This window comes from Taurulus bubalis, assembly GCF_910589615.1.
Source record: "Taurulus bubalis genome assembly, chromosome: 9".
NCBI lineage: Eukaryota > Metazoa > Chordata > Actinopteri > Perciformes > Cottidae > Taurulus > Taurulus bubalis.
The window spans coordinates 21,867,911-21,939,473 of record NC_136597.1 but is presented as its reverse complement, the minus strand read 5'-3'; the positions used below and the strand labels follow the sequence as shown (position 1 = coordinate 21,939,473).

At 42.3% G+C, this 71,563-nt stretch overlaps 6 protein-coding genes across 6 annotated transcripts; 2 read left to right on the top strand and 4 right to left on the bottom strand.

The window, feature by feature from the left end:
* Positions 1-5,305: 5,305 nt before the first annotated feature.
* cdkn1cb (cyclin dependent kinase inhibitor 1Cb) lies at positions 5,306-7,449 on the bottom strand. Its single transcript, XM_079224097.1, has 3 exons — positions 6,783-7,449; positions 6,487-6,604; positions 5,306-5,961 (listed from the first exon to the last, which is right to left on the bottom strand). Exons 1-2 carry the CDS (start codon positions 7,315-7,317, stop codon positions 6,489-6,491), a joined length of 651 nt encoding a protein of 216 aa, XP_079080223.1. The 5' UTR covers positions 7,318-7,449; the 3' UTR covers positions 5,306-5,961; positions 6,487-6,488.
* Positions 7,450-13,848: 6,399 nt separating this feature from the next.
* Positions 13,849-30,907, top strand: ptdss2 (phosphatidylserine synthase 2; the record flags this gene model as incomplete). Its single annotated transcript, XM_079224255.1, has 12 exons — positions 13,849-14,075; positions 17,651-17,752; positions 20,520-20,602; positions 22,663-22,730; positions 23,711-23,845; positions 24,721-24,771; positions 25,323-25,436; positions 26,462-26,580; positions 26,812-26,926; positions 27,251-27,396; positions 28,065-28,250; positions 30,639-30,907. 12 exons carry the CDS (start codon positions 13,849-13,851, stop codon positions 30,790-30,792), a joined length of 1,500 nt encoding a protein of 499 aa, XP_079080381.1. The 3' UTR covers positions 30,793-30,907.
* A 4,323-nt stretch (positions 30,908-35,230) lies between these two features.
* On the bottom strand, positions 35,231-40,624 carry LOC306741691 (transmembrane protein 168-like; the record flags this gene model as incomplete). Its single annotated transcript, XM_079224006.1, has 4 exons — positions 35,231-36,644; positions 37,383-37,657; positions 38,696-38,838; positions 39,485-40,624. 4 exons carry the CDS (start codon positions 40,622-40,624, stop codon positions 36,076-36,078), a joined length of 2,127 nt encoding a protein of 708 aa, XP_079080132.1. The 3' UTR covers positions 35,231-36,075.
* Positions 40,625-43,510: 2,886 nt separating this feature from the next.
* Positions 43,511-47,909, bottom strand: samtor (S-adenosylmethionine sensor upstream of mTORC1; the record flags this gene model as incomplete). Its single annotated transcript, XM_079223074.1, has 5 exons — positions 43,511-44,143; positions 44,454-44,568; positions 44,899-45,027; positions 45,168-45,309; positions 47,750-47,909. 5 exons carry the CDS (start codon positions 47,907-47,909, stop codon positions 43,511-43,513), a joined length of 1,179 nt encoding a protein of 392 aa, XP_079079200.1.
* A 2,210-nt stretch (positions 47,910-50,119) lies between these two features.
* On the bottom strand, positions 50,120-55,599 carry ppp1r3ab (protein phosphatase 1, regulatory subunit 3Ab; the record flags this gene model as incomplete). Its single annotated transcript, XM_079223384.1, has 5 exons — positions 50,120-52,291; positions 53,312-53,389; positions 53,619-53,678; positions 54,443-54,510; positions 54,815-55,599. 5 exons carry the CDS (start codon positions 55,597-55,599, stop codon positions 50,553-50,555), a joined length of 2,730 nt encoding a protein of 909 aa, XP_079079510.1. The 3' UTR covers positions 50,120-50,552.
* A 4,113-nt stretch (positions 55,600-59,712) lies between these two features.
* LOC306741130 (forkhead box protein P2-like) lies at positions 59,713-70,071 on the top strand (the record flags this gene model as incomplete). The annotated part of the gene is given in 16 exon segments (XM_079223383.1): positions 59,713-59,868; positions 62,130-62,234; positions 63,723-63,818; positions 63,821-63,823; positions 64,269-64,365; positions 64,955-65,132; positions 65,539-65,643; positions 66,536-66,623; positions 66,919-67,056; positions 67,794-67,983; positions 68,078-68,148; positions 68,498-68,599; positions 68,726-68,847; positions 69,536-69,605; positions 69,748-69,842; positions 69,942-70,071. Coding segments are annotated over 16 exon segments (1,746 nt in total).
* Between the last annotated feature and the right edge of the window lie 1,492 nt (positions 70,072-71,563).

Below are 71,563 nucleotides of genomic sequence, written 5' to 3'. Positions count from 1 at the left end.
TATTTGTGTCAGCGTGAACGATCATAAACAGGTTTGAACACTTTTTGACATTTGGGGCATTTTGGATGTTTCTGTGTCTGAATGAAGATGATGGAATTTGGTGCTGCTTGGCGCCAAATCAATAGACCTCGATGACCTCTTCACCTTCTCAGGCGGGAAAAAAAGCTGCCTGTCCGAGAGAATAGACGGCTTTTAATTGATGGTCTTTACACTGGAAGAAATGCCGGTCTTAAGTCAATGAATCAAGTGTTATGTCCTATTTTATTTTATTTTATGGATGGCCTCTATTATTTCTGATGTAATTAATGTATTTGAGGCAGAGAGGTTCATATAAATATGCCTTCATATAGGCAATATATTTGAACACAATACTGGTCGATATCAGACCAAACTACTTGTTCAAACTTACATTTTTTGCAGTGTGCATGCATCGATCTCTCCAAATATGCAGGTCAATAATTATTCCAAATGCAAAGCCTGCAGAATCCTCAATCTACTGCTGCTGGAATGAACAATAACATGTTGCTCAAAAGATTATAAAAGCGTGAATTAAAACAAACAAAAAAACGTATTTAAAAGGAATAGCTCGAAAGAACAATCCTAGCAGCTTTCTAATACAGTAGGCTGACATTAAGCTGCTGGTTCCACCACGTTGTGAGACATTGTAAACGATCTGCTTTTCTTCTGGCAGAGTTAAACCCGATCCCCTTGATGCGTGCGGAGAGCAAAGTGAATTAGAGATTGAGGTGGGAGGCTGATTAACCTCCTCCTCCTCCTCCTCCTCCTCCTCCTCCTCCTCTTCTTCCTCCTCCTCCCCCGGTCCAACCGAGAACCGAGACCAAAGTCGTGATGCAAAGAAAAGGAGGAGACCGAAAGAAGATATTTGAAAAGCTGCCACGAGTTCCCTGTCACACCGCCTCCTGCGTGGATTGAGCCGTGCTCTTTGTTATCCACAGGCATGAATACTGAGTGGATGTCAAGAGAAAAGGGCCCAGGAGAAGGGAGAAGAAAAAGAGAAAGAAATACATTGGGGCACGTCTAGAGAAGAACTCTAAACTCAAATAAGTTGACTATACACAATGTCTATCAAATGGGGCTCTTCTCTTATTGTGCTTTAGTTGCTCCTCTATTACAAATATTTGACATTTATTCTAAGAGTAAAACACATGCCGTGGTCTCACTGCACCTTAATACTTAAATACACACTATTTATTATCCACATTGGTGTTATTATAATATATATCACAGTCCTATAATATTCCACTTCCAATTCTTCCTCCGTTGTCCTGAAATTCGTTGGACTCAATTGATGTAATTCCCCTCAATATTTACTTTTGAGAGGGGGGATTTTTGTCGTGCGTTTTATTGTTAGCATTTTGTTTGGTTTAACCAATTCGTTTTTGACACACAGAGAGAGAGAGAGAGAGAGAGAGAGAGAGAGAGAGAGAGAGAGAGAAAGAAAGAAAGAAAAAGAGACACACGCACACAACAGAGGGAGAGATGGGGAAGGGGAGAGAGAGAGAGAGAGAGAGAGAGAGAGAGAGAGAGAGAGAGAGAGAGAGAGGGAGGAGAGAAAGAAAGAGAGAGAAAGAGATAGCAGATCCCTCCTCCGGATACATTCACCTTTATGCAAACACGAGGGCCTCCTGCCCATTTCAGTCGTGGAGTAGAGGGGGGTATTTGGGGTCCCAGGTGTCCAACAAACAACCCCAACCCCCCTCCAAAACACCCTCGCGCGCGTACGCACACACACATACACACACACACACACACACACACACACACACACACACACACACACACACACACACACGCACACACTTGTATGCCACTGCCTGGAGATCCCGGGACGCGAGCATCAAGGCAGAACGAGGCTGAAGCGCATGCAGGTTCCTTTATGATGTTTATTAATAGTGACGCTAAGGCGAAAGCTACAGGCAGCGCGTGCGAGAAAAAGCCTCAAAGAAAAATAGAAGAGGCCTTTTGGTGCGTAAAGTGGAGAGGTCAAAGGCCATGTACTTGCTACTTCATCTCAGTTTGGGTTTCAGTCATTTTGCGTTGTTTAATTCCGTAAAACAATTAAAGATCACAGCAATGGGAAGTAATCATCGTAATCCTGCCTTAATAACTCACCTTTATTTGAGAAAATCTATGGAATTTACAAGGGGAAAAAAGGTTTTATTCAACGACGACTTTTAATTCCGCCTCGACAATGCAGGACTAGCTTGTTTGCTCTTTTTCCATAATTGTTTTGATCTGCAGCTCCTAAACACACTCAGACCTGAATCGAGGCCTCCATTTGTTACGCTATAGGTTAAAAAAAGAAGTCTTTTTTGTTGGCGAGGGGGGTAAAGGGGGTCAGGGAGCTTTAACTCGGTGACAAAGCCTCATTTGCAGGTCAATGCGATGGCACACTCGCCTCTCCTCTCCATCCAGCTCGCCTTTGTTCCCCGTCGCCTGCGCCGATGCCAGATGGTCATGGAAAATGCTAATTCCCCCTTGGCTGATTTTCCTCCTTTCTATATTTAATTGCAGCCTCTGCAGACTGTCCCGTTAATTGTTGGTTTGGAGAGGAAAATGCGATTTAAGCTTGTTATTTCTCTCTCTCTTTCTCTCTCTCTCTCTCGCTCTCTCTCTCTTTCTCTCTCTCTCTCTCTCTCTCTGAAATTGTATTTTTAGTCGTTACTTTTGCATGACGCCCCGAAAAGCCACTTGCACGTCAAAGTGTGGCTGCATCTATTCGCCACTTCCCATAAAGGAGCGCGACAACTTTTTTGAGGAAGCAGTGACGCGTTTTACTGAGAACTGGGGAGACTTTATTAGCAGTCAACGTGATCCAGAAAGATATAAATAAACAAACAAGTACAGAGGACGCACTGTGTCTGCATTTTATGAATTTCTTTTAACATCCATTTTATTTATTTAACTTAACCCATCACGCCTTTTATTACTGTGATGAATACGGATCGGATTTATTCGGATTTACGATATTTATTCGTTTCTCTTCGGCTATGCACGTTTTTATCACTCAGTTCCAGAGAAGATGATACATAAATATAATAATAGAACATAAAAACGGAATATTCCATCACTTTTATATCTTGTAAAGTAGATTTAAATTTGATCTAATTGAATATAGATGATATAAAGTGTTATTTTAACGAAACAAATACTTGCAACGTTATTGATATGTCTGTTTGCCTTTTTCTGGATGATGACAGATTACAAGGTCTACTCACTTTGTAGTATGTCATTAAAGACATCCTAACTCAGTAATAATGCATATGTCACAGCCTATATATATATTTCTTCTTTTATCATGATCAAAGCGTATGACATTACATTATGGTTTTACTGATGACTGAGTCCAACCAAACTGAGTTAGAGGTCAGATGGGAGAGTGCAGGGTTCATGAGGCTGATTCTCTCCATCAGCAGCTGCTTGTTTAATTATATTCTACTGCATGGCGTGTTAATGAGGTCTATATGTTAGCTGTCATCTCTTTCCTTTATGTCCATCATACATACAGCAGGGCTGAATTGAGTTATAATTGTCATGCAACATATTTCGTGTCCATTTAAACTGTGAAATCCATCAAGGCGTACTATATAAAGACTTGTCATATATAGAAGCTCATACGCATTATGCATGACATTCCCATTAAAATGATTTACTGCTGAAACCGCAATATGTATTTTTTCTTCTCCATGCTTAAAAAGAAGCTTACTGAGCTGAATTTCAGGCCTTGACCTGTGACCTCTGCCGCAATGGCTCAAATCCAATACCTTTTTGAGGGAGAGAATGTGATTTAAAGTTCTATTTATTGGGACAAATTGTATATAGTTGCACAGCTGTAGAGACAAATAAAGCCAGATGACCCTTTTAACTCTGGGGGGAGACTTGAGGCCCTTGAATGTGTCCAGTCTCCAACATAGCGGGGACTTCATTAAAGTAACACACGAACAGCTGTTGTCTTTAACATGTAAACTATTGAGAATTTAAAACTACACTGAATGGCCTCGCAGCTCCCCGTGGGCATATGGGCGTTAATTAGCTGGATATAGCCATAGATTAATTATAATATTTTTTTTTCGCCTATTCGTATCAATAGAGCAGCCAGACAAAGTGTCTTTTGTTCTCTGATGCAGGACATTCTGTGGCTGACTGAATGGGTCTTGGCTATGTCTACATGGATTTGCCATATGGCAACAAAAAGGAAAGAATGGAGCCGCAGAGCGCTTTGTGTTGGGAATCAGAACAAGCCCGTCAGAGCTTATGGCTGCATGGAGCTGACAAAGTCACCCTGGCCATCAAAAGTCTCCATTTTCATCACAACATTAATGTCAGACAGTCAAAGCAATTCAAACAAGTGGAGAAACCGACGCAGAAATTATGAAAATGTGCCTTTTTTGTTTGCCTGCGCGCTATATGTCCGCTGACAGGCGCGGGTGCGCGCGCATCCAAGGAGACGCCGCTTCGTTTTGGCTTCTTTCAATTAAGGGCAAACTTGCAAGTATGACCTGTTGAATGGTTTGTTTCAATGGACGAGGACAATTACAAAGACTAGTAGTTCTCTTTTTACAGCTCTGGCAGGTGGCCTCCACGCCCGGTGTATCCACGCCGGGGTAAATAGTGTGTGTGCGAGTGTGTGTGTGTGTGTGTGTGTGTGAGTGGGTCTTTAGAGGGCTTGTTGAGTGCGGGTGGATGTGGGGGTGTCTTCGTGGCGGACAAAGCGGGGATCCAAAGGCAGCTGCTGCTTCTTTAGAGGGGCGAAAGGGCCTTTAAATCCCAGCAGCCTATATCCCGCAGCTGCCATGCGGCCCAAGGCTGCACGTCTCAATGCGTTTTGCCCCCGCAAGGTATATGAGCCCACAGAGGCAGACAGATACAGGCGGAGCTCAATGAAAAGTAATGTACCTGCGCACCCCCACTCACACACACACACACACACACACACACACCCTCTCCGGAGGAGGAGGGGAATCGTCTGCCACAACACTCCATGGATCCTCGGTGGTGTCTATTGTGCTTTCTTTATCCAGCTATACGTGTGTGTGAAATATAATAAATCATATGTAATTTTTAAGATGCAGCCAAGTGCTATTTTATAAAAGCTGCGGTTCTTTCTCTTGACTGACAACGAGAACCACTGGAGGCAGAAGACCAGACGTCAAAAGTCTCTTTTCTCAGTTTCAAGACTAACATTTTTAGGATATAGTTAACTAGAGAAAACACACCAACAAATCGGCTTAATGTTGAAGTGAAAAATATTTTATTCTCATCTTTTACAAGACATAATTAGGGCAAAAAAAAACGGCTCAGAAACACAAAGAAACCTATGCTTTTTTCAAGTGTTGACTACTAAGCTACATGATTGCAAAACATCACAACAACACGACATGGAAAATAATAAAATAAAAAAGCATGCCCTTTGGCTAAATCAACAAGGCATTTAACAAATATGAAAGAAAAATAAATAAATTATAAGTTAGAATAGACTTAAAATATACATATACAGGAGAAAAAAATAACGGTAACAGAAATAAACAATTATAGGCTATTGTCTCTATAAAGCTGTACACTTTTGGCCAGTGTAGACAATTATTTTTAAAGTAATTTAGGATTGCACAGATGTTAAAACATGTAACACTGTCGAGTGGCTGTATGCAAAAGCAACAATGAATGCTACATTTGTACTGGATAGAAGTCATTCGGTCTTAATGTCCTCTCTCTCCTCTATTCCCTGCTCCAAACCGTTCAGTCCTGAGTCTGGCCCGGTGTTCGGGTGTTCCGGTTGCGCGCCGAGCCGAAGCAACCGGCCGGTCGGGTTTATTTCTCCCCGTGTTCTCCTCTCGTGGCGTCGAAGAAGCAGAGAGAAACATCCACGTCTTGATCCTCCTCCCAAAAAAAAAAAAAAATGCGCAGACAAATAGTGCAAAAGAAACTCCAAAAAAGAAACACCTGATGAAAAAAAAAGAATGGAAGCACGGTTAGTTTTTTTGTTCTTCCTTTCGTAGAAACAGTTCCGAAGAAAGTCGCGAGTCAGCTCTCCGAGGAAACCGGAGATGTCGCCTCTGCGGCGGGGCGTCACCCTTTACCCGAGCCCTTTTTTTCCCGCCACTTCGTGACGCACTTCCTCCCTCCCCCACCCACGGGTGTTACTACAGCTACTACTATCAGTACTACTGCGATTTCGCCACCGCAGACTCCCCCCACCCCCACCCCCTATCTGATAAGACTGGCTGCCTTCCTGCGCTTTTTTTTTTTTTTTAATTTTGTTTAGGGCTCACGAATCATTTTTAATTATCGCAGGAAAAACAAAACAGAAATAACGGATTATAAGCAGCAGTGGGCTTAACACGACTCTTATTTATTACATCTTGATACGTTTTGAAGTGTCATATTTAGACCAGATTTGAACGATTTGAAGAAGAAAAAAATGAACACATTTGATTTTTTTTTTAACAGTTTAGAAAATCTTCATACCTTCAACGGATCCTCTTTCGCGGAGTTTGTTCCAGCGGGATCGGAGACTTGGAGTGGTGGCAAGCGCTCATCTCATTCGTTTTTTTATCAGCGGGCCTCTTTCGTTTCACGAAGAAGTCTGTGGGAAACGAAGAAAAAAATAATTAGCACACACACCCACAACAAATACAACAAAAATCCACTTGAGGAGGAGAGCCAAGCGCATCATTTGGAACACAGAGCCGAGCGCAGCCAAAGAGCCACAGAGCGCAAACACCCCAAACGTGATGCTCGTCAAAGGGTCGCGTGTAATTTACCTGTGATGTGCGTGTTGTTGTCTGTCGAGGCCGACCTCTTGCGTCTCGCGAATGGGACGTGTCTTTGCGCTGGCCTCCCTGAGTTGAGCTTGTCTGTGCGGTTCTCCTGGTTAACCTCCGCCGGGCACGGAGCGCTGCTGCTCTCGGGCACCACGGCCAGGCGCTCCAGTACATCCATATCAGGGGCCTCCGGGGCCACAGAGTCCGCGGGGTTCCTCTGCTTGACGGGTGTGTCGGCCGCCCTGGTCCTGTCGTTCTGTACAGAGTCCTGATAAAACCCCGGGGTCGTATCCACGGGCACCTCTTCCCACTCGTAATCCCCAACCAGCGGGGTGTTGGCCTCGAAATTAAAGTTCCATCGCTGCTGGTCCCGTTCGGAAATCTCCCTCAGCTTGTCTTTCATCTCCCGGCTCAGGTCGTCGTGATCCACCGGTCCGAAGAGGTTGCGGCAGACGCTCGTGCGCCTGTGGAGAGGGAAGGTCCTCCTGGCCACCAGCCTCTCCAGCGCGCTGCACGATAGCTGGACGTTGGACATCTCCAAAACAAATCTTGCCAACAAACGCCACAAAACACCGATTAAAGACGCCCTATTTGGCCGATCGATCCCCGGTGAGAGAGTGTCAGCTGTTGTTGTTGTGGTGCGTTAAAGTGCGCGTCTTGTTCTCCACTCTCGTCTCTCCGCCACGGAATTGGGTTTAAATGTACCTTCTCGGTGAGACGTGGAGTATATAACCGACCGACACATCCTCTGTCAGCGTAGCCACCTCGGGAGACCGCCCCATTGGCTGCGTTAAGCCCAACCCACCTCTCCAAAAGCGCACCAGCCAAAGCCCCGCCCTGATTTCCCGTCGGCCCCTGCGTGGTGCCCACTTTGGCTGTGCGCCGAGCAGAGCGCAGCGATTTAGTTTTTCCTCCCGGAGAGTGAACCCTCTACACTGAGGGACTCGATGTCAGCGTCAAACTGATGGAGCTGCTTTTTTTATGAAGGCAATCACATTTTGGGTATTTACTCAATAAGCAGCTGCTGGTTGTGCATCGATTATCGGACTTTATTTCCTTCCTTCTTCCGCACTACTGCTTGCCGTTCGATAAATGGACTAACAGGAGATCGATCGTCTTCTCATGTTACATGAAAACACTTAACGGTTGTTTAACCACTTTGCAACATTGTGCGTTTTAATTTGTAATTTATTTTTGATATGTTAATAGAATAGAAACAACTTTAAAAGGAAACGTAATCTCGCTGGTTACGTTCGCTGTCCGGCATTGACCCCTTAACGTGTCCCCACGTCGCCTATAGTCCTAACACACACTGCTCTCTCTCTCTCTCTCTCTCTCTCTCTCTCTCTCTCTCTCATCACAACAACAACACCGCGAGCTCCTCGGGTCATGCAGCTTCTTCGTCAGCAGAATCAGATGAAAATACCTTTTTCCCATTCTTTACTTTATGTTTTTAGAGAGATTATTCCTTATTAAATTACATTAAATGGTGAATTAATATTCAAAGTGAGGTTATGCGCAAAAGTGCAGCCATGATACAATCCGGCTGTCACCACTGATGTGTGTGTGTTCGCGTGGAGGAAACATATAAATGGGTGGCAATAGATCATTCAATATTGGTCATGCACAATATAGGTTTAGTTAATGGTGTGTAATATGCCTCCTTAATATCAGAACAATGCAATGAATAATTGCCTGCAGAGTCTCCAAGCTGTTGTCCTCAGATCCAGCCAGGACAACGCCTTCGCTTTGGACAATGAGTGCACAGCGACCCGTAGTGGTGTAAACCCGGTACTTCACCGCGAGCTTAAACGTGCAGTTTACACCGTTATAGAGCACCTTCTTGTGACACTGTATTGTCACATTTGACACGTGAGAGTCACGTGCTTTTAAAGTGCGAGACCACCTGGAGAGGGTCGTCAGGGTGGCACTAAATGAGTCACTCGTTCGTTCCTTTAAAGGTCAGGTGCGCTGTGCGCGTGACGTCCCTTTCACCACGTGATGCTCGGTCTCGCGGGTTGAACATTCAAAAAGCTATTTGGCTATCGTGACAAATCACTATAAATACTTTTTTGGGGAACATAATTGCCTAGTGACCATACATTATGACCATACATTATTTTGTCCCTGATCATAAACATGAAAGAAAAACATTCCCTCTCTGTGATCAAAGCAGGCAGGAATATCTATGTCTGGTTCGCTGGCTCCCTCTAGTGGTGAAATGTACGCATCAGAATGTGGACGTATATCTGTTTAAACAGTATATGTATGCAGAGAGCAAATAGTTTCTCACAATTATGAATTAAAGTGGCCCACTATGATCTGCTTAATATTCCATGTAACCAACAAGTGTATTTTTTATTTTATTTTAATCTATTTGCACTTTATTATCTGTATTCACTTTAAATTCACGTTTTTTCAATTCCTCTGTATGTTTGTTATATGTCAAGAAATGGACAATAAAGCTGACTTTTAACTTTTTTTTCTATATATTTTTTTACAGGCCATGATGATTTACAGACCCTCAGTTCATCAGGCTGATCACAAGTGTGCTTTTGTTCTCACATCAAACTATCCCCGAAGAGAAAATGATCTGACGTGTCACATCTCATTACTCAGTTTCAAACCGGTCACACATTTACTTTGACAAGTTGGAGTAGGACTTCTGTTCCCCGGGCGCACTCTCAAACAGATTTGATCAGATGGTGTTTTAAAGGCCATTATAATGCAGGGAGAACTTCTGTAGTAGTGCTCCTTCAAAGGGAGGTTTATCTCGCAGCTTTCATCGCGGCAGCAAGACCGATCAGTCAACTAGTGTGACGTCCTCCAGCCTGATTCTCTCTGACAAATGCAGCAGTATGATTCTTTTATCTCTAAACACACACACACACACACACACACACACACACACACACACACACACACACACACACACACACACACACACACACACATATACCTCAACTGGCATGACTTGCTCTTTGACATACCCAGAGGGCTAAATGCAAAGTAAAAAAGATCCAGGATCTCCAGGATCTCCAGACTCGTATGCCGATAGCAGGCGGAGATCAAACACAAGTCTGAACTGAATTTATTTGAAGGTGATGTTTGAGAGGTCCGAATGTGCTGCATGCTACCGTCAAAAGGCTTTCTGTTGAAGCTCTCAACAGTAGCTATTTTTAACTGTGCTTCTTCTAATTCAATTTGATATTTGATTTCCGCTATTCACATAAAACAAGCTCACACAAGAAAGGATTTTGTTTATATGATAATACTAAAAAGACATTCCATCTGAAATTGAAGTATTTATAATCTAGGCCTGCATGTTTCCCTCGCCTGCTGTTAAAAGACACAGCCAACTTTAGGGGAAGTGGTGTTGCTGCTGTGGTTGAATGTATTTTTTTTGGGGGGGGGGGGGGGGGGGTTACCTGTAAAAGCCATTTCAGTGCTATAAGCCCACCCCAACCTAAAGAAGCTCATCCTTTTGATGTTAAAGAGGGGCTGCAGGCCTCACCACAGGCCCCTTCAGAAGGAGGATGAATGGTAATCTGACCCCTCGACCACATGCTACACCTATACAACAGTCTTCTCTGCGTGCTGCCTTTAAGCTTGAAGTTGCATGTCGTTTGACACACCCGGCTGGAGTGATTTCCCGGATGAGTTAGACACTAATTATCCACTCTGCCAAATTATGCGTGTCTTTTCACTGCAGAGAGCTGTACAAATTTGTGATTGTTTCATTATGTCTTCCTGTTTGACATTCTTGCTGCTGGTACTGCACCCGTTATTAAATGACACATGCACTGAATCAACTGCTTTGATAAGACAACGCTTTACATCCACAGACTTGCATTGATTATCATAAGACATTAGAATTGTCACCATCTGATTTTGTGTGTATTCCGTAAATAAACTTATAATGTAAATTCATGTGAAATGTAATGTATGTTTCTTTTTGCTTTCTGCTCAACTGAAGTTTTGTTATTAGAGCTTTGTGGATTCTTATAGTTGTATTTATTAAACCTTAAAGATGTTCAGAGTTTTTTAATATTGTTTTTTTTATAGTAGTATAGCATAATAATCAACAAAATAAAACAGAAAAAGCCTCTTTAAAAAAAAAACTATTGTTATTTTGCTTTTTTTTTGGGAGGAAAAAGGAAAGAATGCTATAAAGTCAACCCTTATTTCTAACAAACATAAAAATAAAAAAAAACGTTATACATTGGCAGGTCCATTTTCCAACCGTTATAAATCAATCATAGAGGTGATGTTTCAGCCAAAAATGCATGCAGTAACTGGTTAAAAATAGCTCTTGGAATGCTTTCCTTCTGCTGAAGCAAAATACCTAAATTGAAATAAATGACGGAAAGGCAGCTGCACTGTTTGCGCCTGACTGTGCTGTTCCTTTCAAAATAAAACTGTGTGCCATACTTTATTGTCTTGCTCGCCCTTGAACTAGATTCGCCTAGTGCCTCTCCGTTATTTTAAGCTGCATTTTATGGTGGACTTTAAAAAGGACTGATTTGTATAGTTTGAAGCTTTTACATTACTTTGTAATTATAGGATTTAAAGAGCAATACACCTCATGCTGTTCTTTGTTTAGTAACAATAAATGTCTTGGAAGGAGCAACACCACGTGTTTTTTTTCTTGTTTTTGAATGCTTAGTGTTTTATATGCCATACAGTCAAACATTATAAACAGAGTTCAGACAAATACTTAAAGCCTTGGGCTTCTCCTGCCATTCATTTACCCGTGCAAGAACAAAACCTCTATTCTCGCAGTTTATGACCTTCAGTGGCCGTTATGGTTCTCAGGCCTCAGTGTGGCTCATCCAGACTGCAGAGAATGGTGCCTTTGGCTGTGTGTGCTATAATGGCGACCACACACACACACACACACACACACACACACACACACGCACACACACACACACACACGCACACGCACACCTTATTTCTCTTTTTCACAAACTAACCTCAGTTCTCTCTGGTTACACAAGATGGAGGTAAAGGTGGTTTTGCCATGTGCTGTCAGCTGAGGGATTTTCTCCTGAATGTAACTTTGAGACAAGCTTAACTCGGTGGTGGCGTCAAAGGCTACATCTACACCACTGCATTTTGATTTTAAAACACATAAACAAAGGTTATTGCCCATCAGTGGCTGCTTGGAAAGCTTCTCTCACAATAGTTCAAGAACAGAAAGCGGCTATCAGGCAAATCAAGCTAGATCTTGTGCATCTTACAGTACAGTAAGTCTTTGAATCTCTAGATTCCTCAAGTATATAAATAATGTGAACACAGTATGATGCTAGAATCATGTTTCCAGAAAGAAAGAAAAGACTTGTAAAGTGTTGAATAAAATGTATTTAATTAATAGCTTTATGGATGGTCAATAACTTGTGCTTTATAGATCAGTAATGAGGCCTTATTAAGAACAATATTTGCGTTGCCAGGTTGTAAAAAATGGACTTGTGTTTATGCTCTACAAGCACGTCTTGTGCTCATAGCTCTTTAATCAACCAGGGAGAAAACTGCAACATAAAACTTGACCATGACTTGACTACCCTGTAATTAGTTAGCTCCTCATCATTTATTTATTTTTTACATATAAATGAATAAGAAAATAATAATGATGCACTACTTTTTGTTGCTTTAAAAAAAATGTTTTTGCTGAATGTCGCTGAAGGAATTACAGTTCTTATTCTTTACCTCTTAAATCTTATTTTATTATAATTTGTTTGCACATTATCTTGTTTATCATGGCTAATTACCACTGATGAGGCGTAGCCTGAACGGAAGTGACGACATAGAAATGATACAAAACATGTTGAGACGGATTTTGATCACATATCTTTGCAGTTTAACCCATTAAACGGCGAAATGTTGGCGATGCCACTTGTATGTTGACGTTACCTATTGCTACTGTGGGATTTCAAAGCTGCAATATTAACCCACCAACTGTTATAAAGAAATATTTCAAACGTAGGAGCCTCAGTTAAACCCGCCAGATAGGTCAGACTGTCAAGACAATATAATGACGTAAAGTATCAGACGTTAGACTTCCGAGTTGAATATTGTGATTTCACAATAGTACGCTTTTCAGGTCAAGACTATAGGAGTGTCTTTTATTGTGAAGAAAGTAGACCGGATATGGCGTTATTGCTGCCGTTACCATGACGTTAAACACTTCCGTGCCCACGTGACGTGTGTCTGGAGCGTAGCCTGCCCAGTCTATGCTCTGTAGCGGTTTGTCTTTTCAGTTGCAACAGTGTCAGGCAGTCACCAGGCGGAGTATAATGGTATTTACTTCTTAATAGTTGTTCTTTCTACTGGCAAAAAGGATACAAGGCGTTTTTGCGCCATATGGGGGTTGCACTGATGTAACGTTAGCGTCAGTAGCTCCCGAGCTCATCTGGACTCCAGTCAGTAGTTAATCCTATAAATTCAACTGGTACGTAATGCTAGTTTAGCGGGGAGGGAAAATAACATCCCGCATAGCTAATGTAAAGACATATTTCACACATAAGTTCATTGTTAAAAACAGTCTCAAGCAATAGCGGTTTTACAAGCTCGTCTGTTAACTTAGCTTCGCTAGCTCTGTCGAAGAGTCACAACACACGCTCACGCGGGTTAGCACTTCGCACTGGCCGCTCGTGCAGCTGTTGTGATTTGTTTCGTCGGCAATTAAACGAGGTCTAATTCGCGGTGCTTCATGCTGCTCTTCTTGTTTTGTGGGAAAGGGGTTATATAACTAAGTAGGCGGCGTCAGAGAAGAGGTCTTAGCTATAGGTTAGGTTAAGTACGCGCCTCGCGCAGCGCGGCCAGTAGTCAACGCTACAAACGACTGCAGGAACGGGACTTTAAGGTTATTCTCTTTTATTAACGTTATTTCCCCCCATCTTGACTACCCCAGGATGCTGATATAGTCACGTAGGGTGGGGCTGACACGCAGATGAGTTGACACGGGAGCCGGGCCCAGTGATACACCTAACAAAAAAAAGAAACCAAACAGCGCGCAGTATCCGTTTAAAGCGCCGAGGAGGAGGGCGGCTGCTGGGTGAAGCCAATGACCAAGCCCGAGCCGAAGAGAAGCGGCGTGGCCGCGGTCAACGCCGCCGGCAAGTGCGCCACATCCGCCGCCGAGCCGGACGACGACGACGACGACGTCTCGGCCGAGTCGGGCTGTCCGACTCACGTCAAAGCTAACGTGATGAAGCAGCCGTCCAGGGAGAGCATGTATCGGAGAAACACGGAGTGTGAAGTCTATGACGACGGGACCAACACCTTTTTCTGGTGAGTGCTTTCGGACAATGTCACCGGTGCAAATGTCAAATACTTTGAACGCAGGCAGCATCGGAGGTCATCGTTTTAATTTCAAGAGAATACTCCATAATCACAGCTCCTGCAGAAATGTGAATGACAACAAGGTTCGTTTAGATTTCAAGGTGAACTGAAAGACGGGGGGCCCAGGTGACCTCCATTAATCACAGCAAATACTGTGACCTTGTTCCAAATCTTTAAATGGACAGGGAGTTAAATGTTAAGTCCTCTGTCATGTGTCTGGGTGAAATTGTTCAAATGTAAAACGATAGGAAGGAATCACCGAGGTCTAAGGGGTGCCAGTTATAGAGGGTGTTTGTGCTAATGTTTACCGAGCTGTTATGGATGCTTACATTGCACATCCAGGCGCAGAGCCTTGCTGTTGACAAGCCAATAACCGATGTCCCAACCTGCACCTTCAGCAGAAAGAGATCCACGGCGGTTTTTGAAGTCAAGACAGATATTCTGGCCATGCGGTAAACTGGAGGAGTGAGTTCTGCACGCGCACCCACTGACACAAATGCACACAGGCAGACAAAGTGCGTTTGGCATGTGCAGGATGCAGGTGTTGCGATGTGCTGGGGCATGGGAGAAGTGACACTGTTCTGCAGCCGTTTTTTATGTCTAGCCATCATGGCCCTTCAACCTGTCGCTCCAGGGATGTTTACGCCTGAGTAAGTAAGCGCGTGTGTGTGTGTTTGTTTGTTTGTTTGTGTGTGTGTGTGTGTGTGTGTGTGTGTGTGTGTTTGTGTGTGTGTGTGTGTGTGTGTGTAAAGCAAGGGGCAGTAAGAATCTGCAAAGACATCCAGTATCTTTGACTGCACACAGGCTTGTCCTCCCCAAGATAAACTTGTATGAGAATATCTCATTACTATGTTATAGCCTTAACATCTAGATAGTTGTTGGTCTAATACTGGAGACATTAACAGGTCTCATAGTAATGCTACTTTATAATGATCTTGACCAATGCTAGCTCAGTTTAGTCACAATTGAACCAGCTCTGGTTAATACTGCATGTGAATTTTTTGTGTGTGTTTGCTTGTAAGGAATTTGGCCTCTCAGTGGTCGGTCGGCCGGCCCTCCCAGTCTGTTGTTATCGAGAACTGATAATGGAGAATGTAGCTGTTTGCCTTGAGGTCAACTTGGAATTGTGAATCATGGCATCCTGGATAGGTATGAGCTAATTTTGCACGCATGTAAAAGGGGCAAGGTACATTTTATTTAACATGTGTAGCCTCTTAGACCTTCCTTTTAGTCATGAGAAATGTACATTTGGCAGTTTTATATTTTGTCAAAAAGGGACTAATGCTAACCACTACCTCTAATTAAACCATGATGTGCATTTTTTCCCCAGAGCTGAACATGGTTAACTTAACTGTGAATAAAGTGCGTGTTTGTCCACCACATATCAGCATTTAAATAAAGGAAGTCAGTGTGGAAGAGTTGGTTGCTTATGGTGGATTTCTGAGCATGGAGTCAGTGCAGAAGCTCATTGGCTGTGCTGTTATGAGCCTCCCAAGTGTTAGAGATATGCCAACGGGTTGTTTGTTGATGGTGGCACCTTCCCCTGGTTTAGGAAGGTAACAATGTGCCATGCAATCTGCCTTATTAGCACATACTGGAGTTGAGTGTTTGTTTTTTTTGACTGAGAAAAAGAGGAATAGCTTGGATAGACCCTGAAATAGAAGTCAGCCTGATGACGCAAAATTTTGTGCTGGCACGCCACTTTGGATTTTTCCCTAAATAGCATTGCTGCCCACACATTTTAGCTCTAAGAGTCTTCTGAGAAATGCTTTGTGCATAGTGACTACTGACTTGTCTTTGAAACGTTTTTTCAAAAGAGAAGATTTCTTAAGTTAAAGTAGTAAAAGAAAATTGAGCTCATAACAGGGTTTAATGTTAAAATTCAGGGCATGATTTATTACAAATAGTGATCATGGAAACTAGAGGCTGCTGTGGTAAAAATATATGACCCTGACAATCGAGTGTACTGTCATGTTTTTTTTGCTCAGTATAGTCACAAACTGTATTTGACAAGTATATTTTAACCCTTCAGGCCATCACAAGGCCACATGATTGGTTACTGGACCGTATTTACCTGTTGGCTGTTTAATCTGGACGTTGAAGCTCAATCCTATAGTGGTCAATTTAAGTTTAGGCTGCCCCTCAGATTGGCCCGGTTGGTATTTCTGCTGTGCCTGTTCCCACCCGGGGGTTGTCAGGCAAGAGAGGAGTCAGGCCCTCCCCTGGGACTCCTGCCAACAGGTTGGATATGGAGGTGGAACAGGGAGACGACGCTAATGACACCCGGCGTGCCGTAGCCGTGACTCAGACTCTGAGCCAAAGGGTTAGCAGAGCAGGAGACGCTCTTTAGGTTGATGGATGACAGCACTGTGCTCAAACTAAATGCGTGTTTGTTTTTTAACCGCTGCTTTATTGCTGTATTAAGTAACCTCAAATAATTTGACTGGTATTTGTTCTGAAATAACTTCTTGACTGCGTTGTCAATCTCCGGAGGGTAGCTGTGTCAGTCAAATGTCACTGAACATGCTCAGGGATATTGTTTCATGTTTATGCATTGCTTGCTAGCGTGATGAAGGATATAAACTACACCTGCTGTGTTTTACTGTAAAAAGCAACCACATTCCATCAGGTTTCAAAGTTTCCATGATACTTTGGCCATATCCCACTCTACACACTCTCCCAATAAATTATTTTGCAGTGATTCATTGCCAGCTTGCCAAGCATCCTTCCTGTCCATTTGATAATGCCTGGGGTAATCTATTAAATATTATATGGTCAGTAAGTGGAGGAATGCAACTTTGCCCTTTGATAAACCCCACAGAGTGCATGGATGTATATCTCAACCACTGTAGCTTGTAAGTGCCGTACAACAAAGGCCAAAGTGTGTTCCCTGCCGTTGGGTGATATAGGAGATGTGAGCCTGTGGTCAGCATCATGGCCTTCAAACTTTAAGTTCAACTCGTCTACGTTAACAGTCCAGATACACCCTGCTGAGGTTTTCACGGTCCACAGTCAGACAGGTCACCAGAAAAGTGATATAAAAAAAAGCAGCTTTTGACTTCTGTTACTCCATTTAAGTGAAAATAAATGTTAAACTGATTCATACCTCCATTGTGTGTTTTTTGTTTTGTTTTGTAACCATTTTCAGCTGAAGTAACCCATTTTTTCAGCAACGATCTGTGTTATATCATCTCCACTCCCTTAATTATACTTACTTAAATAATAATAATTAGATAATAATAATAATAATAATAATTAGAGACAGCGCCTTTATAGTCACACACATGATGTTTAAAAGCTTTGTTGGGATTCTTTGTTTCGCAATGACTAAAGTGTTCTCTGCGCTAATTACAGTGCATTTATATTGCTAACATTCGCCTTTGGTGACCTCAGCTGATTTCTTTTTTTTTTTTTTTCTCCTCCAGTGGCTTTTATCGAATTTTCCTCTTTTATAAATGTTTTTGATATCCCTCTCTCTGTTCCTTCTCTCCCTTCCTCCCTTTTTTTTTTTTTTTTTACTGCAGGCGAGCTCATACGGTGACAGTGCTTTTCATATTGACCTGTGCTCTGGTCTACGTCACTCTGTTGGAAGAAACCCCCCAGGACACGACCTACAACACTAAGAGGTCAGTAGGCTGCGCTCGTCACTTCCTCTGTGTCGCCAAAGCCAAAAACCCTGCAGGAACCAGAAAATCCACTGAGGCTTTTTGATTGGACTGAATAATCATTTTGGCTGCTGTTTATCTTTAGAGAGAACTTGTTTTTATTAGCCACCAACATCAAGGTTTATTCTATTTTTGAGTCATGCTGGGTTTAGATTTTGATCTGTTTTCCAGCCTTTTATAACCAGAAATGTACCACTTTTTTTGATCGTCCCATTTCAAAGTGTTTGTGTGTCCTCTGTGGATCATGTCAGACTGACATTCAAAGCCTGACGAATAGGTCACATAACAAAACCAGTTAATGAGCACCACTGTTTTAGACCTCCCCTGGAAAAGTCTTTGGCATGAAGCCACGCAGCCACAGCAACATGGGAAAGGTGCTGAACTCATTGATTCAAATTGAAGCTCGTACTTCTTCAGTAGCATTCACCTTGAACCAAGCTGGCCCTCTTCCAAGGCCACGTGGAGCTTTTCACAGAAACATCCAACCCCGATGACCATGAAAAGGAAGCGCGTGACTGTCAGATCCCGCCTTGATTCGATTTGGAGAGTGGGTTTCCTGCCTTAATCTTTCAACACAGAGGAAAAGATGCAACCCAGAACATTACATTTACTGAACCATAGAGACTTGGATGAATGCAGAATGACTGAGGTGTGATCCAGGTTTCTTTGTTAGTGCCGTATCATACTAAAAAGTGGCACATTGAATGGTGGTACTGGAAGCTTGGCAGGGACTGTTCTGACTGGTTTATGCTTTCTGAAAACGGCATATTTATAAATAAATAAAACAGCAAAAGAGTCACCATAAGAATTTATCCAATGGGTGGATTCTATGTCAATAGGCTTGACAAATATCCCCACAAAATTGTGGGTCATGCAGTGGCTACTTTTGGCTGGTTTGAGTTGTGGATCAAATTGATACGAAGAAGAAAGCTCTGATGGCGTTTCTTCAAATTCTTCAGAGCAGGGTTTTGGAAAATTAGATGGTTCTTCTTTTATTATAAACTTACTGGTTCTCTCTATTCCCTCAACTCTCCCGTTGGTCAGCAATTATTTCAAGACTCATTGTGGAAATGTAAAAGCTCGAGTAAATCCACAGATTTAAAGCATTATATTGGATTGAATTGACTTTGCTCAGAAATGAACATAAACAATCTAGTCATTGATTTTAGAACTGGCCTGTATTTGCTCACTTGGACTGACTTGACTTCATCAGGTTGGTCAGGAGTTGATGTCTGATTCACGCGTGGTCTGATGACGGCCTTCTCAGCGCCTTTTCTCTCTCTCTGACGGGAGTTTGAAAAAGGCCCGCTTTGTTTATTGGCTCATGTGAACTGAAAGTGTGGATAACAAGTTCCTTCACGGACTGCTTTCAATTTGTATAGATGCATTTGCTTTTAAGCAACAGTGGCTGTGTGTATGTGGGAGTTTAATTGGAAAAGCACAAGGCCGGCTGAGTAGAAGCCAGCTGCACACATTATGTGTTTGTGACGGAGAGACTGATTGTGTGTTGGTGTTTGAGGGGGATTGCCGGACGGATCTTAACTGGATTTGCTGCCGTCAGTATGGTCCGGCTCATCGGGATAAAGACCCTTGAGCTTCTTCCTAGCAGAGGAACACACACGCACGTACAGTCCAAATCTCGGTCATGTACACACTGCGTGCTCATTTGCACACTGTTGGATACACTCATCTATTTTGAAACAGTCATGTTTACTAATCTGTCCCTTTCACAAGTTAACGCACCTCAACCGTCATTTTGACACACAATTGTAGTCACGTGAACTCACTTTCCCACCTACACACAATCACTTAATCACACACACACTTGTGCTCCCACCTGTGTTGGCACGCACAAGCCGAAATCTCATTGTGTGTCCAGTTGCTAAGCCGCCCTGTTCATTTGTGGGTTCAGAGCAGCGTCCTTGGCTGGTGTCCTGGTTTTCAGAAATCAACACGGCAGCGATTAAAGGCAACTCGACCTGACAGCAGCAAGTTCAGACTGGCCCTAATCTCTGAGAGGGAATTGTAATAGGGAGTAATTATCCATGGTCAGCTGCTGAGACGGGTCACCAAATCAAATGGTGTCCCAATACTTTCCCCTTCCTGCTCTTTGTACCTACGTTTAGGCAATATTGACTTATTATTTGTATATATGCACACATCTAGGTTGTAGGAGGAAACAGGAAAGCCACCATTGGCACCTTTGTTGTAAACCTGAAGATTTAAATTTGTTAAGTGTTTTTGCCAAGACTGTGGAATGGTTTATAAAGTATATTGAAAATATAATCATCAAATTCTTTTAAAACTGAGTGTTGTAATCTATGACATTTACAGTTTTCAATGTTTGAAAAGACAGCTGGACATTATTTTTCCAGGCTGTGAAGTTACCAGCTGCTTCAGCATCAAACAGAGACTTTTTTGAAAAAAGAAAAGTAAAAGCCATAAGCTTCCAGATCTCCATTATTATTATTAAATCCTCATGTTTTGATCATATTCTGAGCGGCTTGCCAATAAATGGCAGATTAGCGAGGGCCACAAGGGCAAGCGATCCGCCCTCACAGGGCCAGCTGCTTCCCCGCACATCTCTGGCTTGCCCAGTACTACGTATCCTGTCACTTTTACAGTATTGAGAGACTTTTATTAAATGATGCATTTTTTTTAGATTGTTTTAAGTTTAGAAGTAACCTTACATATCCTTTTTTCTGTGTTTCTAATTGTGGCCCTGTAGGGGGATTGTGGCAAGCATCCTGGTGTTTCTCTGTTTTGGAGTGACACAAGCCAAAGATGGACCCTTCACCAGACCACACCCAGGTAAGAATGGCGCAGTCCAAAGCTTCTTTTCACAGTTTTACGGCAACATTTCATCTTCCTCCTTCCATGTATCTCAGTCAAAGCGATGCCTTTTTTTTCAGCTTTTAAAACTTACAGAATATGAGCACACATCTTGTGCAAAGCAGGTTCAATTTCAAAGAATTCGAGTAGGTCACGCTTGTTTTATTCCATGCCTTGAAAAGCACTTGTTTTACAAACTGAGAGATTGAAAAAATAATTCCATTACAGTAATTGACGGGAATTTTACACCGTTGTAAAGCATGCTGGTGGTGTTGACTCTGACTTTTTAATGGTGCATTATTTGTTTCTCCGTGCCTATCGTGTGTAGAGGGATAAGAGCACCTGAGAACCGCGGCCACTAATTCAATCAATAGCAACATTTTAGAAACTCATGTTGGCTTCTACTGTAACATGAAGATCCTCTGAGTGCAGGGAATCAATACAGACAATAGATAGCTAAATGTAATTGTCAAAATGATAAATCTGGATGAATGAAAGGAGGTGGAGTGTTTTCCTGGCAGGGGCTAGGTCCAAGCAGATCCCGAAGAGAACAAAGTAAACACACTTAGGAAACATCTTCATCAGCGTCATTGACGTCTCTACTGGCTTGTAGCTGTAGTATCTAAAGGACTGTAGTGCTCGGTTAATAGTTTCAACATGAAAAAGATGCACGCCCTTAAGCCCAGTTTAACACACAAACCTCTCTCACAGATCAGTGAGCTGCTGTTTTAAATGCAGAAAAAGGGACATCCAACAACAAGCATGAATACATTCTGATCCTGTTTCTGGCTACATAGCCTCCAGACCACTGCCACTCCAAACATATTTGATACAATTGTATTCCATATCTTCCAAATAGATCCCCTGAAATGTGACACACTGTTCCTTTCATTTGCTACATTCTATAAAGGGATTCTTCTATTCATAGAAGTGCAGTTCATTAAAGTAGTTTGCTATTTAGGTTTTTAACCAGGTCAGTTATGCAAAAGAGGCATCTCGTCTATCACACAACATGTTCCCACTGACTTCAGATGGAAAGTATGATTAGGTAGGAAGGAAGGAAGGAAGGGAGGAAGGAAGACAGGGTGTGGAGGTCAAATGGAGACGAACACTCTGAACATTGTCTGTTATTGGAGGCGTCGGGCGGCCCGCCAGGAATTTGGGCTGTTGCATTATTTGTGCCTTCTTGTCCTCTTTTGTGGACTGAAAAACAAGTTGTTGTTGTTTCTGTTTGTGTATTAACTGATTGCGTCATACTCCCTGAACTGTTGAGCCAGCCAAGTAGGTTCAGTTGTTGATCAGCTTGTTGCATTTGTGTTGAAACTCAGACAGGTCTGTATCATGGGAAAAGAGCCAGAGGGACTTTAGGATTTACAACCCGCATCTCCTCGGGGAAACCCTCGGGAGATTATACACTAAGATTCACGAGATATTACGACAGCGGCAGTCATATTTAAACCCGTTTGTGGGTCATTAATTATACGGTAATGCTACGATAGCTTCAGGCTTTACCACATCCACTAATAGTCCTTTCACAACGCTATTTTTAAAAACGTACTGATGAAGCTTTAATGGAAGCCAGATTATCTGTTGCAATGACTCTGACTGTAGTCCTCAATTGCTGAAATCCCTGGTAATGGGAAAACACACTAAGTCATGTATTGTGAAAGCCTTCATTATTACATCATCCAAATGTCAACAAAGTCTGTGTGAATGGGACAGAACTAACAAAATATAGAATTACTCCCGTTCTATTTGGACTGTTTTACATCATCTTTAAATGCAGCCTTTAAACAACAGAGAAACAAAAACTGAAGTCATATTCATTCCCAGATGGTCTCACTCTCTGGATGAAGACTGTGAGTACAAGTCTGCCATTGGCTGCATATCTCACTCTCTATCATCGTCCCCTTTCGCTATCTTTGCTATCTATTTCGCAAGGCCACCGTCCCTGTATCCTGGCCTTATCTGAGACGATTGTGATTAGTTTAATGAAATATTAACAAGCTGGAATGTTTGTTTTTTTCTTCTCTTTCTAGCGTACTGGAGGTTCTGGCTTTGTGTCACTGTCGTCTATGAGCTGTTCCTCATCTTCATCCTCTTCCAGGTTGGTGTGTTGATGGTCTTAATACCTCAATGGGCAGAAACACTCACCCTTGAACATTCATTGATGAAGGGACAAACATACAACAATCACATGCACACGTTAAAAAAAAAGAAAAGAAGTCTGTTGATTACAGCACATGCTCGTCTTTCTCAGGTGTTGAAACATTTAGTGATGCAATCTCCGCTCCCAGAACAAGGCAGCTGAATGTTTTTTCCTATTCACATAGACCTCTTGGTTTAGATCATGGATTTGTGTCCACAAACCAAAGTAAAGTAGCTACAGAGAAAATGTGTGTTGGAGTACATCAGACGTCTTAAAACCAGGATTACACTGGATTTTGTTCAGAGTTCTGCACCAATCTCTGTGATCTTCCCATATCTGGAACCCTAGAAGCCCCTTTTCTCTCCCAGTTTAATTAAAAGGTCACTGAGCCAGACCCTGTCAAATAGCAATACAGCAGGCAAACTGTATCTTAATCATGCCTAGACATTGTTAAAAAAAAGTTTTAAATACTTAAGCCGTCTACTTTCTTTAGTAAGCAAGCAAAATTAAGTGTAGCTTTGTGAATGCCTCCATTTAAAAACTGTAACATGTCTTAAAGTTGTCATTCATGCAAAAAAAAAGACTATTTATAATATACGTTTAATATAAGATTTCTTTTTTTTATGCACACATTGTAACTGATATACAGTGAATTATTTTTGTAGCGCTGCACAGGTACAGCGAAAATTATTTTTGCTCTCGATTTGGTAGAAATAGTTGTTTTTGAACTATACTAACATTATTATTTATATATTACAGCAGTTGTTTATTCATTTGATTCCATATTCTGAATATGTCAGTGGTCTAAAACAATCAATAATGGAAAGTGAAATAACAACTTACACCTTACGGTCTCATTATGGTGGCTCCATAAAAGCTCCTTCTCAGGGAGAATAAGTGCTGATGTTTTCTTTGCTTCTCCTCGCCCCGTTGTCCAGACGGTGCATGATGGACGACAATTCATGAAGTACATTGACCCCAAACTTGGGGTTGCCCTCCCGGAGCGGGCCTATGGAGGAAACTGCCTCATGTACGACCCGGGCAACACCACCGACCCCTTCCACAACATCTGGGTAAGACATTTTATTTAATTGTATGTCACAGATTTCTGACTTGGTCACACTTTGCCGTCAATTATTACTAAAAAGAAAAAGACCCAGATCTCCCATAGTATGGCAGCCTAAATGAGTCTGTTTCTTTCCCTCATCCATTCACACGATCACTCTCCTTTTGACTTTAGCTCTCCCTCCCTGTCCCCTCCCCCCTGTCACTTTCTCTCTCTCTTTCTCCCTCATACACACACGCACACTCATAGTTAGTGTGGCTGTGTGCTGACTGGCTGCAGAAGCTTGAGTCTGGTGCAGATTATAGCCCGTCATTAGAACCAGGCCTTCAGCAGTCTGCTGCTGCCACCACAATGACCCAGACCACATCTCTACTGTTGGCCTGATTTCAGTGTCTGAGAGTGGGTCAAACTCTCCACATGCTCCACTACATGCTAGCCAACGTATGTGAATAACCTTTTAGAAATGTCAAATGATGTCCAAAATATTTTGGGGGGGGAAACTGATTTGGAGTTTTTTGGGAGGGAAGGAAATTAATAGAAATGTGGTGTGTAATGTGGTGCTGTTTTTAAAAGAAAAACACAGTGGAGAACTGGTTTTGGATACTTTTTATTTCTGTGCTTTATGATGCCCAGCCAAGTGTTGTTCTGTTCAGTGAGTCACTGTGCTCATTTCTGGTGAGCTAGATGTACTTAATGGGAACATCCAGTGAAGAGTAGAGCTGCAACTGATGATTTAGTTTCATTACTGATTCATCTGTTGATTATTTTACAGATTTGTTTGGTCTATAAAACACTTAAAATTAGTGAAAATATTATGTTGCGTGTAAGGATGGACTTTGACATAATAACTTGCTAAATTACCATTTTGGTGTGTCTCTACAGGACAAGATGGATGGCTTTGTTCCAGCTCACTTCCTGGGATGGTATATCAAGGTATGTATGAAGAAGGCTTAACACGACTGAACACTGCACACCAGTGTGCACTAGTTTACTTTGACTGTACACTGTCCAATGACGTTAAAGAATGGCCTGTCCGATTTCACCTGCTCCATCTTAACGTCACGAAAGCAGTTGAGCGTGTGACATAAAAAAGATGAATCTTATATGCGGCAGTCGGTCTTGTTGGCACGGGAATGACGACAATCTCTGAGCCAATGATTACAGATTACACACATTTCAATATTGAAGAGCAAGAGATTTTAATAAAACCGACTCCCTAAGATTGCAAGCCCCTTAATCATTAAATACACAGCTCATATGTTATTAATGTATTGGTCATTTATTGGCTGATTCCTATGTTAAAAATGATTTGTGCAATAGGCAACCGAGGTGTTCAGCCGGCTGTTGTATGAAACAGATTGACGGCGCCGCTATGCTCTGTTGCATTTGCCGCAATGAAAACAAGTTTCTCTGTATAGCATCTTGTTGACCTACTCCCACTCCACATCATCCACCCACCCCTTTTGCTCTGTTTCCTTCCTCAGACTCTGATGATCCGCGATTGGTGGATGTGTATGATAATCAGTGTCATGTTCGAGTTCCTGGAATACAGCCTGGAGCACCAGTTACCTAACTTCTCGGAGTGCTGGTGGGACCATGTACGTACAGATGTCAATGCTCTTCTCCTTTGCTTACCAAAGAATCAACAGGTGTGCCTCTCAGAATGGTGTTGTGAACAGACCCCAGTATAGACGGTGGGATGGAGATGCTGGTAAGTCACAATGAGAGCAGACATGGCTTGCAGACTTGTAGACGTAAACAAGCAAAAAATTAAAACATGGTTGCATATTGGAACAGTTGCAGACACCGGACGATTGGGGTGAAGTGAACAAGGCTGTGAGAGGTTTTTCAGTGTCTGGAACTCAGCTTTGTTTTTTCACGAGCTATTCAGCAGGACAGATTGGTCAACTTCTTACCGTGTACTGAAATTGCTCAAGTTTGCAAAGGTTACTGTGCTTCTGAGCTGGCAAAAGCTCAATGTGCAGCAGTGTCTTTCTTGAGGAAGCGTTGATATATACTTTTTAATATCCTGTTACCTGATGCCTGCTGGTGCAGTAGGCTGCAAATCTGCTATTGAGATTCATGGGAGCAATTAAAGTGGTCATTTGTTTGAATGATAAGAAGCTTTTATTGTGCCAGTGGGAAACTATGCGGTTGAAGCTAGACAAGTGATGGCAGGGGAAATCATATCAACACTATTATAAAGCAATAGAGCAAGATAATAGAATGTAAACAGACAAATGGTGGGGTATTAAAGAAGGACAGGCTGTTGACTGTAAAAACAGATTCGGTAGACTGCGCCAATAGAAAGTCGGGGCAATTACTTGAGTTGTGACACAAACAACTGCTCATTACCAGTAAATATGGATTACAGTACACATTTATACTTAAAGGTTTGTCATCTACGATATATTGTACAAAACACATTCAGGGGCCTCAGAGGATGTACATTAAGAAACGAGGCGTGTGAGTTTTCCCTCCCAGCCTGCAACAAAACTAATGGGAGAGTCAAGGAGATCTATTTCCACCGCAGAACCCACACAGTCCCAAAAAGGTTTAATCTAGAAAACTTGTGTAGGCGGTTCACAGTTGATGCTTTTTTTTTTTTTATCTTTCTCTCTAGTGGATCATGGATGTGTTGGTGTGTAACAGTTTTGGGATCTACTGTGGCATGAAGGCCCTGGCCTGGCTATCGATGAAGCCCTACCAGTGGCAGGGCCTGTGGAACATTCCCACATACAAGTACGACTTCTTTAACTTAACTCCACACTTATTGTCTCTGTTGTGTTACATATTTAACATATAATGTTCACATTTAAAGCTATTGACTAGTTTTTGACAGAACGTCTTTGTTGACATTTGTAATAAAGTGAAATAGTGGGGTGGTATTGCCCTTTCTGACTTCAATAAGTACCGTGTTAGAGATGAATGTATATTTATTTCTAACCGTACCTCCTCTGTGCCGTCTCCCAGGGGGAAGATAAAGCGTATCGCATTCCAGTTCACTCCGTACAGTTGGGTAAAGTTTGAGTGGAAGCCTGCTTCAAACCTTCGGCGCTGGCTTGCTGTGTTAGGCATCATCTTTATGGTAAGAAATAGCTTGTTTTTTTTATGTTTTATGTTGACATGAAAAGAGGGGATAATTTGTCATAATGCCGACCAGGAATATGACAATGAAATGAAAAATATTCAGCTCATCACTTTGTGCTCAGCTATTTAGCTCCATGGATTCTGCATTTGTCCATTTTGATTGATTTGATTTGATTTAAAAAAAACTATTTGGGAGTCGCTACCCCCAAATAAAGACACAACTGGTGCAGGGAACAAGACGTTCTGTTCTCTTCAATTCATTAAATTCCCAGTGCTCATGAATTAAGGAACTGGCTTTTGTTTTAATCTCCTCCTTCCCCAGTTCCTTCTGGCGGAGCTGAACACCTTCTACCTGAAGTTTGTGTTGTGGATGCCTCCGGAACACTACCTGGTGCTGCTCCGCCTGGTCTTTTTTGTCAACGTGGGAGGCGTCGCCATGAGGGAAATCTACGACTTCATGGATGACCCGTGAGTAGCGGCGAATTAACGATGGCTGTTGGAAGGATGCAGGGGTTCATTACCGAGTAAAACCATTCAACCATACATTGACTTCCATGCTGGTTCGTAACAGATACTTTTGTTACATTAGGAGCTTCTTGTCACGAAAAGTAAGTAAAGTTAGGTTAACGGAAGTGCTCGCTGCCTACTTTTCTAAATGTCAAAAAGGATAACGGCGCCACATTCCTCAGCAAAAAGAACAATTTGTATCTGCTGTGAGGGGACGGATGGTTAAGAAAACATGTCCTGAGAGTGCAGATCACTTCCATGAAAGGGACTGTTTGCTTATGATTACTGTATTAGGATGTTCAGTCTGTGCTGGTTACCTCTGGAGGCCATTCAAACTCATATTTCCAGTTCGGTGCTACAATTTGTATCCGTGTTCATGTGAGCTTGTTTTGCGAAGCCTTCATTGTCACTGAGGGAGTGAGTTTATTTACCTTACTGTTGGTATGAGCTTCTTATCACAGCCGCCTTCAGAAAACAAGCATTTCTGCATGTCGGACAAATATGGAAACACTATTGCATTGTCTTAAACAATTGACAATGGAGAGGGGCAGACACAACAATTCTGGTTACCAGTTCTCACAATCGTCTCACTTTTCCATAACGACACTCGTTTGTAATTTTCCCGACAGGAAGTTCCACAAGAAGCTCGGCCAGCAGGCGTGGCTGGTGGCAGCAATCACCGTGACTGAGTTCCTCATTGTGGTCAAGTACGATCCCAACACCATCATGCTGCCCATCCCCTTCTTCATCACGCAGTGCTGGTTCTTAGGAATCTTCCTCATCCTTTCCTGGACCCTGTGGCGTTTCTTCATCCGGTAAGAAGTGGGCTGGGTTACAAAGCTACTGTGATGACTGGGGTCATGGAAATTATAATACTCTGTGCTCATCTGATTCAGGTAAATACATTTTATTTTGGTGAAAATCCATTGGTCTACAACAATGAAATGTAATGATTTAGTTTTCAGTTGATATGTCAGTGCAGATTATAAGAGCCATGCAAAGTGTGCAAAACGGGAAGAGGGGGTGATGGAGATAACAACTTTTTTTATTTTATTTTTTCATAAAGAAACCTTTAACACACTTCATGTTTAAATGTGTTACATGGTATTACAGGTCGATAACACTGACTTAAATAAATGACCTGTTTCATTGCAAAAAATACAGTTTATCCACATTATCAATTACATTTCATGAACAAGGTTTTATGTGCTTTTGATCCCATCCAATGAGATTTAGTACTTTTTTTTTTTTTTTAGTGACGGCGAGATGAAGCTTCCTGAAGCTTTGAAGCTTTCCATCCAATTGGTTCGCTCATGGGCCGAAGCTTCATGGAGCTTCATGGAGCTTCATTTGCTCTACTGCGCCACCAAGTGGACAATACATGTAAAACAAGCAGAGTGATCATAACGACACCATGGCTTTGGTGTGTGAAGCTTTAAATTGAATACATTATGTTTGTGACGCCAATACATCAATTATTAACTTATTAATATTGTGTCTATCTTTATGATATAATGGCGGGGTGAAATTGAAAACAAATTGGGGAGAAGGTTGTGATGTGACTGTGGGTCAGTGGTTAGAATATCAGACTTTCAGTCAGAGGATCGGTTTTTCGAGCCTCGGCTCCGTTAGTCCATATTGTGTGTTGTGTCCAATTTTTTTAAGTAAAAATAAGAACTTTTCCACAGTGCTGGGCTTTTTGAGACTATTTCGCCTGCTTTATAAAATACCCTTTCACAGGCACACATGAAGCTGGGTATAGAGAGGAAGGGGGGGAATCCATTGAGTTTCGCTGCCCCTTATATTTCAAATCGCACGGCAAACCCACGAACCATTTTCTGAATCAGTCACGTGGTACGGCCGGCTCGCGAGGCTTCGAACGTCACCGCATACGTCGTCGACACAAACCTCGATACGCGCTTCACCAAAATCTACCTGGATTACTCGACACGAAAGGACACATCACTACTTTTTTTTAATTTATTTTTTATCAATAGGCCCTGTATTTGATTTTCTTTTTCCCTTATGACCTCATGCAGCAACATCTTTTCTTTCGGTGGTTTGATTCCCCTTCGTGTTGAGTCGTGTTCCTGTTCAGCATAGACATTCCCCCAGCATGTTAAGCTTCTGATCTATTTTTCCTCCCCCATCCTCCCTCCCCTTTTCCTTCCCAACTCCTTCCTGCTCAGCAGTAATGTCCGGTGAGGTAGGTATAGGAGAGAGGCGTTCCCTTCAGCCAGCAGTTTTGTATTTTGTTTTATTTCCTCTCCATCATCACTGTTTTGGATCCACTGTTATATTCAGAAGATCTCTGGGATCCTCTCGACTACACAGATATTACTCCACATGGGTCCTTCTCCCGCATGGCACTTTACGTTTTTTTTTTAAATAATTTTGTTTGCTGTGGGGAATTTTGTCCTATTTCATTCTTTAGCATTTCCCTTCACATCCTTGTTATTCTGAGTTGCAGCAGTCAAGTTAAGTAACACAGAAGACAGTCGGCTTGTGCTGACACTGTAGGAGCTCATTGAGAGGAAGCCAGAGGAAATGTTTACCACCTCACACACGAGCCAGTCGGCATGAAAACCAGCCCAGGGCGTCGGGCATGCCGTGTCATAGTTACTCAGACCTGGGTGAAATCATATTTGCCAATAGTTTGAATGTCTTTTGTTGTAGCTTTCTTTGGTTACATAAAGGCTGGCTTTACCCCTGTGGAGATTAAGGTGTTTATTTTTTTTATTAAAGGTAAATATACATTCTGTCTTGATTGATCATCGTTTGTCTGCCAACCCAAGCAGCATGAAACAAACACACAAAAACAAATACTAGTATTCTGCAAATACTATTTGACCAAGTTGTACTGGTTCAGGTGTGTCATGTCCCTCTTTTATCAAATACAAGGCGTTAGCATCAGTGGACCACGGTGAGTATTGTGGAGATGTTTCACTTCACCTCCTCCATCGAGTGTGCTGGAGAGTCTCATCAGGAGTATTAAGGATGATCTCCCTGCTCTCAATCTGACTCGTCTTGATCTGAGATGCATAAAAGCCATTTAAACATGACTGGCACGTCCACGACAGGATGTTTTATTGACTAGGCACAACCTATAGAATCAAGGAGGAAGAGAAACTAGTCGGGAGGAACTGTTCCCAAAGTTGGTTTTCTATTCATGCCGCGTCTGCTTTTCTTCAATCTTCTCACAGGGACATCACGCTCCGTTACAAAGAGACCCGTCAACGGCAACAGGAAGTTCCCACGGACCGGGACCGTCCTCTGGGCAACGGCAGCACTGCCACCACGTCTGGGCGGAGCAAACTGAACGGCAGCTCCGAGACGGTGCGGCAGAGGAAGTCCTGAGGGAGAGTCGTAACCGGTCGGTCGGGTGCAACTGAGGGGGAAAAAGGGACGAGGTTTGATGGTTTCATATGACTGAAAGAGGTTCGGGACACAGACTCAAACGGACGGACACATCTTTGTGCTGTGTTGAACTTTTTTTCATTCAACAGAGGCGGGGGATGGAAGGGGCAATTTTTCTTTCGGAGGATTGTCTGGTTATTGTCTTACTACAGGGATTTACCTCATTCTAATTTCTAAGAGCATTTGAGGGGGGGGAGTTACACACGAACACATTTGATGAGGGGAAATAAAAAAATATAAGCGTTGAATCAAAGAGAGGGAAAGTAGGGGACGGAGAGCAATTGATGACCAGGGACGTAGATAGACTTGTGACCAATAATGGACGGCAGTTTTTCATTTTCTTAGTTGCAGCCTTTATTCGTTGTAAAGACGAGTTGAGCGTTCGGAAACATGGCCGCCGCCGCTGTAAATATGCTTTGTTCTGTGCGCTCGTGTCGGTGCAGACGAGGAGAAAGTATTCGCAGCAGCGATGCGTTTCTGTAGGTGTAGGTAACTGATGTTCAGTGTCAACCTGGGATTTTGGCTACAATAATGCCAATCGGCAGTTAGCATCATGATAGTTGTTAATTTTCTTAGGTTTTGTTATTTTACAGTTCAGGTTCTCATTCCTGGAAGAACTGAGCCCGGAGGTCCTTGTAACTGCTCGTGATCCTCGCTCAGTTCGACACGGAAAGGAAAAACTGGTCAAAGCCTTCTTCTCCTTTCTGGCTTTGTTCTTAAAAAAGAACGACTTTGTTTAAAAAAACAACGATGTACCATATTCTAGTTATTTAACTGCTGATTACACTTGATGTATGGGGTGTTATTTGTCAATTCTTTCCTCATCATTGTTATTTCTTTAGGGTGAATCGTTTATGAACACTAGATTGTACTCGGTTTCCTTTTTTGTGAAATAAGGCACTGAGGAATCTGCAGCACCTCTAATGAACACGACAATCGCACTTCTAGAAAGACGTGCATTCTCCATTCTGATCGAGACGCGACGGCTCAAAAATACAGCAAAGCAACGAATGGCGGAGATCTGGCCGTTCCTCCGCTGTTACAGGGTTGAATAAAAGAAGGCTGGGCTCCACTGATTAAGGCACTACAGACCGTGAAGTTAATATCTTTAATGCCAAATGCTTTTTTTCCTTCTTTTTATTTAACACTTTAAAGATCTCACTGTCATTCATCTCTGCGTTGTCTGAATTAGCTGAAACAAACTGAAATCCATCCTTTTCATCAGAGGTGAAGGTTTAGGTTTTCGTTGTGTTCTGGTTTGGGAAGAGAGCCCTCCTGGTCCCACTCTGTGGGGTCGCCATATTGCACATGCAACTAGCCAAAGCTTTAGGTCCCACTCTTGCTTGAAGCCATGAATGCCACTCAGACCCGCGTGAGCGGCTCTAACGGCCGTTAAAACATTTAGATTCCTTTTTTATTTCAACTAAAGCGGAATTCCCCAAAGCCGGCGGGATCATGTCAGCATACAGTTTTATTTTCCAAATATAAATTGACATCTCGGAGGTCAGACCATTGAAACCAAATGTACTTGTGTCCAAAATGTGAGACCTCAATGTCTCTTAGAACATTTCAATTACAAAGTTGTTAAATGTAGAGCGGTATCAATTAGTTGACTGAAAATTAAACGGGCTATTTGAAGACTACTATACATCATTAAATGGCCATTGTCAATTTTTTTGACTTTTCTTATATCGACAAAATTAGTTTAGAAAATTATCTATAGATTAAGCGAGGATTAGCTAGTTGCAGCCTAAAATGTTACAAATGCGCTGAAAAAAATAACGCTGAAGTCCAACTGGGTCAAACTGAAAATATCCCTCTTGCGTTCCAGACTGGATGGATATTCTCCGTGTCCCCAGAAAGCTTTCGTCTTTGTCCTGTTCAGGTCTTGTGGCTGTTAGAGAATCCGCTGTAAACTTGTGTGTCACTCGTTGTGTCCCAGTGGCCACATCCCACGTAGTTGAAGACAAAGTAGACGGCGTCTGTGACTCTAGCTCCAAATTGTTGTAAACTAGCATTATATAGTCATGTTCTGGTGAATGTAACCAGCAGGATCTGCTATTCAAATGAGAGGACCTGCTTTATTTTGGATCATTGTCAAGCCTATCCGGGCTGCAGCGGCAGCTTTCTCCCTCTCTTTTGAACACGCAGATTGCTGAGCAAATTTAAAACCCATAAAAACTAACGTTAAGCTTATGCTGTGCATCTTCAGTTGCTTGTGAACTTGGTAGAAGTTCAGGAAAGTCCCCCAGCTCTCTCTTTACTGAAAGCTCTTTCGACGTGTGCTGGGGGTTTCATTTGTGTCCATGCTTTAACCAAGCCAAGCCATGAATTTGCAAATCAGCTGTGAAATTACAAAATACTGAATTCAGAAACTGAACTCATCAATGAGCGGTGGTGGAACGGATTAGGAACCGGTCCCATTGGGGCCTTTTCCTTTTAGTGTTCGAGGGTTTGGTGTAATTTCACTCGCAGCCACATGGGGGCGATAGCTGTTCTGTTCTTGTCTCTGTGAGAATGATCGTGCTGCAGCTTGCTGTAAAAGCCATTTTCAACTTGTGTAAATGTGAACGTCATAAAGATCTTAAAAACTGAAATATGCTGCTGCACCACATCATTTTATAAAGTTTTCAATAAAATTAACTGAAAACCTGAGTTTAGTGTGCTTGATTATGTTTCTTTTGCCATCGCCAGAGAGGCTTTGTGGTTGTTGTGAAGGGTTGTGCTGTGATTTTAAAAAACATATTTTTCAACATAATGACTTTTTTTGACATGCTATACAAAGACATTTTAAACGGTATCCTATACTATGAGTTAACTGGGGCTTATGGAAATGCTGTACTTTGCTTTTTTTGGTGACTTTTTCCAACATGCTATCTAATATTAAAAAAAGTCAACATGATACATTTGGACTCTTCCCAACATACTATGACAAATGAATGTTTTTTTTCAACATGCTATACTATGATTTTTTGGGGGCATTTTATATACGATTACCTAAATAAAAAATAAATACATCGTTTGACAATGGCCAATTACCTATTTATTTTAAGAATAGCATAATAGGGAAACTAAACTAACTGTCATGCACGAGATGTGTGTTTTCACAAGTGTGTAAGTGTGAACTTCACACTTACACACTTCATCTCGTACACCAACAGTTCACGCTGAAGTGCAGCAAGAAGCCAAAAACACAAACCAAATGTCTCCAGGAGGAGAGCGCAGCACTGAGCTCATTTAGTGACGATCCTCTTCCTCTCTAGTACCTGCAGAGGAAGCGGGCGCCGTGCGGGCAATGAGACGCGACGAGATACAATACTATGACATTTCTTAAGCCGTACTATACTTTGACTTTTTCATGCCTCCAAATTAAAATTTGGCACAAACGGCAGCTTGGATGTGAGGACGAACTCATTAGAATGTGTCTGTCATGTGATCAGGAGACGTTTTAGTTTGAAGCGTTCATTCATTATGACCATTTGAAACAAGTGATGACATTGTGGATGCATAATACCGTGAGGCGGTAACTTGTTAACAAATAACACAAGAGGCAATCATCAGTTTAGATTTTAAAGCATTTTAAAACAGCATTTAATTTTCATCTTGTGGTTACAGGATAGTATGCATAGTATTCTTCCACCTTTTTTTTAATTATAATTTACTCCTTACAAACATATTTCATTGCAAACTGGTTGGACAAGTAGATGATTGTCATGAAACTCAGGAACTACGCAGTCCACTTTGAAGTTGAGTAACATTTACTTTACAACACTTTCCTCATTCTTTCAGTGACTACAGTCCTACCCCGTGAGCGGTCTCAGGTAGTAGAGCCAGTCTCCCATTGATTAAAGGATCGGCGGTTTAATCCCCAGTCTGTCCGTTACATTAGCCTTAGCCAAGACACTAAATTCCACACCATCCCCAATGATTAGGACGTCTTCAAATGGATGAATGAGAACCATAAAGTGCTTTGTTCCATTATTGGGTTAGTAACATTTTCATTTTTTTAATCTACTTTACAGTTCAATTTCCTAGAAAATGTATTTGAACAACTATATAATTTGGCATTTATTCCGTTAAGCTGACATTTAAAATGGGTCTCCTGGCAAGTGTACAAGTCGACTTATATGATGATTCACTTGGGTTTAAGGGAGCGGTTCTTTAAAGTAAAACTCTTTAGTATAATTGTCTAATTGTCTAATTAGTGCCAAATTATATAGTTCTTTTGAAGACAATTTTAGGAAATAAAGGCCCCACAAAAAAAAGTCTTCCACAAATGCAGACTATTTTTTATGTATGGAAGATTGGATCTGAAACCACCTGTTTTGATTGAGTTAATTGGAGGATGCATCTAACAAGGACATTACAATTACATTCATGATTTTAGCAGCGAAGTCCCACTCCTTTATTGCATAGTTGTAGTCATCTTTCACCTGAATAATCTTGCATAACCCAGTAAACTGCGATCAACCCCCAGGAAGAAAAAGGATCTCATCATGTGATGCGTTTAATTCCTGGGGTTTATTATGACATAAATACTGTAGTTCACACATAGCTGTGTGTAGTGCAACCGTCAGCACAGTTCAAACTCTCTCTGGACTCCCTGAAGCAGCTGGAGAGCGTTTAAAACAAACAACAACCCCTAAAAGCATTGCAACATGCGGTTACAACAGACACAAAGCAGTGCATTGAATATACCCAAAGCTTGAAGCGTAAAATGCATAGTATGGTGCAGCCGGGTGTAACGGGAGTCATTTCACAGTCAAAACACAAGAGCTACGACCTTTTGACCTCTAGAAACTTGCTTGAATGTTGCTTATATGATTCATGCCTGAGATCTTCCTCTGAAAATGTACCACAGCCACTTTGGTTAAAAAAGGTAAAAAAAAAAGTCTGTCCATCTGAATATTCTTTGGTGATTTTTACAGTAAAAGGCACGAATGTTCTTAAAATCAAGGTGGAATCAAATCGAACAGTAAATATGTGCAAAATTGAGCCGCTTTGCCCAGGTTCAACATTTTCGTTCGACAGGGACGGTAAAACCTTTAAATCGTGGCTAAAAAGACGCATTAATATAAAAATTTGCAAAAGAATATAAAAACTGGTACTAAAATAGACAAACTCCAAACCGACCAATCAGTAACGGTTAGTGCGCGTTATCAATCCAATAGCTGCCTTTTCTCAAGGTCCAAGAAACTAGACTTTTGAACAATAGTTCCATGTTCATATTTTGTATGAGCGGACCAGTTTGAAGCCTTGGCCAGTGTCCAGTGTCGCTGGTGGGTACCAGTTCAGTTTCAGTCTCTTGAGATATCGCAGCACGCCGCCGCCGCCGAGCCCGAGCCCGTTCAGGCTGTCGGACAGCCACCCGCCGGCCACCAGCCGCACCACGGGGCGGGTCATCCGAGGGAAGAACATGCTCCAGTAGTTGGTGACGTCGCTTCCTGTCGGCAGGTGCAGCGTGTAGTCGCTCCAGTGTTTGGAGATGCCGTAGGTCGCTAAAACCGCCCTGCCCCTCTCCGACCACTGTATGTTGCTGTTTGAGTTGCAGTTGTACTCCACCCACTGGGAGGTGAAGTCTCCGAGCTGCGGGGGATCCTGCTGCTCCACGTCCGTCCCCCGCGTGAGCGTCGCTCCCTGCACGGCGACGTACAGACCCTCCGCCTTCTTCACCTCGTTCACCCACGGCGACGCGTTGTCGCAGTCGAGCACGACGATGAGGCGCGAGCAGAAGCTGCCGTTCCGCTCCCGCCACCACTCCAGGATCTGATCCAGGCGGAGCGTGGTTCCTCCTGATGACCGAGGGAAACAATTCAAAATCACAACGAACCAAACTATGTAAGAGGAAGGTCATATTATATTTTTATAGATAGATTTCATAAAAATGTCAAACAAATTCATGGCTTAGTATGTGATTTTTTTTTTAACTATGCTATACTATGGTATAGCAGGTCATAAAAAAGTCTTAGTATTGTAAAACATCAACATAGTCCTGGTATAAGATACAGAAAAAAGTCAAGTATGTCATAAAAAATTAAACAAAAGTCTTACATGACATGTTTTTCAAAGTATAGAATGCCATAAAAATGTCTAAAAGTTGAGTTCTTTAAAACTGCAGATGTTCTTTACAATCGAGTGACTTTTCTCACTCGTTATACCTTTTTAAAATCTCACCTACACTAAAACTGTATCTTTCTTTTCTCATCTTCATAGCTGGAAGGTTTAAAAAAAAATAATCTAAAAACAGTTTGAGAAGACTTTTACATCTTATAAAAATTGTCCGTGGGAAACTCTGGAAAATTTAAAACGGCACAGTGATACCAACAAAACATTATGTCAAATTATATTAAGCAACGAGATGCAAAAAAAACAAACTATTCTGCACCTACTTCAGCTTCATCAACTTTGAAATCCAAAATGATAACGATGGTAAAACAATGAAAACGTAAAGCCTAACTTGTAATTGACTTTTCTCTGAATTGATCAATAAAAATCTAACGATAATTGCTTCAACCCGAGTTCCCTCTCACCCGCCAGCGCCCACTCCCCGGAGCGGTGGCTGTGGCCGCTGTAGAAGATCACGTAGGTGTCGTGGCGAGGTCCGTCTGCCGTCTGGAGCTCAAAGAAAGCCGTGAGCTTGGCCTGCAGAGCCTCCCGGGTCACGCCGCTGGTGGAATAGTCGCAGCCAAAAGTCTCGATGAAGTGGTGGGCGAAGAAGCGCTGTATCGTGTTCAACATGCCCGTGGAGCGCTCGTTCAGCTCCTGGACCTGGCTCGGAGGCAACAGCACGGGCTGGCCGCCGAGACTACGATGAAAACGGAGAAGGCATTATGTTTTTGGAGCAGTCGTGAGGCAAAGACAACTCTGCAGTACAAGTGGGCCTCTTTCACGAATACGTGCGTAGGAATGTTCTTACTTTGCGGCAAAAAAAAAAAAGCGCCCGTGCAAAAGTAACGTCTGATTGCGCAGCGTTCAATTTGGTTCTTACCACCGTGCGAGTGTTGGTGGATCACAATCATTCTAAAATTGACCACATTTCTCTCTGTATGAAGGAAATACACTCGCCTTGAGGTGAAGTTACTGTCAGAGAGAAGCAAGAAAGCTAAATAATATCACGACTGAACCTCGGCCTTCATCGTAGGTCAAGTCAGTAAAAACAATTAAAAACAAAACGGTTACGTTTCAATACGGACAAAATGTGTTTGGTTTGTGTATTTTGTAAATATTGTGGTATTCTGTTTTGTAGCGGGGTTAGCAAGCTAGCCGGGTAAACCCTCTAACATGGTTTAGGTAGCTTCCAGTACATTTGACAGGTTAAAGGTTACCCTATTAACTTCTTCTCCTGTCTACCTTTAACAGTTTGAAGGGAAACCTACGCTACAACTGGGACACTTGAATATTTTAATGATGACAATAACTGATGAGTATGAAGGGCGCCATGTAAATAGTTATGTAATACATTTAGCCAAATACATAAGTAAATGAATAGTTTACATTATTTTGTCCATTTAAATCTTTGTATTTATGAAAGATGCATTTTTGACACATCCCAGATTTTGGGATAACGGTTGAAAACGTTTTTTTTGACTTGTTGCAGGAATGTATTATTTGCCTGCGAACAAAAACGCAACTATAGATATGTTTTTAAACTTGGAATCAGGAAACAGAATAACGACGCCTTACTGCCATCTGACGAAAGGCGCTTCACACTTCAAACATCAGGAACAAGACAGATGACTGAAAGCTGGGGATAATTTTTGATTTGTCTCTTAGAACAGTCATATTATGGGATGCTGTTGTATAGACTAATTCCCATGCTCCCAGCAGTTATGCTTCACACTACCTGCAGAAGTTGGTGGGGATGACCACCGCGTAGCCCACACAGGTTCCTCCGAGGCTGTTGCCGAGCTCGTGGAAAAGCCCGTGAAACAGAGACTCCAGAGGCAGGACGAGCAGGACGACGCTCAGGAAGAGACAGCTGGAGGCCTGCGGAGGACAGACAAGAAACACATGTTGGCAACACAACGCCACCTAGGCGGATGAGTAAGATCTAGGAAGAACGAAAACGCAGCGAAAGAAATCGCAACGTGAATCTGCATTTCCACGGAAAAACATTTTAGCAGGATTTAATGAACTATACCGGCTGAGAAAGAGAATGTTCTCCTAAAAAAACACACACAAGTTCTTACTGTGAAAAGCAGAGCTTGATAAATAAATAAGTAATAAAGAGTTTGTGTTAAATTGTTCGGATGAAGGGACTCAATACCAACACACTGCAAGCTTGTTCTTGTATTCTACATGGACATAATACTGTTTTGAACCACAAAGGCCTTTTTCTCTCTCCGGAGGACATGGATGAAATATTGTCATGTCCATGTAGAAAAAGAAAAAATTGCAGTATACAGTTTTTTTTTTTCCATTGTTTTGTGCAGAATAGATTATTGTTACCCAGCCACTGCAAATAATGTGTGGATGTGTGTTCCTTCAGATGATTAACTGCACCCAGTATTGTAATTATGTTTCTGTGCTCACAGTATTTCCAAATTGGCCACAGACCGTGTTTATTATAGAGGCCTGTGATATGAAGTTGATCTGTATAAGATATACATGTGGTGTTTGTCTTGCCTCCTACCTGCCAACAAAGTACAGCTGCAGCAACAGTTGACAACAGCGAGAACATCACCAGGCGCTCGGAGATGAGGCAGAAATGCCTCATGCCCTTTGAGGCCATCATCTTGTTCAGGCCGCTGACCCCTGACCCCTGGGATGAGCACAGCCTCCGGCATTCACTGAGCTTTGTGTGAAAGCCCCACACCGTGATGACAAGCACCATGTGGCTGGCGGCCCAGAAGAACGCACAGACCACGAAGCCCGGGATCATCAGGTACCACCGGTCCATGTCGCCCAGCTTCACAGCGGCCAGACCGATGAAGGTCACCTCCACCGCCGTCAGAGGGAGGAGGGACAGCCGGCGCCACGGGGCCGGCCACACCAGGAACGGCTGCCAGCGCTCGGTCACAGAAAGCCCGCTGAAACAGACGTCCAGCAGAGGGTCGCAGATGAGCCGGCCGAAGAAGCACCCGAGGGCGAAGGGGTTGGTGGAGACGTGCAGAGGCTCGAAGAACAGCGCGCCGGCGACGACGGCAAAGAAGAGCAAGTTGGGGAGAGCCAGGCACGCTTTCATCCGGAGGGCGACCATGACCGCGGCCAGCGCCGCCACCAGCAGCGTCACGCTCACGGAGTCCCGGGCGGGCAGCGCCGTGCTGGCGGCGGCGAAGCCCAGCAGCTCCAGCCGCTCCGCCGAGGTGAGGAAAGCGGGCCGGCGGCACCGCGCGCGTCCGAGCAGCCGCTCCAGCAGCGCCCACAGCGTCCTCGAGGCCACGCTGGCCAGCAGCAGGTAGTTGGCCGCGCGCGCCTTCGCGTCCACCTCCGAAGCCGGGTCGTCCAGGAAACCCTGCAGGCCCAGCAGGAAACCGAACCACAGGTGGAGGAGACCGAGGCCGAGCCTCTCCGCGCCGGAGAAGCAGTGCGACACGCCGGCTACCGCAGGGACGACTAGAGCCAGGACGAACACGACCAGGAGGGTGGTGTCCGCGGTCGTCGACCACCGGGCGTAGAGCCCCAAACACAGGGCGACCAGGAGGTTGAGCCTGGACAGGTAGCCGAGCCACCGGACGGACGCCCACACGCTCACCTCTCCGTTCACGTCCTCGAGCCGGGTCATCGCTGCACGGAGGCAGTGGCTGACACAGTAGCGTAGAAAACGACACATCTTGATAAGAAAGACGGAGTCAAAGCCCCCAAAATAGGACGTTTTACGAGTTATAGTCGGTTTATTATCCGTTACATTTTAAATCCGGAGATGGCACGCTAGTTAAATAGCTAGCAAACTTGTTGAAAGTGGGGCTAGCTTAACTACTTTTTCAAAGTTAGCACGCCGACATATTTACATGTTGATGATTCACGTAGTTTGTGTTCCTGTCATCTGATGCCCGATGCAGGTTGTTTGAATGGCGCTAAAACGAAGCGCCCTGAAAGCAGCAGTCAGTAAGGTGAAGTACTTTTCCGCTTAAAAAGTTTGTTGCGTCTGAAGTTTGACGTTGACAGGCGCCATGACGCTGGCTGGCTTCGAACACTACGGCAAGCCGCGAGGGTCAAAACAGGTTTACCAATTGTACACGACGGTAATACTTCGGTTTTTGGATGTAAACGAAGAACGCACTTAACCGGTAAAGTAAACTCAATATTTACTTACTTTTTACCGGAGCTTTCAACCGTTTTTTTTTTGCATGTGATCAATAGTCATTTACTTTGTTAAACTGAAGTAAAATGCGAGTGTAAGTTTAAAGTGTAAACTTTTAACCCCTGAAAAAAGACACCATTGCCTCAGTGTCAAAATGGCCTTAATGTCTAAGTATACTATCCAGTGTTCAGTATTTCTATACTGTATAACACAGTAATCCTGGCCCCATATAGGTTCCTACATTATTCATGTTTTCAACTGCTACCGATGTTGACAAATATTGCATATGTATTAAAAAGACCTGTCAATAAATGTCCCTCTCAATCTTCTGAATCACAACTACCTCTCCATATCTCAATAAGCAGTGCACATAGCAGTATTTTAAGTGTATAGTGTATAATAATAAAGTATAATACACCCAAAAAAAAGCAACACAGGCACCATACATTTACATTCATTTATAAAAGAGAAATACAACCATACTATAAGCACACATTGTTCTGCATTGTTGAAAATGTTGATAATGAAGATGAAACAACTCATGCAAAGAAAGAAACATTGGAAGACAAAAAGCACCGATTCATCACAAACTCGGAATTTGTGTGGTACTGCGAAAGTTGTTTTTTTGTGCGTGTGTGTTTTATGTTAACGCAGAGCAGATATAAGCAGAAAGATGTGTATTACCTGGAAAACGAGATGGGAATGGGAAAACACTGCATTACATCAACACTGGAAATGTTTATTGGTAGCCATTAATATGACGGAGGAGAACCGGACAGTTAGTAGATACTTGATTTGGCCAGAGAAGCTTGATATCTTTCCGTTTAAAAAAGGTACGAGTTCCACTTTCTCCAGGGCCATGGAAATCCGCTTTCAACATACAGGATTGTGTGAACAAAGAAGGCACCTTAGACCGACTGTTATCTCGCGGGCCCATCATATTGGTTGTAAAACGGTCATAATAGGAAAATAATTACATTTTGTGACACCCCTTCGGGATCAATGATAAAGTGCCACTGACGATAACACAACGCAGATTCATTCTTCTCATTCACACGGACAAATCCAACCACAGCCACACATTCAGCCCGCTCGGGGAGAGGCTGGACCGCACATATCTGGTAGTGTCTTCAGCTAAAACCTCCCGTCGTCAGACACGGCGTCTTCAGATGCGTTCTCGCTTGCTATTGCTAAAATCTACAGTTTCTCACCTGTCTCAAGAGGTTTCTTAGCCCAAAAAAAAAAAAAAAAAACGGTAAATTAGTGCAAATCTCTTCTGTCAAGGTGAATTGTCTGCGACAAGCTCTGGATCTTTTTTTGGAGGCAGAGTACTTACTGTAAGTTCACATTAAAGTTACAAAATTGTGTCAAGGGATACTGGTGCTTTAAAGTCCATTTTGATATGGGCCACTGACTTGCAGTGTTGTACTACGTATCTGCTAAAGAACAAGACATGTATTGCAAAGCTAATAGGAGATAATTAAGTCGTAATATTTGTGAGGACAACGAGAGGCGAAAAAAAAGAAAGAAAGTCTAATACCTATTTTGAAACACTCGTACCTTGTTACACAATGAGTAAACACAAGTTACAGTTTCACATTAGTAAACCTAGTAATACTCCTACCTTATGGTTCTGAAAATGTTTAAAAATGCTACAAATACCACTTTCTTGTAAAAGATACACAAATTATTCAGAAGATGGCAAGTTCAAATGTCATTGCCACACTTTACACTGGACAACACCAATGTTTTGACTGTTGTTGAGAATATATATATTTCAAAACAAGGAACTTTTTTTTTTTTTTGTCTTGGAAAACTAAACACACATCAAGAATTTTCTGAAAGTTTAGCTGCATGACTAACAGAAGCAAGCGTACCAGTCCAGTCGTTCCATCTCAGTCTTTCCAGTGCAATAAAACTCCCGTCAGACTGCTGGTGTTGCTGCATTTGTCTTTTGTACTAAGCAGCCTGCCACACTAGCTTATTCAAATAGAGACAGAGTACAGAATGCAGACAAGCTGACTTTTGTTATTGAAAGCTGATTGGAAGATTGCATGGAAATCAAGGAGCTTAGATATCTTGGGGTCATTCACTTTCCAACTCTTTAAAAAACCTAGATATTTATCAAAATATATCCATCTTAGTTAGTGTGTGTGTGTGTGTGTGTGTGTGTGTGTATTCAGATATGTGTGCGTGTATGTGTGTGTACTCTCAGATGAGTGTGGATATGAGAAAATAATCTGTAAACTTCTCGCTTTCGCACTGTGCAAACTGCATTGTTTTGAGGAAAGGGAGGACAAGTGGGAGAAGAATGCAGCAGGTTTAAAATTTGGCAGCGCAGCAGTTGAAGGGGAGGTGACAGTTACGTAGAGAGAAGGAGAGTGGGGAGGTGGGGAGGGTTGTAGCTGGTTGAGCCTAGCTCTGAAGCAGAATGGGGTCTTCAAGCTCATGGAAGCCAGGCACCGAGCTGCTCTGGCTCTCCCCAGAATCGGAATCATAGGGCGTGTCAGGTAGCTCCGTGAAGCCCCAAGCCATCTGGTCATCCTCAAACTCGGAGCGCACCTGCACGGGCACGTCGGCGCACTCCTCCTCCTCGTTGGAGTGGAAGTCCTGAGGGATGTAGAGCATCTCTGGGTAGTTGCGGGACACCAGGTCGCTGGTGGTGGCCAGAGACGCCTTACGGAAGGCGATGAGATGCATGTGGGAATACTTGACGTATTTGTACCGCTTGAAGCCCAGGGACTCCACCGCCACGCGCCAACTGCGCATCATGAGGGCGTGGCGGTTTTGGTGGGAGGAGTCGGGCGTGATGATGAGCAGCAGGCCGTGCAGCTCCAGCAGCTCGTGGGCCTTCTTGCAGCAGATCCAGCGCTGGTACGGTGAGGGGAAGTAGGACAGAAGCAGGGAGAAGACCACCACGTGGAAAAGCTGGGCGGGCAGCGTATCGATGGGGTTGTGGAGCTGGCGGAGGAAGGCCTGCACCGCGTCGCTCGCCAGCTGGAGAGGCTGCTGGAGCTGAAGATTGAGGAAGTCACACTTGTACACGCTCTGAAGGAGAGAAAACAAACAAGATGTCAGCACTTTCAAATGATCTTTTGCTCTCTCCGTCACCGTCGTGCAGTTTTTCTACATGCAGCTGCAGAATGCAAGGCGCTTTTTGTTCCGCTTTTTGCAGAATCTGTTCCCACATACTGTCTAACCACAACAGTGATACCCCTGCATGAGTCATTGCCGGTCTTGCTATTGCTCGGTTAATGCCAGCACTGAATCACCAGACAGGAACCCTGTGTATTTTATGTGTCAACAAGGATTTATAGCAAAAATAATAATAAAAAAGCAGCAAAATAAGCACCCGTACCTCAACTGCAGGCACTATGTCAATACCAACTGTCAGGAATTCATCAAACTTTAAGAAAGGGTTGAAGCAGCTTCCCACGTCAAGAAGGCGCATTTTCCCCAGCTGAGAAATGGAACTACAACACAAACGTGGAAAATGTCAAAAACACAACGTGACTTCTGCATTTAATAGTGTCTCTTTGTCCTGCAACACCCACATCGTTAAAATCATCATCTCTTTTTTTTTCCTTTCACAGCAAGCAACGAGAAATTCTTTTGATAAAGAGCAAGGTACACACATACTTAGCTAATATAACTGAAAATGCTTTCTATAAAGAAACAAGAGGAAAAACAAAACACCCATTTTATAATAAACAGTTTTTTTTAATCTTTAAAGTAACATTCAGGCCAGTCACTGCCATCCTATGTAGTGGAAGTGAGTTTAGTTGCTCTTGCGCTGCGTTTACCTGGGGATGGTGCTGTACGGTTGGGCACTTACAGAATCTGCAGTCAGACCCATGGTAAGCATGGCACTTTTCTCATCTTTTTCTACCATTCTTTTTATCCCGCCATCCAAGAAATATTCTTGACAGACGCTGTGAAAAGTAGAATCAAAAACACTACTCAAACTTCACTGCCAAAGTGACAAGCGACATGTCGTAAAAAGCACATCCTGCATGTTTGGATGAGTCACACTTCATTGTCACGAGGTCCAAAATTTGCAGTCAAGCCGTACCTGCGACACCATTCGATGCGTCCCTCTCCCTCGCAGTTTTTGGTCCAGTGGTTGTCGGCAAGATTCTTCATGGCGAGGGCGTACTCGCTCAGCGTCTGCTCATCTTTACAGTGCTCGCGCCAGATCTTGTCGAAGTCGCCCACTGAGGAAAAAATAAATTAAAAAAATACATCAGGACAGAGCTGACAAATAAAAAGACAACACAAAAGGCAAACCTCAGACCTCACAACCTGGAAGAGTCAATTGAGACTTTAAAAGTGATCTTAAGCTACTGGTGTTATCGTGTTAAAGTCCTGTTTTTAATCTCCTTTTAGTCCGACACGTCCATCCACAGTAAGTTACCACACACATTCACAACCTACTTGCCAACTTTGGTCATCCCCCTTTAGCACCAAAAAATGACAGTCCTCCTTTGGAAGAAAAGCTCGAGCCACAGAAGTGGAACTGTTCCTCTAGAAATCCTCCTCAAATAGCCATTTCACAGTAATAATAAAGTCTGCGCAAAATCCCTTCAGCGTATCTTCACAGTTTACAGCTTGGAGCATCGGCAAACACGCTGATAAGGGAGAAATCCCATGACCACAAGAAAAAAACTCTGACGCCGATGAAAGGACAACAAGAGGAGTGGTGGTAAACAGCAGCGCTCGAGAAGCATGACCACTGTGATTCTATGCCAAGCCGACCAGATCATGCTTTACTTATTAACAACTCATGAGGTCTGCTAGCAGCACGACTTCCGTGTGCGGTCCCGGTCTCCAAAACAAACGACTATTCTCATTTACTCAGTATGTTTTGATTTGTTCAAAATAGAACTTGATCGAGCGTCATTTAAAAAAAAAAAAAAACACATCATGGTCGTGTGGCATTTCTGAGAGTAAAAGTAGGATAGAGGCAAAACAAATAACAGCAAAACCTGACCTCTCTATGCATTGCTTTACATAACTGATAGTAGAGAATGTGGCAACGTTTGTTCTAGCACAAGACTGACGCCACAAATATTACTGAAACATGATGACTCGTTTCATAAGAGTAAAAGTTGTCTTCTCTTTTTGCTGCTTGCTTTACGATTTGATAATAGCGATATGATCAGATGCATATTTATGATTCAGAGGCAGTCAAATAAAACAAAACCGGCACTCAAGCAGGAGACAACCGAATTCATTATATGTGTGGCTTTTGAATTTGCAAAGTCAAATAAATCATAAAGCCTGTACAGTATAAACTGTTGGCTGTTGTTCTGCTACAATTATTCTAAGCTAATGCTATTCTCAAGTTAACGATTTTGCACACGCCGCTTTGAACTTGTTTTTTAGTGTTCCCCTCCCACACGGTCTCCAGTAGGACTATGCATTTCCTCAGAAAGAGAACACGAGTCAACAACAGCACGAAGCCTCAGTGTGGTTAGGCTTTGTAGGAAGTGTATGTATTTGTGTGTTTTTTTTATAAATCCAGGTCACTTCAGCATTGCATGGGACGAGTGGAATAATCCACTCGTCCCATGTCCAGATTGACTCTAGGAAAAAAGATAGTCACACACACACAGACTATTGTGAGACTCCTAACCTGATACCATCTTTACAGCTTCAATAGGATCCATAAATTCTTTTAAATTTCACTGCCTGGAACACAAGCACACGAGGGAATGAAAGAATGAAGCGGCATTTTGTTTTGCATCTTGTATCCGGAAGGTTTGATACAGACTTGCAAATTTGTATTTGCAAATATTTGTGGGCTCACTCTGAGTGAAGACAGATGAGGTGATCAGGAGCCACGTCCCCCAGAGGAACATTTAGTCTGAGAAATCACAGTTTTACAGAAACATTATCATCTTCTCCCACTAAGTAACACTTTTTTTTTGTACTTCCCCTATTGACAAAAGCAGAAGTAAATCTATCCTGAGGTGGCATCTTGTCAGTTTGGATCTTTACTTTATTTATGAGAAATAACAGGGGAATATGTCTCTAAAAAAGTTTAAATAAAGAGCAAACAAGTCTGTCTATGTACATGGGGGACACTATGATTTCCCAAGCAATGAGGGATTGATTTACCTTCAACCTTTACTAGTTCAGAACAACACCAATATTTAGAAATAAAGATAATACGGATGTAAAAGTTGCACAAATATTTGTTCAGGTCACAGTTATCTTTTAGTGGCAATAAAGAGGCATAAATAAGTAATTTATTGCCAGCAGATAGTATCTCTCACTGGTAACCTATTAAACCAAATTAAACAGGTTTTAAAAGAGAGATGAATGCATGTTCACACTGGTGACTTAAGTTAATAAACTATATTTCCTGTGTATGTAGCCCAAATGTTATTGTAAAGTAGCTTTAAAGGCCTCGCTTGCTGAATGCAACTCTCGCTGCCTGTGGGTCTGCTGCCTCCATAGCAGCGAAAGAGACTCAAAACGAGGCCGGTAGCTCCGAGGAGTGCCGTTACCGAGCGCAATAAGTTGTCTTTATGCGCATTACTGTTCACGGAAAGGGATTTAGTTCAGTAACCAACCGCTAACGTTGAGTGTTAGCCACTCGGCTGCTGGGCCAGAGAGAGAGAGACGGAGGGGCCCACAGAGGCTGCTTACCCTCTCTGTATTTCCTGCGCAGTTTTCTGTGGACGTTTTTGACGACCCCCGACAGTTTCTCCTGCTCCCTCTTGTACGGCACTTCGTCGGGAATCGGCACGTAGAAGGGCTCCGTGTGGTTCTCCGTCTCCCCTGTCTCGACATTGTCCCTGAGGTCCATAGCACCGCGCCGCCGATGCTGCCTGCCCCTTCCTTCGGCCAGTTGCTTCCCCTTTTTCCCAGCTGCGAAACCTGTGAAAAAGCCGACCGGCGAACCGGTGCACGGGCCAACAAAACGCGCGCTGATTGGTTGACTTTGACAGACGTGCTTCGCAACTGTCAGTCTGTCGACCAATCACAGCCCCGGAAGCGTACCTGTGACTGCGTGCGTCCCATGGAGCGTTCAAGTACAGCTTGTAAATTCTGAAACTAATGAAGTAACTCCGACACCTCATGTTGTGACATAAAAAAATAGTGTTTCTGTTAAATATGTTTTCATAAATACATATAAAAACAGCTTATTCCACGTTTTAACAGATGCATCTTATCTGTGTTAATGTATTTCTTTGTTTATTTTTGCTCTAACATTACTTACATTTTACTTGCTGTGTCCATTTATACATCTGAGCTAATTACACATATCACATGCATTTATATTTGAATGTGTATGCTTTATATTCCTTAGTTTACTTTTAATATTTTTTACTCGGATTCTAAATATTATTAATCATTGCACACTAGCCTTTTGGCACAGCGTTAAGCCATTTGTAAATATCCATGCTCCCTTTTTATTGCACGCTGTTTCATGTTTATTGTTAAATATTTTTTTTGTTAAATGTTTTGCACCTTCTGCCTGGACACATTCCTTGTATGTGTAAGCTTACTTGTCAATACATGGTTCTGATTCTGATGCTGATTATGCAACCCTGCTTCACGGTACACATATTGTTTGTGTATGAGACAAATAAAACCTTTGAATCTTTGGAAATATATTTTGTCCTGTGTACTTAAATGCTACCTACGTCTCTGCCATTATGTTCTACTGTTGTAACTTTTAAATGTAAATAAAGTGTATTTATTTCGTACTGTTGAATGTATTTAACTGGTTTTGAAGGCCATGCTATTCATACCTCAGCACAATTGCACTAATAACTATATATACGTTATCATTTAGGTTGTTTACTTGCAAAATAAACTTGTCCAAGAACATGCTCATACAAATGTTAAGTACAACATACAATAATTGGACACAGATAAGGGCCCCAGCTGGTGAGCTAATCTGATTTGGCCCAGAAATAGGATGAAGCATGCACAATAGATTTGGACTGGACATGAACATGATGGTATGTCCTGTTCACAGGGATAGTGTGAGGAGAGGCCTTGGAAAGCCCACATAAATGATGTTTCATTTAGTGTGATGGTAGTGCAGATGATTTAGGTGCACTGTCGATGATGAAGTGTTATACATCTCAAAATGAATCGTGAGCCTCCCTCCCGTCTCTCACCTTTTGAAGAGGAGTATGCCATCATTTAAAACAATAGGCTAAGAAAAGAAATGCCTGAACGAGAGCGCTAGTATAGTCAGATTGTGCTGGAAAATGCATGAGTTTGTCCTGTACTATTGTATTATCCCACAGATGATGATGCATTATTCCATAGAATCAGTCTATTCACTTGAAGTCCATTAACTACACAATTACGTTAAATATGGGGAAAACATTTTACAGCTCATATGGGGGAAATTTGTATGTTGCTAAAATATTGTATTTAATTTTTGTTTATCCAATTTGATTTGTACTGTGTATATAGTGCCACCCACTGGTGTCAGTGTTATCCTCACATTTACAAAGACAAATCTCCACTATACATGTCCTTTCCATTTGTAGTAAGCTGACAATGTTAACATGACTGTACAATTAAGTCTACAGTTTACAGGATTGAGAGGGTTGTTGCACCAATGAAATATATTGTGAAAAAATCTTTAATAATTTTACAGTTTTCATGTTGCTTTTGTCGAATGTTGAATTTGGTGTGAAGAAAAACCATTGAGTTGTATCTAAAGCTGTATCCATACTGTCTTTACATAACTACTCCTCTAATCCAAAAGTCACACACAGCACATGACGGTAACAGTGTGTTTATTTTTAGCGGCAGATACGCCTGCTCACTGCACTGTCATGGGTGGGATGTAATTACAGCATATCCAAAAATCGTAATGTTAGTATGTATATATATATATAGAGAGAGAGCATCATCATGTAATATTTTATTTAAATATTCTGGCAGTAAAGAGGAAAAGCTCGCTGTCAGCACGATAAACTAAGATGGGGTTATGCACTCTGAGCTGGCTACTATCAGTATTGTGAACACGAATAAAAGCCATTGTCCACATTTAATTATTTGTTTAGTACAATTTATTAATTCCATGAAAACTACCTTACAAAAACACAGTGCTCTATAAGTGGCATCCAAACACACGGCACACTGATTGGTTTCATTTGCACCTCGAGTGCATTTAGGTTCTGCAGAACTGATCAGTGTGAGCAATGGTCCGCAGCCTGTTGTCTGAGTCTTATGTACAGAAAGAATAAAGACAATTGGTTCATACTTTTGACAAGAAAGAGTTAGCATCCTCCCATGTACAGGGAATGTACAGCATTTATTCTGATATGTGTCATATTTACTTTAAATGAATGCCCATTGTCATTCACTTTTGCATGTTTTTTCTTCTTCTATTTAGACCATTACTAATAGGTCTTGTTCAAATACCTTAAGATAAAGGGAACTAATGATGATGGTATGATAGTACAGTTTATGGTTTAATTCATCCTATTCTGTGTTTTTGTTGTTGTTGCTTTGGCTGTCTCTCTCCTTGACAGTAGAGCCAAACCAATGATATCAAGTAGAGCCCAAAACAGGCAAGAAAATCATAACGGTAGGCCACAACTAAAAATACCACCATCAAGGTGGCATATAACAATGTTTTTGCGATATTGCTGCAGGAAAAAGTCTCTTTCCACCATGAAATGTTTCTATCGATGCTCTCCGGTCCATTTGACGCGGGCAGAGCTGCAGCTGTGAGTTGGACGTCTGCTGTCTCCGTGTCCTCATGAGTGTCAAAGAGGCGGCCGGGGTGTTGTTCTTCATCCTGAGACTCACTGATGGATGGCATTGGTGTGGGCAGCACTTTGCCTCTGGCCACAAAGGGCCTTACTTTGCTGTCCTTGTTCCTGTCCGTCTGGGCCTGCTCCCCGGCGTGCACGGCCCTGAGGCAGTGCATGTACAGCTCCACCTCGTCGTCTGAGTCCGACTCTGCCGAAGCGCTGTCCTGGCTCGACTGATCGTTTTCAGGTTCATATGTCAAATATGTCTCATCTCCCGCAGCTTTTGTGAGGTCACGTGGAACATTCTCCTCGCTTTGACAATCTGCCTCTTCGTGAAGATGCATTTCAGTTGGGATGCGTCCATTTTCTCTGTCAATTACTCTCTTGTCCTGCACATTGTTCACCGGAGCAGGTAAACCGTCCCCGACCTTGTTCTGTGTAACGTCTAACCTTACTTCAAAGCACCCCGCTTCATCTTGCCCGTCCTCTCTCGTCATGCTCTCTGACTCTGCGTCTATGATCTCTGACTCTGCGTCTACGATCTCTGACTCTGCGTCTATGATCTCTGACTCTCCCGTTTCACCAACAAAACATTCCTCCTTGTAATATGGATTCTCCTCTTCTACGTCTACCTCCCGATCCTCTCTCTCCACACCTGCTTCATCGTCATCGCTCAGGTCTATTTCCATTTCTTCCCCCTCCTCCATATCCTCTTCACTTTGGACATTTGTCTGTTCAATATCGACCTCATGTATCTCTGCAAAGTGATTTTCTTCCTCCAGCTCAGTCTCCTCTTCTTCAATCTCCTCAGCTAGATCTTCTCCAGCTTCATTTATGGCTTGATATTGTAATTCTTTCGCAACTTCCTCCCTGTCTTTTCCTGCCATAATCTCGCCAATTTCCTCTCCAATCTTCTGCTTGCCCTCTGAAACATCTGCATCCTCAGCCTCGTTCTTCTTCTCTCTTGCAGCTTTAATCTCCCAAACCATTTTGTCCTCTTCTTCCGCCTCTGTTGCATCTTTGTTTTCTAACGTCCCTGCGTCCTCCAGCTGTCCTGGGTCTTTCCCCACTGTTTGTGAACGTGTTGCCTCACTTTCCTCTTCATCTGGTAATATGATTTCCTCCTCTTCTTCAACCATCATTTCCCAGTTCATCTCAGGAGTGTCTGCAAAACAAGAATCCTCCTGTTTGCCGACGGCGGCTTCCATTTCACGAAGCTCCATGTTTTTCGCGTCCTCGTCTTCGAGCTCCACGAACATGTCACCACGCACGTGATTATTTACCTCACCAATTATCTCTTTTTCAGCCGAGTGTTTTGTTTCTTCTTTCGGCGAGTTGTTCGCCACTTTATTTCCTTCCTCCACATTATTAGTCTCAAGAGGTATCTGAGGCGTTGTGACATCCTTTTCCTCCACAATGTCAAAAGAAGAAACGTAGCTCATCTCAGTTTCTTCCGTCGCTGAATTATTCACGTGTTTAGGATTCAAATGGTGTAAAGCTTCAACTGCGTTATCCTCCTCTGAAACGACAGTGGTTGTTGATGTAGTTTCTGCTTCGGAAACGTCATCCTCTTTGTTTGATTCGTGGACAAGCTCGCAGTCGTCTGCTCCCCTGCCGCTGCCATGTTGGCCCGTCTCGTCACCAACGCGCTCTGATACGCTCTCAGAAGGTTGAAGTGACATAAATGAGGACATGACTTCTTGTGTTTCACTGTCTGCAAGTGTTTCATCTTGATTAGTTTTAGCTTGCGTGCATGTAGGCTCTGGCAGTTTGGGGTCAAAGGTCAGATTGTCTTCCTGTGCTTCTCCCTGGAGATGTAAACTCTCAGCGGGTTTTTGTGGTTTCAACAAATCTGTGTTTAAAATGTTTGCAGCATGTGGCTGCGCTACCGTGTCTCCAGGAATAGTTTTAGGAACCTCAGATGTATTTGTTCGTCTCTGGTCTGAACGTATGACATCATCTGGATCCCGCTGAGTTTCTGCATGGATGTCGTTTACTGTCACGCTCAAACTTTCCATCGGAGGACTATTTGTAACTAAGTATTCTTGGTTTGATTCCTGACTCTGAAGCACGTGTCCCTGAGCATCGCCATTGTTACCTCGAGCATCTGATGTAACAGAGCAGCGGGTCTGTCTTCTTTCAGTGTGGCGGTAACTTAAGTCTCCAGCATGCAGCGGAGCCTGGACTGGATTTCTCCAATCACTTTCATTTCCTACTCTGCCAAACGCCTGATGATACAACGGCGCCACCACAGTTCCAAATGAGAAGCTATTGGTCTGGCTATCAGGGCTTTCACTGCTCCCTTCTGAAACATCACTGTCAGCTGGTTGAGCTGCAATGTTGTTAATACATTCACAAGTCGGGCCTTGCTTCTGACTGCCTTCCTCAGCGTTTGAGACAGACTTGTTGATATTTGGACATTCTGCAGAAGCAGGCTCATCATCTGATGGGTTGTCTGGGATAATTGTGGCTCTCTCACCTCCTGGTAATGTGGCGGCGTCAGCCAAATTGACGCTCTCGCATTGATCCGTCTCGCGGTCAGACGCGTGGTCGTGAGCTGGTGATGTATCACGTGGAACATCCGCGAGAGGTTCGCTGCATGTTTCCAGAGTTTCGGAAACAAAATGAGAACCTTCTGATTTACTGCTCCCCTCAGGACATGATCGCACATCTGGGTGCCTTTGCTCCGGGGTTTCTTCTGGAGCGGCCTGGTTTGCCTCTGGAGGGGATTCATCTCTTTCAGTGTCATCCGCTTCTCCGTTTCTCTGAGAAAAGTAGTCCCTCACCCGAGCCATTCGTGCGGCCTTTCTGCAACTTCTTCGGCTGCTGTTCCGCCTGTTCTCGGTCTGTCCATCAACAACAGGGATAGATTAATTTTAGTTTGCTTACACAACAGTTGCTGTTTTAAGAAAAGAGAGTGGGGTGACTGACTTCAAGTTGTATATCAAGTTGTGCAAACAGCACGCACTGAGTGTTCTTTAGCTGCACAGTGTCACTCAAGCCCTGGGCATGTGATATTCTCTCAGAAAGTGCACTCGAGGTCATTTAAGGTTTCCCATTACTCTTGTACGTCGTAGACATATCGTGGTGTCTCAAAGCTTGCTTTCATAGGCAATAATACAGAAAACCTGTCAAATCAAGTTGGAAAATAAGAGATTGTATCATCAACAAAAAAATAACCTATAATGTTTGATGAGAATGATTTAGGATTTCAGAACAGTTAGATCTCAAGTAACTTGTCAGTCTAGTTGTATGCTATCTTAACCTGCAAATACACTTGAGTTGCAAGCACACATTTACTTAACTGAAGCTAATGCAAGATTAAAAAGTGTATTAGTAAACTTGACTGAGGCCCGCAGAAAGAAACAGAAATGTGAAGTATTTGTGATTTTTCTTTTTACTCGCCAGTAATTTCTGTCGATCCTCCTCTGAAGTTCCTGACTGGCCATCAGAGATTTGCTTGGATTTCACAGTGTCAGCTGTCTCTCCATGCTTTGAAACATCTGGAGAAAAGAGACATTTCAATTCATACTGAAGCTGCAGTATTACAGCCATGTCTTTCTACATTCCACAATTATTTGATATTACAATCCGCAGAATAAATAATCACCTGTTGAAATGTTTTCCTCAGATGAAGCTTCCATAGCAGAAATGTTGTCCACGATGGAGAAGCTCTGACTGTGAATCAATGACATTGAGACTATTCAGACTTTTATGTGATCACACTTCTGAAATACTGTAATCAATCATATTCAATTAGTTTATGCAATAAAACTTTTGGCTATTTTCCTTCCACAAACAGCCTGGATTGGTTGCACATCCACTGCACCTCACCACATGTTGTCAATCCATCATTCAGCAATAACATAAAGGATGTTTGCACCAGTTAAAACTTAAAGAAAATACAGACCTCACGTAGTCTACACTTCATTGGTATTGATCTTTAAGAAATCCTTATCAATTAAACACGTTACATCCTCACCTGACAGTCTTTAGGCAGCTTTTTTTGTTCGCTCTTTCCTGCTGTGACATTTCTTTCCTCTCTTTCACTCTCTGGTGACAGAACAGCACGTAGTTCCTGTCGCTATTGTTGTTCCAGAATGTGCCCACTGGAGTCTCATATCTCAGACAAAAGTCCACTCTGGCTCCCGTCTCTCCGAACGGGGGCACTAGGGTGAGCTTAAACGAGAAACGGTCCGTCAGTCGGTCACTGGAACCGGGCATGTACTCTGCCAGGAGGTCAAAGTGGCTCGACCAGGAGTCCAAAGTGGTTCGGACGAATACCGCTTTATTGAAGGAGATGTTGAGGACACGGATCACTCCTCTCAGTATCGTGGTCCCCGGAAGTAACTCGATGGTCTCCAGTTCCATTTTCTGCTCTCGGACTCTGCCGAACAGCTCCTCGGTCGACAACGGAAGGGAGAAAGTGAGAGGAGATAGGAAGTATAACTCTGCATCTATACCGGCGCCCTCAGAAGAGTCACTTTCTGGCTGTTTGGGTACATCCCAAGTGTCAAACTCCTTCACGCGCACCAAACTGAGGCCCTTGGCGTCTGCAAAGGACACTCTCCTAGAGCAAGACAGGGGTGGCTCAGGCCCCGAGTCCTCGTCGCTGCTAGAGCTCCTTCTCCGAGGGCGAGGAGAAGATTTGGGCCTGATGCCGCTCACCACCTCCCACTCATCGTCGTCCACTTCCAGGGGGTCGAGGCCCGGCACTCCTAAGAGGTTGCAGACCCCGGAAGGCCCTGGTTGTCCCACAGACTCCATAGGGCTCTCTGTAGGAGAGTCAGCGGGAAGTGAACTGCAGAGCGTCTGCTTCTGGCAACTGACATTCAACATGACTTAACAGATGGAGTCCAGTTACAGATGACATTGTTGCAAGGGCCAACACTATAAATAGGCCAGAGGGAACTTAAACTATGTACAGTAGTCGTCTAAACTCAGGAATAGAGAGAGTTTGTGTGATATAATCACACAGAATTTGTGTGATATAATCTCCAATATAGATTGTTAATCATCTAACTATCTTACAGCAAAGCAACTCCAACACCAAAATGTTTTGTGAACATTGTTCTTATGTAACTGTAATGTCTCCCTGGAGAGTCGTAATGCTATTTGCATAAAAAGCATGAGATTTACCACGGCAGCTATTTGTGTTTTGTTGCTTTTGGCCCACAATGGGCCACATGAGGGCTGAAACAGAACCAAAAGCCTCCACATTCTGTTTAGGCCTCCTAAATAATTTCCCCTGACCAATCCCTGACTCTCCGATGGTGCAATAACTGTGAAAGCTGGATAGTGTGAAAGAAACAACCATTCCACATGAGCTCGTTCTTTTATCTGCTTATAACGCATCAAGATTGATCTTGTGTTTGTGCTATTTCCTGCGTTTATCTCACAGCTGTGACAAAGTGGCATGTCCAGCTGCAGCCATGACTAAAGCGGTTAGTCTTTAATCTTACGGAGCAAATACCATACATATTTTCACAGTGAGTAAAGAGTGTTGTGTATCAATGCAAGAGTGGTGAACCCCTCCTGAATTGGTTATGAACAGTATAAAAGGCATGTAAAGAAGTCTGGAAGATAATAGTTTTGTCCAGCATTTTGTTCAACAGGAAGGAAGATGTGGGATCTGATACGAGAAACAGAGAACAATCAATGAAAACAGAGAGAGGACAAACAAGTCAACGTCTGTCAGATACTTCATACATGGAAGAAGAAAAAGAGGGATGTGATTTCAGAAAAACATCTACGACGGAAGAGAAGCATGCAGAGAAATTATAGGACATGAAATGGCTGCAACGATGGCGGATGCTGTCCGTAGCTACGAGAGCGACCTCGCCAACCCATCTCATCCTCTAGATATCATAAGCAGCTCCTCGGGCAATCCCTCCTCTGAGGACCAACAGCTCTTCTCCAAGCTCTCCCTCTCCAAATAACCCTGATTGACAAAGTCCTCATGTCCTCCCCGTCCAAGAAACTCAACCTGCCGTCCATCTACAGAGCCACGGGGGAGCGTTTGCTTACCTCAGGAGGTCTGGGCTGGAGGAACAGCGTGCGGCACAACTTTATCTGTTAACGACTGCTTCGTGAAGGTGAGCCGGTCGAGGCCATTACTGGGGTGTCCACCAAGCTCACCTGAGGGACTTCCAGCAGGGGAACTTCAGCCATTACAAGGCATGGGAGAGGAGGAAGATGGAGAGGAAGAGAGGTGACAAAGAAAGATGAGGGGAGTCTGTCTTGGTCGGAGACCAGCTGCTTTCAGGAAAGGTTACATGAGAGCAGATATTTGGGTTGTGTGCAGGAACAAAAGAGGCATCAGATGAGGTCTTTGGACTCGACCCCATCAGGCTATCAGCCTTGGAGCGTCTTCCTTCAGATCTGCCACAACCTGGAGCAGACATCTTGGAAAGGTTTTTATGGGAAACACAAAATCACATGACCTGTCACACGACCCACCAAGATGTTAATTAGGTGTCACTTTGAGACTTTATGAGTTAAAATCAAGGATATGGAACTTTCCAGAACATTTAAAGGACGTGTGACACCTATGTCACCGTGGGCCCTTATGGGCAATTTCATCCCTGAAAAATAGAACAAGGACCCTTTTTTTGTTCTACCTGTTTCAGACTATACAGAAGAAATGTACATTACTTTTACCTTCCAATAAAAAAATGGAGGGCAAGTATATACTAATCCAGTAGGTGGCAGAAAGTTACCTTGGTAACAATATCTACATTTCAATCATTAATTGCTCTGTCATATCCAAACGTACATCAATAGTCCACATCTAGAACATGTAAATAGCTGCACCTTTAACATGTGTTACGTTGTTGTTGTGTACATGCATAGCTATACACAGTGTTTTCATTCTTATTCCATGAAGAGAGAGAAACACTTAACATTGTGTGTGTGTGTGTGTGTGTGTGTGTGTGTGTGTGTGTGTGTGTGTGTGTGTGTGTGTGTGTGTGTGTGTGTAAAAATATAAAAGGATGTATTCTCTGTTCTTTACCTTGATGTCCCTCTCGTCTCCCCAATTTCTCCTGAAGCAATATGCAGCCTGGCCTTAGGTCCTCATCATCTTCCTTTATCGTGTACTTGCAATCGGTAAAAGATATTTTGAAATAACGACCTGACATTACAGGAAGCCACTGCAGGATTGTAAAAAAGATGGAATGGAGGACAGAATAAGGGATGAAATGCTATAAAAATGTATAAACAAATAGTAAAACAGAATAAAAACACTGAACAGAAATGATTAAAAACATGAAGACATGACTACAGACATGTTCTCTACAAAGTTTAGAGTAATTTCAGTTGTTTCTCAGTGCAGCTGTGTTGAAGTTTGACACAATAGGGTACATTGCATTTATCAACAGCCCAAATTAAAACACTTTATTTATTTTTAACAGATGCACTGATGTGATATTCAAATAAAAGTGCCGACACTACTGTAAATAGCTCTTTGATAACAGTTTGACAGTTGTGTGGCTGCGGAGTTCTTTTCGTTGTTGACGCATATCTAAATAAAGTCACAGACAACTATACTTGTCTTTTCTCAAAGACAACCCTTTGTTTAAATCATGAAAGACAATAAATTATGCTCGTTTTGAGGAATTTATTTCTTTTATTGCATTGTTTATGTCTATGAATATCAACAAATAAAAGCAATGCCTGCAAAATAGGCGACTGGAGAGCACAACATCATTTTCCCCCACGTATGTTACAAATAGATTATATTCTTTTGTTGCGATAGACGTGATATTTATTGATCGTGCAAAATGTAGAGGACCTTTTTGCAAATGCTAAAAAAACAAATCACCAAGACAAATGTGAAGACACACAGCAGGTAAACTTTTAAGCCGACAATAAATTATTTACAGCTCAAGCAGATTTTCCTGTTTTGCACATCCTGGTAATCAACAGCTATTCTCACTGTCTAATTCACTGACACTGTGACTCCTCCCCCTCAGGTAGACACACAACTCCATCAGATCTCTCCCATCCTCACTTCAAACTGCATGACTTGGAGACATCAACTCTGCCTGGCTGCTCTAAATTCGACAATTTCCCTTCACGGTATGTATCTTTAATACAATTCTGACAGAAATAGAGGCGTCGGAGAGCTTTGAATTGATTTTACTTATTGTGTGTTTTTGGGAGGCGATACTTAAAGTTAAACTCTCATCTGTGCTCAGTCACAGATGAGACTGAGCACTGAGTCAAAACTCAGTGCAAGCTTTCCTGGATCTTCACTCCCTTCCAATAAAGAGCCACAAATACATTTACTGACTACATTCTGTGTCAAATAACACTGGCTTGAGGAAAGTGACGATAACTGTCTTATGAATGTTCAACATATCAAAAAATATTCGTATGCATATGGACACTTTCATTTAAGAACCTACTGTAAACTTATAGTATGTTAGTTATGTCATTTGTGTATAAAGTGTGGATGATTTTGATGTCCAGAAATTGGTATTTGTAAATGTAAATGAACTAAGCTGAAATATCGATGCTGCTTTGCTGTTTCCACTCACACAAACAAAAATCTCACATGGAAATTATAGCTTTATTAACATCATCTAGTCTAGTCTAGCCCGTGGTTTTGTAAGTTGCATCTGTAGAATTCCATCACATTTAAACCCTTGCATTGACTGCAGAAAGGTTTTTCACTTTATTTAGTTTCTCTTTGTATGTCCTATTAGCCAGCACCCCAAAAAGCATTCCCATTATCTTTGCTATTTTTGTTCTTGCCGTGTCGTTAACGCAAAGCCACACACAGGTGTAATTCAGCAATGATGCTGAACTGTATTTGCAGTGTTTTGAGTCTTACAGTTTATTTAGGGTTGACTGTTTTCTTTTAGGACCTGAGCTGGAATGCCTGAGTCTCCTCTCAGTCCCCCGACAGCCCGTCAAACCCCAGCCAGCAGCCTCCTCAGTCACACCGACACCGGTGCAGGAGAGAGAGTAGCTAATGGGGACTCCTGCAAAGGAGTGAGTGCGGAAAACTGGCAGAGTCTACACCATAAACAGGTATCTTCATCCACCTCCTTCTCCCCAGCCTCCCCCTCATCCTCCTCTTCATAAGCGGGAAATAGAACCGTCTTTGCCAAACAGATGTCAGGAGAAACACCACGTGCCGGCTCTATATTGGACGTCCTATGACAGGACACCAAACTCAGAGCCTGCAGCTATGTTGACAGTGGCAGGGATTTTCATATGAGATCTGATCCGGGTTGGGAGTCGACACGCAGAACTCTGTTTGTCCTTCATTATTAGTTTTTGAGTCAGAGTCAGGGAGGAATAATTGTCCACAGACCTAGGCCAAACAGATGCAAGTGAAAGGCAAATAAGCATGACCCAACACAATTTTATGGTTGCCTGTTGTGATTCTGTCCCTGGGAATCTTAATCTAGGGGATCAGTGAAACGACAAGATAATGAACGCCTGGTGACCGCCGTTTCCATCAGAGTTTTGCTGTGCTTCTTTTCTTCTTAATTTACTTTTTAAACCTGTGCAACACACTCAACTTGTGACCCCTACAACAAAAACGTTGGTGCCGTCCATCGTAAAGGACATTTTTAAACATGCTATTTTTTGGTCATTTTCACAGCAGGTGAAAATGCCATAACGCCACCGATGCGATGCAGCCTGCCTGCAAGAGAGTGTGATTTCAGTCTTCAAAACATATAATACAGGCTTGTGATATGAAAGTTTTTCAACTCGCAAACTCTGCAAAATGTTACAAATGTATTTATTTTCTAGCTGTAGCATCCAGTCAACACAGCGAGTGGTTTCCCAGGGATTTGTAAAGCATGATATTGAAGCCAGCGGTATGTCAGTGCCTACGTAAACTACATACACAAGAAGATTCAGGAAAGATACAATAAAAAGGGTCGGACTGGGGTGGCAGCTAGCAATTGTTTTAATTTTAAATGAATACATTGTCAGAAAATCCCAATTTCTCAGATCCCAAAGTGACCTCTTTAAACTGATTGTTATGTCTCACTAAATTGTGGGAGAATTAAATAGGTATGTGGCGGGGTACCCGATGCATTTTTAGAAACAGAGCATAGGTTTATTGGTTGGTACACATTGTTCATTAAATACCTGATTTGTTTATCAAGTTTAGTTCGGTGAGTTGAATAAGTTTGGTTCTGTTAATTTGAGCACTTTCTCCTTTTCCCCTCACAGTAAGAGGACCTTTATTTGTGTACTTAAATTCTGCAAATAGTCCAATAAATGCTGCACATGTTCTGCTTATTCCACCATCACCTTCTCTGTCCTATTCTTTTGTAGGATTTTTCTGTCACTGTCTCTGGTTCCTTCAGTTGAAAAAAACATATAGACTTTGAACAGAAAAGCAGTAAATCCTCACATTTAGGAGGCTGTAAATGCTGTAAATGTAAAGTCTTTCAAATTGTCAATTTTGACAATCGACCACTGAATTAGTCGACTATTGTAACAATAAAACCAAATCATAGATGACTATGAAATGCGCGCGGTTACACCTGCTGTGCCAAAGGGTGAATCTGTGATCTCATTTCCACTGTAACTCTCTAGTTATTTTATCAGTCTGGTTAAAAATCAAAAGGTATTATCTGATGACACAAATGACAAACTTGAGGTCCCTGACGGATTCCGCTTTCATTACATCCTGCAAGCCGCTAATATATTACTCTAATATAGACTCAAGGCTTCACTGAAACCCAGTGACAGCCTTTAAACATGTATGTATACAGCAAGTGACATTCTATATCGACAAAAAACAAAACATATTCATATAATACATTTTATTTCCCCAAGCAATCAATTGACAGCATTCGTATTGTTTTTGGCAGTGTTTGTAATACATCATGTTGAATTTGTAAGTGTTGTCTCTTAATGCATTCATGGCAATTGCTGTGGCCTCGGTTTGAATACAAAAGGAGACAGCCGCTCTGTTATTTGTCACTCAATCAGTAACAGTGCAGATCCGTTATTATTCAGCGAGTGTTTGCCTTCATTAATACCCATACACTTCTATTAGGAGTCACAACAAGCATGTAATTGTGTTGCTAATTAACTGGTCGGCCTATCTCCCATCTCATTTACGGTCAATGACACAATCCAGCATGATGATGTTCACAAAAGGTTGACAGCACTGTTTTGTAATTGGATTGGAAAGAATCCCATTCGCCGGTTATTACTGTTTAACACTTGACACTTGCCTTCTGCCTCGCTCACTCGTCCTCTTGCCTTCCCTCTGTCGACTCTGGTCCTTAATCATTTCATTCTTCCTCTTCTGCTCAAAGCTTTTTCTGGCTATGATGGCTCCTCAGCAGATGCAGCAGCTGCTGTCCCCCAACCAGCTGCAGGCTCTGATCCACCAGAAGCAACAAGCCCTTCTGCTGCAGCAGGTATTTATGCAATACTAATATAGACAGGTCCTAATATTAATAATAACAATGTGCACTGTGGTTAACTGGACTAGACCAGTGCAGCTTCTTGTATACAAACATGTATTGGACTGAAACTATTGTAACAAAAGGTGAGAATGCAAAAACATGTTATTAGCTTGAGTTGAGACATTTATTAGCAAACTCGCAAGCTAACACACGAAAACATAACTCTTTCGAGATTTTTTTTGTTTTGGTTACAATAATGCACTAAAGTGTTCAGCAAGAATTTCTAACTCAAACCCAAGCAATTAAGTTATACGGTCTGGTATTTTGGTTTATGTTACTGTGACGTCAGTCATTCAGTTAGCCTAGCATTAGCTGCTAATCTTCCAATGATAGCAGCTACTTCACAAAGCTAAGCTATGTTAGCTTTCTTAGCTAACTTAGTCTGCTGAGGCAAACTGGTCTGCTCGGGCAAAATGTAATAATATATAGTAAAGTTACTTGTTATGTGTGTTTTGGTTAACATTCACTTTAGCTATTCAGCCTACCTGACCAAGTTACATGTATTGATACCGACCTTTTCACATTTTTACTGCAGTTATGATATATTATAATACTGCACTTGATTTTAGCTTCATTAGTTTCAGGTCACTGGCACTAAATTAACACTTACATCTTTTATTATTAAACCCAATATGTCTGAGGTTATTTGACTTCACCCACTGAGGTGTAACTCTGTCCTATCTTTAACCAATAGAACACCAACCTATTTTTGGGCCCTTTCCTCGAAAATTGCATATACCCAAACTAAAAAGGGTGCATTTCTGCAACCACTAGGGCTATTTGAATGATATGGGTGGTATAATAAAAAGGTACACATGTGAGATTTTGTTCAGATGTGTAAATATCTTTCTATATGTTACTGGTTTAGAGTAAATGAAGATGACACACAGAAAAAAATGTAAAGGTTTCAGGTCCGCCTAGAAAAAAAGCAATTTCATGATGTAATTTATTTGAAATTATGCAGCTGTAAGGTCTAACTTTAACCCAAATCATAACACAATATGTTAACATTCACTCTACAAAGGTTGACTTTGATAAAGTGAAGCAGATCAAAGTTAGAGAGGGTTTAGTACAGAGAGAATTCAGGCGAGGTCTCCAAAATTTGCATTGTTGCACATTTGCGCACATCTGTGACATTTGAATTTGTTCATGTACCAAACCATATATGTTACTTGTATATTACTTATGGTGTTCAATACATCAGTCGCTCCGTAGGGGGGATTGGTTTTTAAAAGGTTTTAAACAACAATATTAGTGGAATTGTATTTTACCTCATACCATAATTTAGCTATTTGTTGATGGCAGTCACCAAAAAGAAAACGTGTCGAACCTCTCTAAAGACAGAGATGTTTATATTAAACTGTATGTTTTTTGAGAATTTGGCAAATATCTATAATAATTATAATGTTATAGAAATGGTCCGTCACTGTTTTTTTCCAGCAACATCTGAAAGAGTTTTACAAGAAGCAACAACAACAGATTCATCTGCAGCTGCTTCAACAAAAGCCCAGCAAGAAAGTCAGAGAGGCAAGTAGTTACCTGTGGTCTGTTTTTTAAAACTTTTTTTTTTTTTCTTCAGTTTGTTCAACTGGTTTTGCACTAGGTTTAATTACATAGCCATCTTGGCGTAGAAGCTCTTTTGAGTAAGATCAACACAATTAAATAAGTTAAATAACAGTATCCTTGTCCTGAAAGTGACACCGGTTATAATGTAAACACAGCAAGGTAGAGGATCCATCAGAAATGTCCAATCAAGAGGGAACATGTTTACATATTCTGTCACTTGAGATTCAAGAACAATGATTTGTATCCAAAGTGAAGTAATTGTATAAGGGTGCACAGATGCATTATATATGCCACTGATTTTAGCCCAGGATCAAAACCTGGAGAAAAGCAAACCGTGAGCAGTTTTTACATGAATGCTAGCTCACCCTTCTGTGAAACTGTCTCCCCCCTTCCCTTCCCTTCCTCAAGCTCCCTGCGCAGCAGCTTGTGTTCCAGCAGCTCCTCCAGCTGCAGCAGCAACAGCAGCAGCTCCTCCGGTTGCAGAGGCCGGTCCTGTCCTCTCCTGCCCTCTCTCCAGGTCACTATGTTTCTTCTCCCTCATTAGCAGTGTCTGAAAGCAATGGAGATGTCAGCAGCTTCATTTTTGTTTGTTTAAATGTTATGTCCAGAATCTGTGTTTTTGTTGTGTTGTAATTTGAGGTTAAAGTTGCATCATGTCACGAGGACACAAAAATAGACAAACATGGACATGATTTTGTCACCGAGACCTCCGCACAGAACGATTAGTTTCTTGTTGATTTTGCACTCTCTTATATAACTGCACGAAATTCAAAAGAGACGATGATGAAAGTAAAAACCTAAAAGTAGAAATGTGATCCTTGCTCATTTTCAAGTTGCGATAATTATTCCTGGATTACAGCGAGGAGGCAACACGAGGTCACGAGAAATAGTTGCTCTACCCGTTATGAAAAAAAAAAGTGCAAGTGTGAACAGCACAAAGACACTCGTTATCGAGTAAATATAAGTCTAGAAAAAATATGCCATTTAGTTGCTTCTAATGTTGAATAGATAACTAAGGAGGCATTTTTGTTGCAATTGTTGTTTCCTTAATCAACATGAAAAACCCTACATTTACAACATACTCTATGTTTTTTTAAATGTTTTAGCAGGTTTCAGCCCTGCAGAGATGCAGCAGATATGGAAAGAGCTCACAAATGGAATAACTGAAGATAAAACCACTTCGAAGAGCAACCAGGGCTCGTCCTCCAACAACACAGTGTCAATGAAAGTCACAGGGAGGCCGACCGGCGACCAGCCGGCGTCTTCTCCTCACAGGGCAGAATGGTACGATCCGTCTGTTGGTGTCGTAAACGGATTGTGAGAACAGAGACAACGCTGCTTCTTCCTAAACATCAAAGACTTGTCATTCTTTCTCTCAAGGAACGGCTGTTTGCTTTAGCAGCGAGACTAATTCCCCTCGGGACGATATATTTTGTCTTGTTTGTTTGCTTTGTGTTCCACCACCTGAAGTGGTAAAAGCAAAGAAAAAGTTTACATGAATACATGTCCCAAATCAAAAGTAAATAGTTTTTCTATTTGTTTTCCACTTGCTCCCCTCCACCTCTCTCTGTCATTTTCTGCCACCTGAAAAAAGAAAAGAAAACACTTTTAGATCTGTTTTATTGCTGCTTTTTGCTTCTGTTTTGTCACTGTTGTCTGGTTTTTAATCATGACAATGCTTTCACTCCAGTGCTGTCACAGCTGATCGCGCTGCCACACACTCCCTCTACGCTCACGGTGTGTGTAATTGGCCCGGGTGTGAGTCGTCGTGTGATAACTTCAGCCAGTTCATCAAGTAGGTTTTGATTCCTAATCCTAATGCTTTCTGACTCTTTGCACCTTCCTGTTTATGATTTAAAGGAAAACTCCAGTGGATATCTTTCAGTATCAAATACCCCTGGAGGACATTAATCCTTGCTTAATTCGTACGATACAAGAACAATGTAAACATACTACTGTGTATTAAAATTGAAAATAACAATAACAGAGATAAAATGTAGTGTAACTGATAATAATGACAAAAGTCATTCCCTGCTACCACCTTTGTACACAGGGAATTATGGGAAACAGAATAAAAACTTTTCTTTCATAGAGCAGATGATGCAATATTATTTTATCCAAATGGACAGAAGAATATTTGAGAATTCTGGAGATACTTTTACCAAAATTGTTGGCAAAATGACTTATCTTTGCTCTGGATTTATCTTTCAGATGATCTGATTCTTATCTCAGTGACTTAAAAGGAAGGATAAGACATGAGAAGCACAAACTGAGGCTAAAAAGGCACTCAGCTCGGATTCATTGCAATTCCAATGTATTTAAATGGTGAAAAAAAGATGATTAAAAACAAACACGTCATGTCAAAACATTCATCGAAACCTCTCAAACCGCTCGAGCATCATCAACGTCTCTGCTGTTGATGCATATGTTCAGCATACTTCAAACAATCCTCACTTAGCCAAGAAAATATCATGAAATTCATTACTGCGCCAGTGGTTTCCATAAATGTTTTGATGGACTTTGACACATTTTTTTTTACCACGACTCCGCGTCACCATTGGTGCTGTGAATCCAAGCCGACTGTAGCTGCTGTCTCTGCGAAGCTCAAGACTTTTCAGAGTATTTGTTACTCAATTGACATATTTTCCGTGGAGCAGTCGTTTTAAAGGTCCTCTTGTGTGTTTCAGGCACATAGGCAGCGAGCACACTCTGGATGACAGAAGTACAGCGCAGTGCAGAGTCCAGATGCAGGTGGTGCAGCAACTTGAGCTTCAGGTGAGAGTCCCGGAAAGACGTAACGCTGGAGCTGCAGCTCGCACGTGTTGTGAGAGTGACAATATTAGTCTATAATATAAATTTTAGTCCGACAATATCAGTGTGCTCATGATACATATATTCGTGTTCTGCCAACCTCCTCTCTGGCGTTTGACCCTTAAAGTAAATACATTTTGCTAAATGTGTTTGGTTCACGGCTTTCCATTTCAATCTCACTGTGATTTTTGAAGCGACATCATCTTCTCTGATTCCCCCGCCTCCACCCCACCCTCTCTTCCTTCATCTCCTCTAACAGCTCTGCAAAGAACGGGAGCGTCTGCGAGCGATGATGGCTCACCTGCACCTGCCATCCTTGGAATCTCAGTCGATCTCTGCACCCGCGAGTCTACAGCCGCCGCATCGTGATCCGGCTGCCGACCCCCGCGGTCTCCAGGTAGACGGTGTGCAGTAATAGCTGAGTAGAACAACAGAGACAAAGCAAATGAGCCGTGAAGGGGTTCGGCCTTTCGGAGCACCAAATATGTGGTGGAGAGTGAAAACAGCAAATGGAGCACAGATGTAGAAATCGCCAGCCTGTATTTGACCCTGCTAAACCTTTACAGTTGAATGAGTAGCAAACATATGCTGGCATTTTCATAGAAAGAAAAAAAGAAAAAACATATATGAAGGAATGCCCCTGCATCAGAAATATTTGAACCTGGACAAAAAGAGTATGCCAGATCAGATCACAAATGTATTTCTTTAAAAAGTTTCATCATCTTGCAGCTTTTTAAAAAATAACTCTCAAAGTACTTTTCCCACTTTTCCTTTGTTGAGGTCTCCGTTCTCATGGAGCGCTTCCTCTCGGTGCCCAGCTGTTGGCACCAGATGGCTGCCATTGTGTTTTCAAACAGCACACATGCTCTCACAATGTGGAAGCTAATCAGATGTTAATCTTGCAAAAATTGCACCATAATCAAAACACTCACCAAACAATTTCACCCTATAATTAACAATAATTGGCTTCCATCCTCTTGCCATATTAGTGGAATCACCTCTGAGGAGGCGAATCGAATTGCTCTGTTACACTCCGTTGGAAAATCTCCCACTTTGTTTCTGTTTCTCCGTCAGTCTTTTCATTCCACTTGTTCCCTTTGTTAACTTGTGTCATCTGCTTGCGTCGGCTTTCAGCTCGGCTCAGTCGCCGCCCCCGACGACCTGCCCTCGCCGAGCCCGTCGGACTCGCCCCAGGTGTCCCCGCGGCCTCTGGCCCCCGGCGGCCCTCCATCCCAGGTGTGTGAAGAAGAGTCGCCCGATCACGCGACGTGTGCCGGGGCCGCGAGACGTCGCCATCACCCTTTGGTCTACTCGCTGTCTTCAGGTAGACCGAATACTGTCGTCATTCACGTCGTTCACACAAGCAGATAAACACTTCACAGGACATCGTCCACTTAATGTGTTTCGTCTCGTTTCAGAAAATGAATATGAGCTTTACAAGAACACCGATATCAGACCACCTTTCACCTATGCGACGCTGATCAGACAGGTACGCTCTATGAAGTGGAATAGATTTCTTTCTTTGATGGTTTATGACAGGAAACTTAACATCTTTGTGTTCACCAAACCAACATTTGTTTTATTTATAGGTCAACATGGGCTTTGGGCTGTTTACTGACATTTCTAACATCAAATAATGGGTTGGATGAAGGATTAATTATACTTGAAGATCAATGATGAAAATAACCCTTTTAATCCTTAAAAAAGATAGTTTATTCATAGCATAAGAAAATTAAAAGGCTGCATGAGAGTTTTGAGTGTGAGGCTGTGTCCTCTCTCCTTGGATCAAGTCAGGGCTTTAATTTGATTTTTTTTTTTTATTTCCTCTCCATCTACAGGCTATTATGGAAACATCAGACATGCAACTAACGCTCAACGAGATATACAACTGGTTCACACGGACGTTTGCCTATTTCAGACGCAACGCCGCCACTTGGAAGGTATTACCCCCCCACCCCCCCCACCCCACCCAGATAATTACCTCTGTGATCCCAGTGTGTGTCATACCTGATTTAGGCGGCATGTATTCAGTAATATCTCCTCCGCTCTGATTTTCTCTGGATCAGAACGCGGTGCGCCACAACCTGAGCCTGCACAAGTGTTTTGTGCGTGTGGAGAATGTGAAAGGCGCGGTGTGGACGGTGGACGAGGTGGAGTACCAGAGGAGGAGATCCCAGAGGATCACAGGGTACGGTAGAGGACTTCCTGTTTAGCACAGCTTTGGTACCCAGGTATCTGCACGTGTTTCCGTTCAAATATAACAATATTGAAGACATTTCTTTAATCCGTACAAGACAATAATTGAGACCATTTAATTGGCAAAAAAGGTGCCGAAGTTAAGATACTCAAAGGTTTCCCATTTTTGCTTCAGTATTCAAGCAGAATCACGGCGGTGTGTGTGTAAGTGTACGCTAATATTTAGTGGAGTGTAGGCTAATTAAAATGCAAATCCTTGCCGCAGTTGTGAGATATAAAGCATGGCATGAAGATGAAGACTGGATAAAAAATAATCTATTTTATTAAATCTTTTTTTGTTGCCATCAAGTCAAAATTGACAATATATATAATCTTGTGTAGAGCGCAGTACTGTGTCATATTATTATTATGATTATTATCATCATTGCACCCACCGTAGTGCTGATGTGTTTTCCTTAATAGGCCCCAGCCAATGAATGATAAATATGACTGGTGACAGATTCAAGGTTCTAGCTGGAGGTTCTTCCTGATTATTTGTCATCACAGCTGACCTTGCCTCAAACTATTGCTGTTTACCATATTGTAGCTTGTTTAATTTAAAGAAGATATTGATTTGCTTGCCATGAATCAGACATGGATTGTGTCCATTTCTAAATTCTGTTCCCTTCGTTATTCCACAGGAGTCCATCGCTGATGAAAAACGTGTCCTCCACCCTGGATTTTGGAGCCGTTCTGAATGTCAGTTTGCAGGTGAGGGGATGCGGTAGAGTTAGAGTACACCTTCCTGATGAGGAGTTTGAACTGCTTAAATCACTGTTTGATGATGATGATGATTATTATTTCTTCTTCTCCTTCTCCTCCTCCTCCTCCTTCTCCTTCTTCTTCTTCGTAGACGGCAGTGGCTGAGTGTGTGAGAAGAAACTCCAGGAGTCAAATACAGGAGAGCAACGCAACAAACAGCCACAGCAAACACAACTTCTCTCCAGCGTAAATCCAGCAGCCAGTTTTACTTAATCTGAACTCCAAACATCTATGAAATGTGCTGCAGTAAGTGATCGAAATGTCTTTGTTGTTCACCCCTTGCAGATCTCTTTTCCTCAAAGACGAAGCGCTGGATCTGAATGACCAAGAGTCTCTGATGCCATCAGTAAAACCAGCCGGCCTGCAGCACGACATGCCTAGAGAGGACCAGGAGCATTTGTTTGATCTTGAATGACAAGAGAAGGGCTTCAGACTTCAAATAATCAGTTGCAAAGCAGCAGAGTAATCCTTCTTTGAACATTCAGGGATGGAGACCACAGATTACATGTTGTACCATCTTGACTTCATGATAGTCTTCAGCGTGTCGGGCCAGGCGGCACCAAACTCTCACCAAGACGTCAGGATTTGATCAAACATCAAAATGGACATATTCCGAATTGTGGTCCATTATATGTTTTACACATGAAAACTGATTTTGTTTACGTCTTTTAACATTTCAGCTTGAAAGAAAAGAAAGTACAAACAAAGTGCCACCTGTAGTTTTTTTTGATGGCCTGTTATTTGACTATTTTCTGCTTTTTTGCTAGAGATTTTGAAAAAAATCTTTAAATCTATAGTTCAAAGATGTGATAAATGGACTAAAAGTTATCACAGTAAATACGAGATTTAATGTGTTTAAGATAAGATAAAATAAGATAATCCTTTATTAGTCCGTCAGTGGGGAAATTGCGGGATTACAGCAGCCTTGCATACAATAGAGACACATAGTAAAAAAGTAATATAAATAAAATAACAATAAACAGTAGTAAAACAGTAAGAAGAATACAGTATAAATTTCCAATTAAATATACAGACGGAATAAGAGTATATATATAAAAGTACTTAAACGTATTTATATTGCACCAGCTGAGTACAATTAAAGTGTCCACAGTGAATAAAGTGACCAAGTGTCCAAAAATCTATCCATGCAAGAAAATGATGGGGGTTCTTTTCAAAGGAGAAGAAAAGTGCATCATGATAAGCGTCAAGTAAAAATGAAAGGCGAATGTACACAGTCAAAAATATAGTCGGGATATGATAGTTAAGAGGAAACTGTGTCTTTTTCACCATTTAACTAAAGTAAATGATACAAAGTACAGAAATATTTGTTTTAATATGATGTAGAGAATGAATGTGTTGTCTGTTTATTGTGTTAGCTCAAATAAATAGCACAGGAAGTGAAGATTAATGCTACGTTACAGCAAAGAGAGAGATGTTTTTTGGTGACGGCTTTCTGTTGATGAAAGATTTGATAACATGTCTGTGCTGTGGCTTCTCTCTGTTGTCTTTACATGAAGCTGTTGAGATGTGATTTAACAATGTTCATTTCTTAAAAAGTAAAGTCACTGTACGTCTTGTGTGTTTTCCTGAGTGAAACTTATGTATTCAATACAGCGCTGTTTCCACTGAAATTAGGATTCCACACGTTCCACTTTTATAATGGTTTGAGTATTTACAATAGATGCTGTGCACATACGACTATCTGTATTTAAAAAATATGTCTGTAATTATCTGTCCAAAGTGTCTGATTGCAATGTAATAAATATATGTAAATGTTCATTGTTTTGTAAATTAATTTATTTCATCATTGTGATTAAATGGCATTGGGGGGAAAAAAACACGTGTTTAGTTAAATGTTACCCAGCAGTAAACCTCTAGCACTTAGCACACGCTGCTAATAGCCTAGC

Bases quoted from the DNA above. Each gene is read 5' to 3' on its own strand.
- cdkn1cb (XM_079224097.1), bottom strand. From the start codon at position 7,317: ATGTCCAACGTCCAGCTATCGTGCAGCGCGCTGGAGAGGCTGGTGGCC. The intron at 6,605-6,782 runs GTAAATTACACG...CGTTTCCCACAG, and splicing joins CAACAACACGCACATCACAG to ACTTCTTCGTGAAACGAAAG.